General features: G+C 40.9%; 3 protein-coding genes across 8 annotated transcripts in view; 1 reads left to right on the top strand and 2 right to left on the bottom strand.

Moving 5' to 3' along the window:
* Window positions 1-6,882, bottom strand: part of CCR6 (C-C motif chemokine receptor 6) — an 8,134-nt gene extending 1,252 nt beyond the window's left edge. Inside the window, exons 1-5 of the mRNA XM_035110644.2 lie at window positions 5,595-6,882; window positions 4,676-4,736; window positions 3,738-3,844; window positions 3,124-3,212; window positions 1-927 (exon numbers count right to left, since the gene is read on the bottom strand). The exon at window positions 1-927 is cut by the window's left edge and continues 1,252 nt beyond it. Coding sequence (XP_034966535.1) covers window positions 1-927; window positions 3,124-3,132 — 936 coding nt within the window. The 5' untranslated portion in view covers window positions 3,133-3,212; window positions 3,738-3,844; window positions 4,676-4,736; window positions 5,595-6,882. The remainder of the gene's footprint in view (window positions 928-3,123; window positions 3,213-3,737; window positions 3,845-4,675; window positions 4,737-5,594) is intronic.
* Window positions 6,883-16,203: 9,321 nt separating this feature from the next.
* Window positions 16,204-40,239, bottom strand: CEP43 (centrosomal protein 43). 3 transcript variants are annotated; one of them, XM_060272818.1, is made up of 13 exons: window positions 40,081-40,239; window positions 36,579-36,632; window positions 35,760-35,814; window positions 34,326-34,414; window positions 33,674-33,811; window positions 33,429-33,512; window positions 29,018-29,074; window positions 24,140-24,354; window positions 22,760-22,866; window positions 20,963-21,025; window positions 20,630-20,663; window positions 19,644-19,737; window positions 16,204-17,973 (listed from the first exon to the last, which is right to left on the bottom strand). In XM_060272818.1, the coding sequence occupies exons 1-13, from the start codon at window positions 40,165-40,167 to the stop codon at window positions 17,899-17,901; spliced, it is 1,152 nt and encodes a 383-aa protein (XP_060128801.1). In that variant the 5' UTR covers window positions 40,168-40,239; the 3' UTR covers window positions 16,204-17,898. The 3 variants fall into 3 exon arrangements, with proteins under 3 accessions (XP_060128801.1, XP_060128802.1, XP_034964458.1); XM_060272819.1 differs by having other exon boundaries at window positions 24,149-24,354; XM_035108567.2 differs by lacking the exon at window positions 29,018-29,074 and having other exon boundaries at window positions 16,205-17,973; window positions 40,081-40,237.
* Window positions 40,240-40,487: 248 nt separating this feature from the next.
* On the top strand, window positions 40,488-64,506 carry RNASET2 (ribonuclease T2). Of its 4 annotated transcripts, none has more exons than XM_060272820.1 (10): window positions 40,488-40,506; window positions 47,582-47,687; window positions 49,315-49,381; window positions 49,672-49,730; window positions 51,512-51,569; window positions 53,348-53,412; window positions 56,792-56,905; window positions 57,873-57,918; window positions 58,562-58,636; window positions 59,213-64,506. In XM_060272820.1, exons 2-10 carry the CDS (start codon window positions 47,599-47,601, stop codon window positions 59,390-59,392), a joined length of 753 nt encoding a protein of 250 aa, XP_060128803.1. In that variant the 5' UTR covers window positions 40,488-40,506; window positions 47,582-47,598; the 3' UTR covers window positions 59,393-64,506. The 4 variants fall into 4 exon arrangements, with proteins under 4 accessions (XP_060128803.1, XP_034964462.1, XP_034964461.1 ...); XM_035108571.2 differs by lacking the exon at window positions 40,488-40,506 and adding an exon at window positions 43,303-43,388 and having other exon boundaries at window positions 59,213-64,505; XM_035108570.2 differs by lacking the exon at window positions 40,488-40,506 and adding an exon at window positions 43,313-43,392 and having other exon boundaries at window positions 59,213-64,505.
* Window positions 64,507-71,423: the final 6,917 nt, after the last annotated feature.

Raw genomic sequence — 71,423 nt, 5'->3', positions numbered from 1 at the left:
CCTGAACTTCACACCAATGAATGCATACAGCACAGGGTTCATACCACAGTGCAGGAAAGCCAGAGTTTCTGTTACATATTTTGCGTAAGCCAATTGCTTCTCACTCTGGCAAGCTTTGTCCAGTTTCCCCATAGATTCTGCCGTCACCAGGAGAACCATATTGTACGGAACTTGGCACAGCAGAAAAACAACCACGATAGAGATAATCACACGGATGGCTTTGCTTCTTTTGGAATTCTGAGCCTGCACTAAGGTTTTGACAATGAAGGTGTAGCAAAAAACCATGAACAGCAGAGGGACAAAAAATCCAAATAAAAGCTGGAAACTTAATATCAGCAATTTCAGTTGTACATTGGAATTTGCACTGGATTTGTGGTCACAAATGTATGTGGTTGCATTGCCTGGAAGTGCGTAGCTTTCACTGAACATGAAAGTAGCACTTGAGATTAACATAGAGGAGACCCAAACAGCCAAGCAGATCACTTTACTGTGGGCTAGACACCTTGCCCGAAGTTTAAATGACTTTATGGCCTGCACAATGGCAACATACCTGTCTATGCTTATGCAGGCCAAGAGCAACATGCCACAGTTGAAGTTAATGGCATAGATACCTTTGGTGAGCTTGCAGAGGATATCCCCAAAAATCCAGTTGTCCAGAGCGTAGTTTACTGCCCAGAAAGGAAGAGTAAGAACAAACAATATGTCTACAATGGCCATATTGCAGAGGCAGACATCAGTTATAGAGTCAGACCTCTTATACAAAACAAATGTCATCACTACAAACATATTTCCCACAAACCCCAGGACACCGATCAGGGAGTAAGCAATGGGAAGAAAGGCTTTCGTAAAGTTTCTGACTTCATCCTTGTCACACGGCATTGCAATCTCAGCATACAAATCGGAATAATCTGCGATGGTTGTTTCTTCCTGAAAGGACAATGGATTCCGTTAAACTCGCATTTTGGCAAGCTCTGGTTTAGGTAAGGAAAACTTTTGGTAAAAACATTTGGTCTTCCTTTTGTCTGGTTCTTAAATTTACATTCCGAGGCAGGGGGAATTCCATGCTCCATAGGAAAGGCCTGGGATATATGTAGTGGGAATGGAGAATCACCAACATTAAGGCAGGGACAGGATTTCTTTAGTCTGGAGAGAGCAATGTACATAGAGTGGCACACATGTCTGTCTCAAACTATGACCCCCAAAAACTTCCTGTACGAGGCTCAACACACTCCCTCACTCCATCTATTCTAGCAGAGAACCTTGGCTGGCAAGCCTGCCGTTCGGAATGTCGTCAATTCTGTTTTAACACTGCTTAACTTCTGATTGGCTTCAGCAAATCTCATAAAATCACGATGTCCCACATAGCCACAGCAAAATAAGTTACCACAAACATCATTAAATGTGATCGCACAGTTTGGTCTCAAAACTTTCCCACACAGTAATGGTCTTACAGCCCAGTCTTCCCCTTCCCCCACCCTAAAAAAACCATCAAGACACAGTTAAAGTGCATCTCCCCACATACCCCATACATGTAGCTTTATATCCACACATTATAGGATGTGTGCATGTAGAGCAGGCATGTCAAACCTGCGGCCCTCCAGATGTTTTGGACTACAATTCCCATCTTCCCCAACCACTGGTCCTGCTAGCTAGGGATCATGGGAGTTGTAGGCCAAAACATCTGGAGGGCCGCAGGTTTGACATGCCTGATGTAGAGGAAAGAGGGAGAAATGCATACATTTAATAAACTCACACAAAGTCATAAATGAATCAGCACTTAGATTAGCACACTTAGGGGTGCCATACGTCTAGGAATTCCCGGGCGGACATGTCCTCTTTTGGGGTTCCTACATGCCCATCCGGGGGAAATTTTACATTTGTCCTGGATTTTTTGTTTAAAGCTTGTGCATTCTGTTTGTGCAGCGTCTCCACCTCCACCTCCATCGTTCTGCCCAGAAACTGAGGTCCAGTGCCGAGGGCCTTCTGGCGGTTCCCTCGCTGCGAGAAGCCAAGTTACAGGGAACCAGGCAGAGGGTCTTCTCGGTAGTGGCACCTGCCCTGTGGAACGACCTCCCACCAGATGTCAAAGAGCAAAACAATTACCACACTTTTAGAGGACATCTGAAGGCAGCCCTGTTTAGGGAAGCTTTTAATGTTTAATAAATTATTGTATTTCAATACTTCTGTTGGAAGCCGCCCAGAGTGACTGAGGAAACCCAGACAGATGGGCGGGGTATAAATAATATATTATTATTATTATTATTATTATTATTATTATTATTATTATTATTATTACAACCTAATATGCTTAGGAATTATGGACAACTCTGTGACATATTTTTCACTGAAGTCCTGTACGGAGGATAGTTAGGACGGGCATTTCAACCTAGTCTGAGTTATATGCTGTTGGCAGACTTGCTTCAGAGAGCTGTTTAGGGACAGAATAAGGAACAAGAAACTTAAAATATTAAATAAACATAATCTCCTGTGGCCTCTTCCACCTAGCATTTGTTTCCAGTGCATGTGGCAAATCTGCAGGTGTGGTAAATATATATTTTTCAGAAGGAACCAGAAAAAAGTTGACCAGTGAACCGGAGCGAGAAAAGCTGTCATTTCCATTGTTACAGTGCAGTTCCATACATGTTTATCAAGTTCAATGAGAATTACATTGCAATCCTAACTTAATGGGACTTGCTCCTAGGTAAGTGGAATTAGGATTGCAGCCTAAGGGGGCTTCCAAACTGTCACTGTTTTCAAGTGAGATTCAGTCACTTACGCAGGCAAATTCAGGTTGCACAGATCAGACTTTTTGTATTAAGGAAAGTGAGGGGAAATGCAATGGAAAGTGTCAGATGCCACTGGTTTTGACACAACAACCGCTAGCCAATGTTCTCTTATCTTCCTGTAAACAAATCAAGATGAATGTGCACAATCTAAAATTCCCCCAAGTCTCACACCAAATATGCACAGGTTGCAGCCTCAGAGGAAGAAACAGAATTGGCTTTGAAGTTCAAGGCAGCTCTGCTTGATCTCCCTCACTGGTTTCAGTATACATAACATAGTATTGCTTCCTCTTTTACCCTCTGTGGCGAAGAGAACTGAGTTCAGCAGAAAAAGACATACCCCGCTCATTATGGTGCTCTGTCTTTCTTTTGACCAGAGAAGACTTGTAGCAATGGCAGTGACAGTTCAGTTGGATGAACAGAAAGTCTCTGCAAAGAAAGGAAGTGGATTAGGAAAATGAAACAGGAAAAGTATGGGTCTAATAAGCCCTATGGAAAAACTGGTCAAAGTCTAGATTAGTGTCTCCTTGAACTTCTTGAAGTACACTTATTAGCTATTGTGCTGCCTTTGATTTCATAAGACTCTGTGTATGTTAAGTTCTCCCAGAATTTCAATATGTGGAATAACATGAAGGACTGAATCCAAGCAGCTCAGACTCAGAGCTATTGAAATCAACGGCTGTGATTAACATGTCTGTTGATTTCAGTGAGTCTGAATATGATTTGGTTGCATTCAATCCGGACTTTTTACTGTTTAATGAACGTGAACAGCTAAGCACAATACCATTATGAATAATTGTTTTTTTAATAAATAAATGAATAATGATTTTATTTTTATTTTTTATATTGGTTTGTTTTCTGCGGCTTTATTATGAGAAAGTTGCATTTTAGTTGTTGAAAGTGAATCTGAGCAAAGGGAAAGTAGATGGGTGGGGAACATGTTTCTAAACCAACCTTTTTCCTCCAGTGCAGTCAAGGTGATCTACATACAGAAGAAGCTTTCAGTTGTTGTTGTTGTTGTTGTTGTTGTTGTTGTTGTTGTCTATTTCCTGCCCTTCACCCTAAGGTCCCAAGGAAAGTCACAACATTAAACTAAATTAACATTAAATTAAATTAAAATACAACACAGGTCAAGTGTCAAAAGCCAAGGTAAAAGGGTTCCTTTAGCATTCGCCAGGAGCTGTATAATGAAGGTGCCAGATGCGCCTCTGTGGGGAGTCCCACAGCTTAGGGGCTGGAGAATGTAGCCCCATTGCATCCTTCAAGTAGCACAATGGGTTAGTGCATCTGGCTAACCAGAAGGTTGGGGGTTTGAGTCTACCCAGTGACATCCGTTGGCAAGATTCCTGTATTGCAGGGGGTTGGACTAGATGACCCCTGGGGTCCCTTCCAGCTCTACAATTCTGCTTCTATGAGTCTATGGCACTGCAACATTCATCCAGGCCCCATGGAACTGACTGCATGCATCTTCCCATACAGCTGTGAAACACACATCCCAGTGCAAGGCAATCAGCTGTTGCGCCCAACTGGTGTCCTATGTCAAGAGCTAGACCAGGGCAAAAATGACATAGAATAAGTGAAGATGCAGATTTGGGCTTTTTAATGACTTGCTTTTTTTTTAAGTTACTGCACATGAAAAAAAATAAAGTATAGAAAGTACATGGAACTGAATGAAAAATTCAGCATAAACCAAAGGCTGCAACACAAGAAAGCTTACTGTGAAAAGTATTGGCTGAGTGGTGCCAATGAAGACGAATCTCCTTGTTGAACAAAATAAGTGTATCCAGTAATGTCTGAATGGTTGCATGCATGTGTTGTGGCTTCCTGTGCACACAACACGAAGTCTTAAACACAGCACATTTCAACCTTAAAAGTTGTTTCAATCCATTTACCTGGGACCAAAGTGCCTGGACTGTTGATCTTATTTATTTTATTCCATTTATGAATAGCTTCCTGTAAAACAAAATATTTTTTTAAAATACGGTAAATAATTAGTTCATTCCTTTTATATTCTGCCTTCCCATCAGACAGCTCAAGATGGTGTATGTGAGGATTAAAAAGAGGGTCACAGGGCTGAATGTTCATCCAGTGATTTTCATAGCCGAGTGAGGATTTAAGCCTGGCTTCCCAAGACATATAGACTAGCCATTACACCACAGTTCCTTTCCATTTACTGTGGACTACGTCGTTTGGTCCAAATAAATCTAGTAAGGAAGGATGATACCTTCTGCAGTGAAGGCAGATTGAAATACTTAATTTTGCTTCTCTGCTTCTTTGAGTATTTCATTTGCATATTTATCCTCTAACAACCCCATTGCCTCTCAGGTTAGTTCCCTGCTTTGATGCATTTACAGCACAAACCTGTACAAATTTACCTGAAAGTAAACCTTGCTGTGTTCAGAGGAATTACTTCCCTTGTAAGCAAGTTTAGATTTACAGTCTAAAAGAGGTTTTAATTAATAGGCTGTGGAACAAGCAAATGCTAGCAATCATATTATTAAATCTGATTATTTCTTCATCTGAATTACTGTCATGGTATCCGTTAAGCAGACATATATACAATTTTTTTCGGGGGGGGGGCATCCACCTAAACATTTTATGAAGCTTTGTACCTTTGTCCATTTACTGTATTTATTTTTCCTGATTTGAACTATAAAATGGTGATTTTCTTGAGTCAAAATGAGAGTACCCCTAAACATTTTTTTAAGAAAAAAGTACTCCATATGTAGATCAGTGCATTATATTCAGCAACAAGAAAATATCTGAAGAAGTTTAGTTTCTATCGTGCCTATTGCAGTTAGCTGGACTTACCTGCTCAGTGTGATACCTTTTGCCGTGGTTATTAAAATCTGCAGAAAATGAGAGATGTTTTCCAAGTGCTGAAAACACATATAAGGTATTTTCTAAAGCACCTTGCCTGAAAGTCTGTTACGCATGCAAATAAAACCTACACGTTGAAGCCTTTGTTCTTCTGTCTCAGTTTGAAAAAGAACATTGACTTTGCTAGTGTGGTTATTGCGGTTTTCCAAATCTCACCATGTGTCAGCTCTTGGCTACCACAAACCAAAGCAAATTAGCAGATAAGCTGAGAGAAAACAGGCACATGAAACTCAACGTGCTCCAAATAGGTTCCCAGGTGCAAGCAGCTTTTCCTGTCCCCTGCTTCTAACCTTCATCACAAACACACAACTTATTTTAATAATCTGCATAATTGCAAACAGTTTTATACATACAAATTAGCTTGGCATTTCTGCACAAAAGATACGCAGCTTAGTGCGTGACAAGTATTCTATGCATTTTATTTCATGGCTTACTTAGGCAAGTTTGTGCCTACAAACAGTGCTGAGTGTCGCTTTTTTTTCCGCTGCAGAAGTGAGTCTGGCTTCTCAGGAACTTTCTACTTCAAATGAGGGCAGATACCTGTTCTGAATCAACGCTGATTTCCTTTTCAACGTGGATGTCTGCCTTTTAAATAGAGTTTTCATGTCTTCAGTCATGATGCGATCAAATGTTGGCTTGGCACAGCAACCTCTGGAGGGCCACAGATCCCCCACCCTTGGTTCAATTCCTGTTTTCAAACTTGAAAAAACTCCTGAAAGATGGGTTGACATGGCCCTACAGAGAGGGACTCTGATTCTTATGCTGTGTGTGAAGCATCTAGACCACACATAACTTGCTCAAGTGTTATGAGTTTTTTGGGGGGGGGGTAGGTTGTATGCCAGAGCCCCTCTTCTAATTCCTGCACCCAGCACAGATTCAATTGCTGCAAGCGCCAGGCCAGCCTGGTAATTGCCCTCTAAGTATGAGTCGCTAAGGGAATCGAGCAGGATTGAGTTGCATCGCGATGCCGACACACCCACCTCTGTGGCTGGGCGCATCCGCGGTCGGCCAGGTCCTGCTCTCCCTGGTTGTCCATGTCCTGCCCTTGCTCAGGTGTTGTATGTGTGTCTGTGTGTCCGCAGTCGAAGCTGTGCTGCTCACAGGGCAAGGCATGGTCCTTCTGGGGCTGACGCGGACTCCCGAAAAGGGCACAGAGGTGGGAGAGGCTGCGGCCGCCGGTTTTTGCCTTTCATTTAAGGGCCAAGGTGCGCTGGTTTGGGGGTGGGGTGGGGTAGGAGAAGCGGCACCTAGGAGAGCTCCGCAGCCCAGCTGGTTTGAGGAGGGAGAGAGATCACACACTGGTTTAAGGATGGAGAGGAGAGGAGGGAGGCAAGAAGGAGCCGTGTCTCTGACAAGGCAAGGCAGGATCAGGACCAGCAACAGCATCGCCTGCGCAGCTTTCTTTGATAGGGGGTGGAGGGAGGGAGGGAGAGAAGGCGGGATCTGCATTGCGATCGCCTGCGCGACTCTTTTTGACAGATTTCAATTTCAATGGGGGGGGGGGATTTCTGCACTGGGTACCACAAGACCTTGCTACGCCACTGAGGCTCAGGTTGTATATATGTGTAAATAAACTATCATAACGACACCACAGTCCCTGCTACCCCTCATTTCAGGAAACCAAACCCTGGGTAAGCACCTGTAACCCCTTGAGTCTTGTACTGCTTGGAGATTGGGGTGGCATACAACTATATACATTCCCCTGAGCTCAAGGGAACTTACTCCTAAGTAACGTGCATGAGATCACAACTTTCAGCTGTAATCTTGTGCCCACCTTCTTAAGAGTGAAAGTCATCCTGAAGTAGGACATGCCAGAATAAATAGGCACAGGAATGGTTTTTGTTATTTCTCTAGATAGATAATTTTAGATATTATCAAAATTCACTTAAAATTTATTATGTATTCTCATAGCAGATCACTTCTCCCCCCCTTTAAGATTCTTTATTGGAATACCGTATATTCAGTGAAATAATCGAAAGTTGTTACCAAATAATGCTGACATGCAATGCACATTTACTTTGGTGTACAGTGTTTCTAAGTATGTTAGACATACCTGTACTTAGAATCACAGAACAGTAGAGTTGGAGGGACCCAAAGGATCATTTAGTCCAACCCTCTGCAATGCAGAAACCCTGACAAACCCATCAACCTGTTTATAAACATCCAATGAAGGAGAGGCCACTACCTTCTGAGGGAGTCTGCTCCATTGTCAAGCAGCTCTTACCCTCACCTCTGAGTCAGTCAACAGGCATTGGAGTAGGTCGTGTGTGCTGAATTTGGGTGCTAGGCACTGGACACCTCACTCCTTCGTCTGACTTTCCAAGCAGTTCTTTGTTGCTGGGTTTTACTTCTTTAGCACTCTCCTGTTTCCAATTGCCTCATCACCCCAAATAGTTCAATCATGTGCTAGAGGTAGCTGCTTGTTTCATAGATGTCCACCACCTCAGACCCGTTTCTACTATTCACAATAGCAGCCCACACAGTATTCTTTTTATGGGTTAATTAGAGCTCGAGTTCAACCATGAAATACATAAATAATAATGAGAAGAGTTCCTATGAACACATATAGAGCGCTGGTCCCACTGCCTCTAGTAATACACAGCCATCATGACTCACAGTCATTGATAACCTTAACCTCCATGAATTTTTCTACCATCGCCATAACTTGTGGCAACGAACTCCATAGTTTTAAGAATGCACCATGTGAAACATGTGGTTTCCATTACACAGGATCTCCCTGTTTAAAAAAATAACTTTTAATTATTACTTCCATTTCTGCTGTTTAGGCTTTATGTGCTTTTATAGTATGTCACTGGAACAAAACCAATGATACGAGCGAGATTTGGGGGAACCTTGAGGTTGCAGAAGTCCACTCCCCCCCAAAAAATGGCTTTAGAAAAAAACCTTTAGAAGCAGGAGTCTCCCCCAAAACAGCCCAACGGGGACTGAGCAGGCTCAGAAGTCATGGACTGCTGTGGAGGAAGGTATGGCTGACTGATTAGAGCAGTGATCAGGAGCACCCCATGTGGCAACCTTTTGTTGCTGGTCTCATGTGCAGCTCTAGAATTAATACCTTTCAATTCTAGAAGTCTTTCTGGATCTGGCTTAAGTGTTTTGAGATTCGTTTCACAAAGAAACTCATCTTTCACAGGGTCCCAGGAAGAACAGGAAAAGGCGACACCTGGCACAATCTCCCCATCATTGTTAAATGCAAATGAGCCAATATTTCCTGAAAGACAGGAAATTGTCTTTCACATCGACTCGCTGCAAGTCATAACTTCAGTTTCTTATTTGAAAAACCAGAAATCACATTAGCAACTCTTTCCAAGACCATTTCTTAAGTCTGAAGCACTTCCAAGAGGTGGGGACATTTAATGTGATATCTCGAACACATTAAAAAGGTAGGGACATGACTATAGCCCAGGCATCCCCAAACTGTGGCCCTCCACATGTTTTGGCCTACAACTCCCATGATCCCTAGTTAACAGGACCAGTGGTCGGGGAAGATGGGAATTGTAGTCCAAAACATCTGGAGGGCCAAAGTTTGGGGGTGCCTGCTATAGCCTCAAGACCAGGCACCCTCAAACTTCAGCCCTCCAGATGTTTTGGCCTACAACTCCCATGATCCCTAGCTAGCAGGACCAGTGGTCGGGGAAGATGGGAATTGTAGTCCAAAACATCTGGAGGGCCAAAGTTTGAGGATGCATGCTCAAGACCATGGGTGGAATTCAGCATTGTGCTCTTCTATCCATTCTATCTATATAAGCATTGCAGCTTGCCAGGTGGAACAATTGCCCCTTCTCCTTCCCCCACAAGCTGTTATGGGGGTTATCCCATCACCCCCCCTTTTTTCTGGACTAGTTTCAAATGAGGGGCCTAAATCCATGACTTTTTTTAAAGAAGAACAAAAAAACAGCTTTGCTTTTCAAGACTGTTCCAGATGCACACTTGCCTTCCAGATGCATACCTATGGCAGAAGATTCTGTGTCAGCACACTACACAGAAAAACAGACACAGCCCCTAATTGCAAGAGATAAGAACATCTGGCTTAACATCCATCAGAGCTTTTGCACCCATCTGCTCAGTTCCCTGTTTTACATAATTTGGTTAATGCGGTTAATTATCAGTCATAAGATTTCAGAAATTTTCTATCTATCTCATCTTGCAGTTAGCATATGCGGTAAGAAAATGGTAGAGATGAGAAAATAGGTCATCTGCCATGTGATAATGCTGAAGAACTGCAGAGAGAAATTTCTTCCAAAGCCAATATGGTAAACATCCTGGAGATGGATGATGATACTCAGTCTGGGGAAGAGGGATTTATCTCTGTCTGGAAAAGTAGGATCACAGCTGCTAAGCCTTGTGTTATGGGTTAAGGTTTTGGTTCTTCTGTGTAAACTGGCGATCAAGGCAGAAGGATGAGGTTGTATGTCTAGCTTCTCTCTGAAAAACCATAAAGGAGCTGATGACGGGGGTGATTTTTGAAGGGAATTGTGCATAAAGCACTAAACAGCATGTTTAAAAGAAAGAAACACGTAACAATTCCCCAGTCTTTTAAGCAAAGAGAGTAATCCAAAAAGTTATAAGGCATCATTATTTGTGGATTTTCTTCCTGCCCTGATTTTTTTTTTTAAGCGATTCATGGACGTGTATGATAAAAATGTCCCTGACGACTACATAATTAGTGGAAGCCTTAAGAACTATTTTAGATGGCAGAAATCCCTCCATTTTCACATTTCAAAAAATCCACATTACCCCCTCCCCAAGCAGCTGGCAAGGCTTTTAAAAAATGTACAACTAGGGGGAGGGGTCTCTGTTACACCTGTACTGAAATCTTAAGAAATCCACTCATACCCAAGAAGAGCCTTCTTTTTTTTAAAAAATAAAAAATAAACCCCTCCCTTTGCTCAACCTCCTTAGACTTCTTAGTACCACGAAGTGGCACAGACTCCCTTTGTCTCTGGGATCAATGTCCCTGATTATTATGGCACACTGAACCCTCTCACCAGGTAACCCACCCTATGGCTTTTGAATAAGGAATTCTGGTACTGGTGATTCTTGAAAGGGCACGTTACATAGGAAAGCACAACTCTCTTGATCCTAGCTTAACTGCACCAGAATGCTCTCTGTTCAAGCCAAGGGCCTTAATTAGCAATTTGCTGTTCAGAATGCTGCTTGCTCTGATCCAGCACTACTTCTCTGATTAACTCCAGCAAATCTCACAAGACCTCAATTCTAGGTAGTGTACATAGCTACAGGAAAGCAAGTTCCCGTAAATATCTCCAAACATGCAAAGTAGCCACCATTGTTTTCCTGTAGTCTAGAACTACACTTTCTAGGCCTTGGGCCCTGCTTCTAGCAGTTATGGCTACTTAAGACAGGAAGTAGTTATTCCTGATTAATTAACCTGGTATGAAATTATTGACACCTGCCATCTTTAAAAATTAAGCAGCCCTTTAAAAAAAACCCTACTTATTCTACATATAGAATGTAGCTCATTCTAACAAACTTAAGCGCCCATGAAAAGCTCTGCTAGCTGCTTAACCATTTTCTAGTTTCCTGTTTGCTATTTATGTAACTGACATGTATTTGTAAAACACATTACATTGGTCTAAGACTCTCTCAGTTAAAGAGGCAGGGAAACTGATAAATTATGTTTATGTGTACATGTATGAAGGGAACATTATGTTTGTTGGTCTCTCTCCTCTAGAATAAGGGGGATCAAGTACCTAGGTTATCTGAACAGAAGTATTAATCCCCATTACAAATGATACAACAAGTGTTTGATTTATATAAAGGAGCATACTTGCGGAATAATACGGTGCAAGTAACAGACACTACAACACATCTCATAAATCAACATGGTTGCACGTTATCTTGAACCTTGTTATTCCAGAATAGAATGAACAGATACCATTTTCCAACAGCTTGCCTGCCTTCTCTGTCTTGCTTTGCTAAAATTGTTCATTGTTTTCTATGGGCTGCTCTAATTTCTGCCACAGGTAAATGGAAAATGACCTCTAAGAAAAATGGAAAGCTGGCTAAAGTATGCAAATCTAGTAATGAAGTCCATGGTTGGAGGTTGTTGAAGCTGCAAATTGAGCATTTAATGCTGCCAACATTATGTATCAAAGGCCTAGTTTCTCAAATATAGTAAGCCCATGAAGTAATTCATCTGGAAGTAGTCTTTAACTAGTATTTTCCCCGTTTGTTTTCCTCATCCGTGGCTGACCTTGTCTATTTTTTCCCTACTCTTTTCCTTCCAATTAATGCTAATGCTATTGCATTAAAATAAATAAATGAAAAATCTTGTGTGTATTTTTTGTCTTTTCTTTCTTTTTAAAAGATGTAAACCCACTCAATTTAAAATAAAGTTTAAAAAAGGGGAGGCGGAGAAAGAAAATTGAAGGAGGAGCTCAAGCAGGTTAAATAGTTTTTGTTATCATGTATAGTATATGACCCCTTCATGGATCAATGCCTTGTCGTGGTGAAGGGGCTTGAATAACTCAGAGAAGCTATGAGCTATGCCATGCAGGGCCACCCAAGATGCGACAGGTCATAGTGGAGAGTTTTGACTAAACGTGATCCACCTGGAGAAGGAACTGGCAAGCCACTCCAGTATCCCTGCCAAGAAAACTCCATGGACAAAGACAACAGGCACATAAAAGTTATGACGCTGGAAGATGAGCCCCTCAGGTCGGAAGGTGTCCAACATGCTACTGAGGAAGAGCGGAGGACAAGTACAAGTAGATTCAGAGCTGATGAAGCGGCTGGGCCAAAGCCGAAAGGACGCTCAGTTGCGGATATGCCTGGAAGCGAAAGGAAAGTCCGATGCTGTAAAGAAAAATATTGCATAGGAACCTGGAATGTAAGAACCATGAATGGAGGTAAGCTGGATGTGGTCAAAAATGAGATGACAAGAATAAGTATCGACATCCTGGGCATCAGTGAACTAAAATGGAAGGGAATGGGCGAATTCAGTTTGGGTGACTATCATATCTACTACTGTGGGCAAGAATCCTGTAGTAGAAATGGAGTGGCCCTCATAGTCAACAAAAGAGTGGCAAAAGCTGTAATGGGATGCAATCTCAAAAATGACAGAATGATCTCGATAAGTATCCAAGGCAGACCTTTTAACATCACAGTAATCCAAGTTTATGCACCAACTACCGGAGCTGAAGAAAGTGAAATTGACCAATTCTATGAAGACCTACAACACCTTCTAGAAATGACACCAAAGAAGGATGTTCTTCTCATTACAGGGGATTGGAATGCTAAAGTAGGGAATCAAGAGATAAAAGGAACAACTGGCAAGTTTGGCCTTGGAGTTCAAAATGAAGCAGGGCAAAGGCTAATAGAGTTCTGTCAAGAGAACAAGCTGGTCATCACAAACACTCTCTTCCAACAACACAAGAGACGACTCTACACATGGATATCACCAAATGGGCAGCATCGAAATCAGATTATATTCTCTGCAGCCAAAGATGGAGAAGCTCTATACAATCAGCAAAAACAAGACCTGGAGCTGACTGTAACTCAGATCATCAGCTTCTTATAGCAAAATTCCAGCTTAAACTGAAGAAAGTAGGAAAAACCACTGGGCCAGTAAGATACAATCTGAATCAAATCCCTTATGAATACACAGTGGAAGTGAGGAACAGGTTTAAGGATTTAGATTTGGTGGACAGAGTGCCTGAAGAACTATGGATGGAGGCTCGTAACATTATACAGGAGGCAGCAACGAAAACCATCCCAAGGAAAAGGAAATGCAAGAAAGCAAAATGGCTGTCCAACGAGGCCTTACAAATAGCGGAGGAGAGGAGGCAAGCAAAATGCAAGGGAGATAGGGAAAGATACAGGAAACTGAATGCAGATTTCCAAAAAACAGCAAGGAGAGACAAGAGGGTCTTCTTAAATGAGCAATGCAAAGAAATAGAGGAAAACAATAGAATGGGGAAAACCAGAGATCTGTTCAAGAAAATTGGAGATATGAAAGGAACATTTCGTACAAAGATTACCATAATCAAGGACAAAAGTGGTAAGGACCTAACAGAAGCAGAAGACATCAAGAAGAGGTGGCAAGAATACACAGAGGAATTATACCAGAAAGACATGGAGGTTTCGTACACCCCAGGTAGTGTGGTTGCTGACCTTGAGCCAGACATCTTGGAGAGTGAAGTCAAATGGGCCTTAGAAAGCACTGCTAATAACAAGGCCAGTGGAAGTGATGATATTCCAGCTGAACTATTTAAAATTTTAAAAGATGATGCTGTTAAGGTGCTACACCCAATATGCCAGCAAGTTTGGAAAACTCAGCAATGGCCAGAAGATTGGAGAAGATCAGTCTACATCCCAATTCCAAAGAAGGGCAGTGCCAAAGAATGCTCCAACTACCGCACAATTGCGCTCATTTCACATGCTAGCAAGGTTATGCTTAAAATTCTACAAGGCAGGCTTAGGCAGTATGTGGACTGAGAACTCCCAGAAGTGCAAGCTGGATTTCGAAAGGGCAGAGGAACCAGAGACCAAATAGCAAACATGCGCTGGATTATGGAGAAAGCTAGAGAGTTCCAGAAAAACGTCTACTTCTGCTTCATTGACTATGCAAAAGCCTTTGACTGTGTCGACCACAGCAAACTATGGCAAGTTCTTAAAGAAATGGGAGTGCCTGATCACCTCATCTGTCTCCTGAGAAATCTCTATGTGGGACAAGAAGCTACAGTTAGAACTGGATATGGAACAACTGAGTGGTTCAAAATTGGGAAAGGAGTACGACAAGGTTGTATATTGTCTCCCTGCTTATTTAACTTATATGCAGAATTCATCATGCGAAAGGCTGGACTAGATGAATCCCAAGCCGGAATTAAGATTGCCGGAAGAAATATCAACAACCTCAGATATGCAGATGACACAACCTTGATGGCAGAAAGCGAGGAGGAATTAAAGAACCTTTTAATGAGGGTGAAAGAGGAGAGCGCAAAATATGGTCTGAAGCTCAACATCAAAAAAACCAAGATCATGGCCACTGGTCCCATCACCTCCTGGCAAATAGAAGGGGAAGAAATGGAGGCAGTGAGAAATTTTACCTTCTTGGGCTCCTTGATCACTGCAGATGGTGACAGCAGTCACGAAATTAAAAGACGCCTGCTTCTTGGGAGAAAAGCAATGACAAACCTAGACAGCATCTTAAAAAGCAGAGACACCACCTTGCCGACAAAGGTCCGTATAGTTAAAGCTATGGTTTTCCCAGTAGTGATGTATGGAAGTGAGAGCTGGACCATAAAGAAGGCTGATCGCCGAAGAATTGATGCTTTTGAATTATGGTGCTGGAGGAGACTCTTGAGAGTCCCATGGACTGCAAGAAGATCAAACCTATCCATTCTTAAGGAAATCAGCCCTGAGTGCTCCCTGGAAGGACAGATCGTGAAGCTGAGGCTCCAATACTTTGGCCACCTCATGAGAAGAGAAGAATCCTTGGAAAAGACCCTGATGTTGGGAAAGATTGAGGGCACTAGGAGAAGGGGACGTCAGAGGACAAGATGGTTGGACAGTGTTCTCGAAGCTACGAACATGAGTTTGACCAAACTGCGGGAGGCAGTGCAAGACAGGAGTGCCTGGCGTGCTATGGTCCATGGGGTCACGAAGAGTCGGACACGACTAAACGACTAAACAACAACAACAACATAGTATATGAATGTCAGGATCAAGGGGAGGTGCACTGTAAGATCAAAAAAGACCCCTTGCTATGTTGCCTCCTTCTCCCAGCTATAGAGAAATAAAGTATTATCAAGTCAGTTCTGCTAGCTGTTTAGTACTAAATAAATGAGAACTAAAGCTTCTGCTAGATCAGGCACCCCCAAACTCTGCCCTCCTACAATTCCCATCATCCCTGACCACTGGTCCCGTTAGCTAGGGATGATGGGAGTTTTAGTCCCAAAACAGCTGGAGGGCCAAGTTTGGGGATGCCTGTGCTAAATCATACCAAAGGCTCACCTAGTCCAGCATCCTGTTTTCCAAGGGGCCAACCAGATGCAACTGAACTCTCCCCACTTGCAATTTCCAGCAACCAATATACACCAGCTTTCTGCCTCTGACATGGGTTGAATGCAGCCATCACAGTTAATGAATACCACAGCAGTGTATGGTTCAGAAGGATAGGCAAGGGGGGGGGGAGCTGTACACTGCTAGTCTCAAGCACCTCCACAATGTTTTTGTTCCAGCCTTTAGCCCTTGTGTCAGGGCTGTAGATATACCCCTGCATTTTGTTCTGAGGATGGTAAAAATACATGTACTGTATTTATGGCACACAACTGATATCAAGCTATAGAAACAATCACATCAGTTAATTGTGAAATTTAGTTCTTCAACTATGATGGACAAATCACATCAGTCCTGATTACCAGAACAACTACTAAGAAAGTAGTTACAGGTAGGTAGCCGTGTTGGTCTGCCGTAGTCGAAACAAAATAAAAAAATTCCTTCCAGTAGCACCTTAGAGGCTAACTAAGTTTGTCATTGGTATGAGCTTTCGTGTGCATCTGAAAGTGTGCATGCACACGAAAGCTCATATCAATGACAAACTTAGTTGGTCTCTACAAGTGCTACTGGAAGGATTTTTATTTTGTTTCTACTAAGAAAGAAGTTTGTAGTCTTAAACTTTAAAGTATGCTGCCAAATACAGTAAATGAATGCTTACTGACATTTGTTACGATAACTGTTATACCAAGAAGTAAACTGCTCAGAAAGAAGCTATCTTTTTTTTTTACTTAATGTATCTGAGAAGTTATTTTTTACAGTACCCAAAGAATTACATTTTTAATTCCAGTTTCACAAAATGACCAGGACTTAAATTAACATATCATGCAGCAGGTATTGCTGAAGTTGTATCAACTTTTGCATCACTGACTCTATTTCACAAAGCTTATGGTTAAAACCTGTTTCCACATACATTTGCTCACAGACAAGTCCCACTGTGGTAGGGCATGATTTGAGATTAAGCATGCGGTCCACCAGAGTAGTCCACCAACCTCTACACAGCCTCCCTATGTGCTTTATTTGGAAGCTTTCGTATTGTCATTCTTTGGTGAACTGCAGCCTAAAGCTGCAATTCTGCACAGTTACATACATACAGGTCCCTTTGAAATAAATGAGGCAAATATATACACAATTAGGGGTGAAACTTAATTTGCATAGGGGGCTTCAATGAACTTACAAAGGGATGCTTTAGATGTTTGCCATTTTTAGATATTTGGATTCAAATTGATGCAGGTGCAATCCACAACTTAAAAGAGGCCCAGATTAAATGCTCTTCAAATCCACACGTAAAAAACAAAAGACCACACACACACGCAATCATTTTAAGTGAAGGGTTCTCATCACATAATATTTCCAAACTTTAAAACAGTCGTTCTTGGGATAGTTTTATTCAGTATTAAGCTGTGTTTCAAAAAACAACAACAAAAAACCAACCTCATGCTAACAACCATTTATAACTTTCATTAATTTAATAAACAAAAGACTACCTTAGAATAACAAATGTTTAAATATATAAAAATAAGTTTAGAGTTAAGGCTCATATTCCAGCTGCAATTTTCAGAAGTACCTAGTGATCTTGGCCATGCAAAACTAAGCACCTAAGTTGCAACAAGGGACCAGCTGACTAGAAACCACAGGGATTCATGATTCAGCAACTGAAGTATTTTAATATGCCTCATGTTAGGCATTCTAACAAGTCAGTTTTGAAAATCTTGGTTCATATCTCCTGGTCACTAATGTAATTTCAACAGCTAAGAGAGAAAAACTGTAATTTTAATTAGGTCAATAGAAGAGCAAGTTGAAATACTGTTTGTTCTTCAGCAAAAAGCCAAATGGTTGCCATGACATTAAGCCATGTTTGCCACTGTTTATCTGTTTTGTAGATCTCTGCCCTTATGAATTCTTGTAGATCAATCATCTTGATGTGTCTGTCGCCTGCAACGGACATCTTTCTGGGAAATATTTGACATATTACACATACAAATTAGCTTAACGAGACCGCAATACCACACTCCAAAATTACTTCTTCTTTCAGTTCTTCCAAGTTTAAAAACTCTTTCCCCAACTCCAGTTTGTTGGGGGAGTTTCTGTTGAAACACAAGGCACAATTTGGGAGGGGATATTTCAGCAGAGTGATTGTCTTAAAATATAGTCTACAAAGTTCCTCAAGTCAACAAATTAAGATCTTTGCTTGTTCTACTCATGCAACATCCTCTAGGTAATCTGCTTCACCACTTAACTGAGAAATGGTGAAATCTTGTGTGAAGTCTTCAAGCTAGGAGAAAAGAAAATATTAAAATGTTAACTGATGTTTAAAATCCAGTGTATTTTATAGCTATGCTGTTCTTTAAAACATTATCTTCTATTAAAAACTCCTATCAAGACGATCTCAAGTACTTTCCTATGAGCAAGAGGCAACACACTACTATCTATCTATCTATCTATCTATCTATCTATCTATCTATCTATCTATCTGGGTTGCCATATTTTAAAGAACAAAGAAGAGGACATATTTGCCAACTTCTACTTTTAACTATGGATCGCTATGATGGAGGAGGACATGTCCTGGAAAAATGGACATATGGCAACCCCACGTAAGTCTCAGTGAGTTCAATGAAATGTATTCCTAGGAAAGATTGTATAGGATAGCAGCTTTAGTACTGTACATTAAATTTTCAGTAAAATAAGGAAGGAGAGCATATTTTTAAAATCAATATTTAGAAGCTTTGTGCCACTGCCATTTTATTATTGTAATGCTACCAACAGGGCTTCCCCTTATCTTCTTCCCTACAGCATGCCCCTAAAATCTGCTCCAGAAGATTGGGAGACTCTCTGCAGCAGATTGTGGTCCAGGATGGAGCAGATGCAGGCATAAGGAGAAGAAGGTGAAGTTCCATTGTGTTTGCTGGCATGATGATGGATTTCATGCATAGTTTGGGAAATATATTAGCAATTTCATATACTCAAACACGTTATTTATTTCTTTTCAGTGAAGATTAAAAAATAAACTTTTACAATATATACTTGCTACTGAAGCAAAATGAAGAATGAAATGGCATTTGTTAATGTACAGAGAGGCTACCGAATACTCCTGAGGTAAGAGAACAGTGATTCATATCATACAGATAATTCTGTTGCCTGAACTGTAGACTTAAAAGTATTAAGCTTTATTAAGTTCACATGAGACTGTTAGTTACTTGGAAAATCTCAATATGTTTCAGAGTCTCAGGTGCCACCCCTCCCTCCCTTATTTTGACCATATGGAAAAAGCATGTGTGAGCTATACTGTGCTATGCTTCTTGAAATATGTGGTATCCCCAAAACCATAACCTCCACCTCTCATCCTCCTTCAAATAGAGAATATACTGCAATTATTAGGGAGATCTTACATTCAAATAAATTAAGCAGAGCTCAGTTCACACATTACTCATTCTGCACCGTAAGGAGAAAGGGCAGGGAATGCTAATGTGGTACCATCCAGATGTTGTGAACTAGAACTCCCATTCCCCTTTGCCTGCCCTTCAATCCCATCCCCTGCCTGGTGTTCCAATCAGTGCTGCAAGGCTAGGTCTGAGCGCCATCAATTAAATTTCCAGCAGTATCCCTGATGTAGAGTTGCTCTGGGGCATTGTGGGATTGAAATGCTGATTCCCAAACTCAACCACCAGGCACTGTTTGGAATACCCCTGCTGCATTCAAGTAAACCGCCTGGGGAGTGAGGATTACACTAAAGTAGGTGGCCCACTAGGTGGCACTTGGCAAGGGTCCCTTAAACACAGTTGCAAACAGATACAGCTATTGTTTGGCTTAACAGTTTCTCACAATAACGGTATGTTTACAAGCAACCTTCAGGAGAATACAAAAATGGGATTCTACGCAAATAGCTTTCTACTGAGAATGAAAATGGATACATGCCCACCCCAATGTAAAGTATAATATACATACTTTATCACTAGTATTGAAGTCGTCTAATTCCACGGAAATATCATCTATTTCTTCACCAATGCTGGCTTCACTTTTCTCTGACCGATGACTAGTACTGACATGAGGAAAAGTTAAAAGATTGAAACAATGAAGCTCTATTCTTTAATCTTAAAGAACGCCTTATAAATTCAAATATCTACGAGAAACATTTCTAAATACCTAATAAATAAAATGTTGAATTTCAAAGTTACGTGTGGGCTGAACTGCTTAAAAAATCCTACATTAAAGTAAATTCACCAAATACCAGGAGTCATTACTTCAAAGTGCCAGTGACTTACATGGAGCTCCCCGCATCCCACAAAGTGATTCTATAGAGAATTGCTGGTGCCATGTGATAACTTAAGGAAGTGTATATTTACTTGACTTCAAGAACCAACCACGACAGCTCATTAAAAAAAATATTTTCACACATTAAAATTGGAAGCACATAATTGGCTGTGTTCACATGACACAGTAATCAATGGCTAATAGTTTATGTTGAACACTCTACTCCTTTCTACTAGCAAGCCAGAGCAAAACACCATGATCCTTGGGCTTAGTGTTACATCTGAACCAGGGATCAGGGTCTTGTTTCACTCCGAACAAATCACTGCCTGGAGCAAAGGTTTGTGAAACAAAGCATGATCCCCAGCTCAGACACAACACTAAGCCAAGGATCATGTTTTGTTCCAACTCAATAACAAAAAGGAGCAAACTGGAAATTATCAGCATGTTCGCTAGCCATGACTTTCCATAATGTGTGAACATGCCCAGAGTATTAGAACATCAAGAAATTCATAAAAGAGCAGTAAATAGTTCAAAAATGCTTGTGTGGTGTATAGCTATATGGAAACACAACTTTTTAAAACCTTTTTGAGAAATAATGTGCATCCTTTTTAACTTATATCAAATGCTTATATCAAATGCAAATAAATGCTTGAAGTATACCACTCTGAATTTTCTCTTACCTATTGAAGTCATCAGCATATTCCTCTTCATCCCCTGCTTATAAATAATTAAAATGGATTAGAAAACTTGAAATTGCATACAGTATTTAATTAGAAAGATGTGTTTGCTATCAACCTAGTTTAACAATGAAAAGAGTACCATGAGGATCCCCCCTGAAAAATAGTAACTTTAGAACAGCTTTTAACATGCTGCAAAGCATTTCATCAAATGCTGAAACAACTTATTACATTAATCTATGTATAGAAATATTTTTTATTTTTTGTCTGAACAATTACCAAACAAGATGTGGCAATAAAAAGTTCTTAATGGTGTCCTTCTGAAGAGCTACTTGCCTAGTCCAAGTGATCCAAATTTAGAATTCATCTTCTTTACATCTTTCAAAATTGAGTTTGCATCTGTAAAACAGAGGTTAGGAAGATCAAAAGAGTTTAACTGCTTCCTACAGAACCTACTTAAAATGCATGTTAACCAGAGAGATGACAAGAGTGAAAATTTGAAGTTGCTATGTTGGTAATGGGACCCAGGTGGCGCTGTGGGCTAAACCATTGAGCCTAGGGCTTGCTGATCAGAAGGTCGGCGGTTCGAATCCCTGTGATGGGGTGAGCTCCCGTTGCTTGGTCCCAGCTCCTGCCCACCTAGCAGTTCGAAAGCACATCAAAGTGCAAGTAGATAAATAGGGACCGCTCCAGCGGGAAGGTAAACGGCGTTTCCATGTGCTGCTCTGGTTTGCCAGAAGCGGCTTTGTCATGCTGGCCACATGACCTGGAAGCTATACGCCGGCTCCCTTGGCCAATAATGCGAGATGAGCGCGCAACCCCAGAGTCGGTCACGACTGGACCTAATGGTCAGGGGTCCCTTTATCTTTACCATGTTGGTAATAAGAGCAGCCACGCTGATTTTCTATGCTCATGTTATCATGTCAAGATAAGACAAAAACCATGAGTTACTATGTATGAACAAATTACACCCACTTCACTACTCCTTCCTGCTTGTACTGGAAGCAGTTGCAGTTAGTGGTGAAGGCTGCACTGCGCACCTGGCTTTTGAATAGCAAGCACCGACACTGCTTTCTGAGCAGGAAAGGGACAAGGTGTGGGGAGCTCAACACAGTGTGGGTCCAGTGGTAGGGCCAATCTGACTCTCTTGCTCCCCCTCCCCATGAGCTCCCTGCACCTCTTGTCTCCTAGTAAGTGGGAAAGGTGTCTGCCGTTTGGAAGCCAGGTGCCCCGCTGACTGCCATTGACTGGAAGGAAACAAAATATGATCAGTAAGCCAAGAAAAAACCTTGGCTACAGACTGTGTTTGTTTGTACTGAAATAAACCATGATCCCTGGTTTAATGCCATATTTGTTTTTTTCATCCTAGCAATGAGTAGGGAGAAGCGAAGAAGGCGAGATTTGTTTATGCACAGTAAGTCATGATTTATAGCTTACTGTGACATGTGAATGCAACCTTCATATAATACTGGGGAACATACTTGACAATTCACTCTCCTACTTCATAAAAGGTGACTGTTGCAGTTGAAAACAGATAGCTATCCAAGAAATATAGAATGAAAAAGTGCCTAAGATGTTATTTGATTGTTTTGCTGATTGAACAGATTCTGTTTAAAAATTGCAATCTGCTTTGGGTCCATTATAATAGTCAGCAGATCATATAAAAGAAAGATGCATGCTATATAAATTAGAACCAATGTACAAGAACAGTGGGGGATGCAGAAATTTGAATGGATATACAGAATGGGTGACTAGCCTGTGGCCTTCCAGATGTTACTGCACTGCATTTCCCATCATTCTTGACCACTGGCCATGCTAGTTGATGGGAATTGGAATTCAACAATTTCTGCAAGTCCACAGGTTAGCTTTATAGCATCTGAACTGGTTGTTGGGAGTAACGTGCTGCAACCAGCAATGCACAAGAACACTACATCACTATTTGCCAACTAGTCCTGGTTGCACAGCATTTATCACAGCCAGGTACCTATCCTCTTTTTCTGGTGCAAAATAATAACTTTAAACTGTTTACAACAACACCAGAATGTACAAAGCTAAGTGAAGGTATGCTCTTGTAATGCAAGATTATTATAATATTTAGAGCAAGGGAGTGTAATTTCTCACTCAATAACTTACTGTCAGACTTTTTTAGAGGAGGTGCTCCAGACAAAGAGCTCAGACCAGTCTTTATAGGTGGTACATCAGAAAGAGAAGCATTTCCTTCCTTGATAGAGTCATTCTTCCTTTAAAAAGGAGGGAAGGGGGAAAGATACATCATTTTCTAACTGCTTCAAAATTCATTAACATGCTCCATCTGACAAAACAGGAAACAAGACTATACCATTTGCTACACCAAGACAACAAAATAGGTACAAGCAGCATCCACTGAGTAATGAATAATGGCTCTTAATGCCTTATGTGGCAAGAAAAGCTCTGTACACATTCTCATCTATTCCCTATCCCAAAGCTTCTTCAGTGTAACTGTTTATGTCATGTGATGTTTTATCAACATAACCCAGAGGAAGAGATTTAGATATAAATATAAACTGTATCAACCATGTTATGATTTTGAATTCAAGTAAAATTTTCTTCAGAAGAAGCAAATCTGAGTTGACATGGCATCAGTTGATTATTCCTTGAACCTGTATAAAGTAGTATGCAATAACAACCATTTGGTTGTTACTATATTTCCACTTGCCTCAAGGGAAATTATATGAGCACAGCATACCATTTGCATGTGGGCAGAGCAATCCACACACACACCCCTCAATACATCAGCTTGTTGCTCACTTTGAGACAGGGTTGAAGTGTCTTCTGCTTTCCTCTCCCAGCTAAGCTGGAGTCTGCAGACTACCAAAAGTGCAGGCTGCCTGCTGGTGGGATGCCTGGAGGCAGCAGTTAGCAGAAAGCCCTGAAACAGAGCATTCCAAGACTAGGGAGGGGCTGAGCTGATCTAGTCCAGGATCTGCTTGATCAAGTCTCACTTCTGTCATGCCGTGACATTGAGTTTGATAAGTATTGGCTTGTGTTGGAGGCGGGTTTTGGAGTGCCATTTAGTTTCTGGGACAGCTTAGTTGATGCACAAAGCTACTTTTAGACAGAATATTCTGAAGCTCTGCTGCATGCAGGGCTTCATCCATCATTCTCTAAGATGAAGCACTGGTATCCTGACACCGCCAGCCTTTCCAAACACACTGAAGCCATTATGGTGTCATCATCACAAAATACATCTGCATATATAAAGACATGAATATAAATATTTCTGTATTACAGAGTTCTATTGTCTAGTAGGAAATATATTTTCTTATTTTTGAAAAAAGTGATTTCTGTAAATGGGGGAAACACACAGGCAATCTATGGGCACTGCAACAAACTATTATTCTACATTTTGTGCAAAACATGAACCCTCTCTTTTATTTATTCTAAAATACAAAAGTGCAGCATCCTCCAGCCTAAAATGTCTGACTGTTTTATTGTCTAAAGGAAACATGCATAGTTGTAGTTCATTCATTTTACCAGTCATACGTTTGTTCTGGTTTTGGTATGGGATCATCAAAGAAGGAATCTCCCTCTGTATCTTCTTCTACTGCTAGATTATTCTTTTCTTTGGTATCTGTATCTTTGTTTGGTTGAGAAATTAGTTTTGTTTCATTGGGTAAGAAGTGAATGCTGCCTTTGCTCTTTGCTTCTCCAGACAAGATACTTGTATCACTATGACTTGTTCCAGTAACCTAAAAAAACAAACAAACCATTTCCTTAAACAAGTCATATAATTTGCTTCCCTTGAGCTATAATCCATTTTGTATACAAAAAAGAACATACAGTAGTACATCAACAGTTAAGTAGGCAAAATGTCACTTCAACAGTTTTTCAATTATTTGTTAAATTTATTGCAATGTGTAGACAGAAATGCCAGTTTCAGAATCTTGTAAAAGTAGTTAATTTTTTTAAATATGTGTATTCTGCTGTAGCATAAAAAACATCAAAGCAGTTTACAGCAATAAAATCATAATGCCATATAATAAAAGCATAAAAAGTTAGGTTATTATAGTTATTAACCTGTAACAGATATAGTTATTAAAGCTCTGAGATGTTTGCTACTCACTTGAGCAATATCATTTTTCATTCACAAGATTGGTAAATTAATTTCCACATCTGCACCAACCGTTTTGCCCAAGCCTGCATGGAGTTCAACCTATTTATCAGCCTGAGGGGTCAGGACATCACCAGCATTCCAAGCCAGCACTCCACACATCAGCATAGGCAGCCACACGCTTGAGGTGGTAGACTGGGTTTCACCATAACCAGCAACCTTTCAATCGATGTTGAGCTGGACGAACATATTGGCAAGGCAGCTACAGCAATGGCTCATCTCTCCAAAAGGGTATGGGGAAATGTGATGCTAACAACCAAGACCAAGATGAAGGTCTACCAGGCTTGTGTGCTGAATATACTGTTTTATGGAAGTGAGTCATGGGCAACTTTCACCCGCCAGAAGCAATGCCTCAGGCCTTCCATTTGTGCTGCGTCAGGAAGATTTTCAGCATCACATGGGAAAACGAAATGTCAAAGAAAGATGTGCTCTGCCAAGCCCACATTCCCAGCATGTTTGCAACCCTGTCTCTGTGACATCTACACTGGTTTGGTCATGTACACAGAATGGAAGATAGCAGGGAGCACTAGACCTGCTGGCAGACCAATTCTGTGTTAAAAGATGTCTGCAAATGTGACATGAAGGCTGGTATGGGAATCCCTTGCAGACGATTGTAGTGGCTGGAGACAGGTCATGTAGCCACAGCAGTGACCAGAGGAGGAATGACCACTTTGAGAAGCAGAGGGAAGAAATGTCATGGCACACCTGTAGCACCAAAACAAGATGACTTCATCTACCCCACCTGTAATAAAAATATTTCTCTACTGTATTGTTCTCTATAGCCACAGCAGGTAATTCTCCAATGGTTTGACTTTACTCCCAAAGGCTCACTCTTCCCAAGACAGACAGATGCCAACAATATCTGCATAAGCAGTGTCAGCGATTACTTTTAAATCCAGGTCCCTTACCCAAATATAAAACATATAGAGTACTAGAGTTAAAAATTTAAAAGGTGTCGTATCAAAAACTCTTCTTCAGACTCTCACAATTCAACAAAGCTACAATTTTCTTAGAATAGAATTTTTGCATTAGTAATCTGATACAATTTTATAGTTAAGCATTTATGTCAGTTTCATTGTAACCAGTTCTGAAACCAATTTAGTAGTTTTAGCAGGTAAATTGCCATTAACCACTCATCTAGAAATTTCATCTAGATTTTGAAGGCTGACTAATGCAAATTTTCATATAGTGAAACAAATTACAACTTTGGATGAATGATTTAAAAACTATTCTGAACACTTAAAATGTGGTATACAAATACTAAGCATTACTATTACCACTTCTCAGTAGCAGCATCCTACGTAGAAGGATGATACCAAAACCCTTGTCCTTTCATAAAGATTTACAGGCTGAAAAAAACTATGCAATGCAAACAGGTAGGCACATCATTCCCCAAACACCTGCTATATAGTTAATAGCAATTGGTCCACCTAGCAGAATATTGGGAAGGGGGGTTAAGGTGGGTTTTAGTGCAGTATCAAGAGGGTAGGAGTGCTTAACCTTTGCCTTTCCCCCACCTATCAATCCTTCCCAATTCTTCAGCTGGGGGCCTATTTTTTATCTTTGATCTGGCTATAAGGGGGAAATGGCCACTGAAAAAGGTTGCAAATGGCCACAGCTCAGTGCTAGAGCATGTGCCTTGCATGCAAAATGTTCCAGGTTCCATCCCCAGCATATTCAGGTAGGGTTTAGAAAGACCCCCGATTGAAATTCTGGACAGCCACTGCTACACAGTGTAAGCTGTACTCTGCTAGGTGGACCAATTGTCAAACTCAGTATAAAGCAGTTTCCTCTGCTTATCTGTCCAACTGATATATTTATTAAAATATTTCTATCTTGCCTTTTCATTAAAAACTACTCAAGACAGCTTATAGAATAGTGGAGGTGACATAATGAATCTAGGAAAATATAACCTTAAGACCAAATTAGAAACTAATAAAAAAATAGAAAAGCATCACAGGGTGGAAGAAAGGTTAAGCATCACTGCACACATGCAAATGTCTCCCCCACCCCACCGGCATTCACACAATAGGAGGCAAAGATAAAGCTGGGGACTGTCTAGTTTCATCCTGAATACACACCAATGAAGCTGGTTCAGAGTTACCGTAGGTCACATCCACCCCATGCATTTAAAGCACATGGCTTTCCCTGAAAGAATCTTGGGAACTGTAGTTTGTAAGTGTGTCTGCATGTGGGTAAACTTCAGTTCCCACAATTCTTTGGAGGAAGCCATGTGCTTTACATTATGGTGCAGATGTGACTTCAGTTGAAAGTAAAAGCTGCTTTCAGAATAGACAAAATTCTGAGACACTTTTAAAAAGCAATCCAACAAATGCCTGCTAGCCTTCAAACCAATGACCAATGACAGTAAAGCAGGCACCCCCAAACTTCGGCCCTCCAGATGTTTTGGACTACAATTCCCATCATCCCTGACCACTGGTCCTCTTAGCTAGGGATTCATGGGAGTTGTAGGCCAAAACATCTGGAGGGCCGCAGTTTGGGGATGCCTGCAGTAAAGTGTTTCAAAAAGAACTAAAGGTCAAGTGCAGTCATCCATTACTTGGCCTTTATGCACACACTAGAACCTCAGTTCATAACCCAAGGCCTGCTCTAAGTGACTCTGCCAATTGAGGTATAGGTAGTAGCTATGCGTGAAAATACGTTTTTTGCTAGTATCCCCATGGTAGTTGTACGGGCTCCCTAGAGAGACTTTGCTAGTATCTACTTTAACATATTTTAGTGCCAGGCAAATTATCTGTTTTTAACACATTTCAATTGTAATTGTGTTCATTTTTTTATCGTGTTAATCTCCCAATAGTTTCTGTTACAGGAAGGCTTATAGACTTTATATGCAAATAAATAAATACACTACTTGATGGTGTAGTCTTTGCCTTCTCCATTCCTTCAGAACAGGGTAAAGAAGGGAATATGAAAGCTACCTCCTAGGAAAAACAGGAAAACAACAAAAGCATCCTTTCCTAGCTCTCTTCATGCCTTCTGGACTGGCTTTCAAAAGATGCACAAGGCTGGGGGTGGAGCAGAGGAGCAGCAGTACTGTATTCAAGTAAGTGAAACAGGAAATGGGTGGCTATTCCTTGAAATCTTAATTGCAACTCTGCCACAAAGCTGTTTTTGTATAAGGGTCCAAATATCCTAACAGCCAAACTGAAATGTTTCAGATCAAATAATTCACTCAAGATTATCAAAGATACACACTCCCATTATCTTAGCACCAGTACACAATATGTTTAATGAGCAACCACATGTAACTCAGCCCTGGTCTGCCTGGTTGGAATCATAAAGGTTCTCCCTTTATTCAGGGAAAGTTAGATAGTCCTCAGCTGCTTGCCTGCCCCTCACCTTGGGGGTGGGAATTATCGGGTCCTCTATCCTCAGCAAAGTGAAGGTCAGGCAAATGCTTTAAATTTTAAAGTCATATTTGGTATGTAGAAACATTCAGAATTCCAAGTGGGTAGGAAAGGATATAATTTCATGAGTTAATGTGTGAACTGGCCTTCAGTTAACCAAGAACTAACAATATACAATAACATTACTGAAAGAAATTGTGTCAATATACCTAATTGTTAAAGTTTTGGAATCCAAAGATGTGACCTTTTGATACAAAAACTGCACGGAGAGTCATAAAATGCATGAAGGAGGGCAGGCAAGCCAGCAGCCACTCCATAAATATAAAGGCAAAGGTAACCCTGACCATTAGGTCCAGTCACGGATGACCCTGGGGTTGCACACTCATCTCGCTCTATAGGCCGAGGAAACCGGCGTTTGTCCACAGACAGCTTCCAGATCATGTGGCCAGCATGACTAAGCCACTTCTGGCGAACCAGAGCAGTGCACAGAAACGCCGTTTACCTTCCCGCCAGAGCGGTACCTATTTATTTACTTGCACTTGACGTGCTTTCAAATTGCTAGGTGGGCAGGAGCTGTGACCGAACAACGGGAGCTCACTCCGTTGCGGGGATTCGAACTGCCAACCAACTGATCAGCAAGCCCTAGGCTTTGTGGGTTAGACCTTTAATGAGGTAAAGCTTATTAATAAGCTTTGCATTAAATTTACATAATGTAATTAATATTGTGCCACAGAGTCTGTGTTACATCTACATATTTGTGGAGTTAGTTTGCACAATGCCATGAGTCAGTTGCAATGATTTTTAGTGCAAGCTGCTCTTTCTTAAAGGTAGAACTAGAAGCACCTGTCAGTTTCTTCTCCTCATGCATTTTACCTGCTCAGTTGTGTCCAAGCACCATTTCTGTTTACGATGTCCTTTATACCTTGGTATCTGAGCACAAGAATAAAATAATGGCACAAAAATGAAAATAAATTATATGTGGGTTATGTTATGTGAAATCTAGATTCTTGAGTTAGATCTATGCTATCACTCTAAAAACTTGATTAAAAGCCTTGCCTACTAACCAACATTCTCTCTCTGCTTGACCAGTAGAATACTTCACCTCCCAGCTATTTAAAAATAATCACAGGCTTCAAATAAAATATGGCAAGAGATGTGATGAATGAGTCTGATAAATTTCATAAGCATTATAGATTATAATCTACAAAATTTTCTTTCCAGTTTCTTGCCACAGGAAAAAATTCTGTGTTCCACCATGCTTTGCACACGTACAATTTTACCTTTCTTATTTGGAAGGCATTTATACTTTTGATGTTGTAAGCTACACTAATCAAAGAGTGGGTTTTACATATGAGTAAATGAGCACTGGACTAGTGTGCAAGTTCCATAAAAATGCTAGAGTACAATTTTATATGTGAAGTTATAAAAGGTGATATTTTGTTGTGAAAAGTAATAAAATATATGTAGGTTTGATAAGGAAGTATTACTAATTCTATTTCCCCCTGAGGAAAACAAATTGGTTGCTTTACATCTCTATACAGGACATTTTTTTTTATCTACTAGGAAGACTATAAGCACTTGGTAGGATTCAAATGCCTTGAGTCATGTACCCTCTGCTGCTCTGTACAGAATTCTGTTCACAGATGTGCAACTTGTGCTTAAAGACTCAGACTGAAACCTTAAATGAGACCACAGCCAGTATGCAGATTTTACAATTATTACTTAGACACCTTGAACAAAACATTTTCATTGTTCATTGCGGGAAGTCATGCCAGTTAAAACAGTTCTAAACTAGTATAATTTAGCAAACCAAAAAGTTCTAGCATGTGACATCAAAATCATGTTCCAGTTTCTCAACACCGACAGCACCACTATGACAGTCTCCTTTTGACCATCAGTCATTTTAGCAGTGTTCAGAAAGACATCATTTAAAACACACAAACAAAAACAAACACTTTAGTATTTCGCAGCAGCCTAACAAAAGATAGCCATCAATTGTAATCTTCTTACAAGATTCAAAAGAATCTTCTTACAACTACTGTATCCACAACAGTATCCTCACAAAACACCACTAAAACATTTTATCTTCAGAAAAACATTACTAGCACATTGTTAAGTTTAATAGTTCCTGTGATCCCAAATGATTACCCAAGCACTGGAAGATGCTATAAACATTTAGAAACCTTTAAAAAGTGACTTGGGAAAAACAATTGGGGTGAATTTTTGTGAATATACCGCCACCTTGCTTTCAATATTTACTCTTCAACAAACTGCATTTAAAAAAGAAAACAGGTATTGTCAAGATTTTATCTTCGGATCACACAAGGCATTGTGCAGAGAACATTTTTCACCTAGATTTAAGAAAGGGCCAATTCACCCAGCTTATCCTCTTGCCCCCAATAAAGGAAGATTCATATGAAATGATGGTGTGGGAGTTATCCAGGTAATGAAACCCATAAAAGGAATTCTCCAAAGCTAGAACAAGCAGCTGCTACTTTAAGTGTTCCAAGAAATTAACAAAGACTTTGGGCTGCATGACAAATTGTTAACATGTTCTTTCTAACGTTGTAATGTATGCAAACAGAAACATTAAACAATGCATTGCACTAGGGAGTCAGGATTGGCAACAGCTTTCTGATACATGTAAACATGGTGGAAAATGTTATTGATGCCAAGAGACATAAAACAACATTAGCTTACAGGAAGTCAGACATTACTGTTCAACACATCAGAGTGTGGTTGGGTTTACATTTACAGGGCTCCACTTCACTGATGAAGTAAGTGGCAGAAGTTCTCTCTGCAATGTTGTTTCTACATATAGACAAAGTAATCTCTGTTCTCTGTCCTACAAGCAGCTCATTCACGCTAAAACAAAGGTACCTTTTGCTCTTCACAATCACATCAGTAGTGATTGTGAAGAGTGAATGTGAATGTGATTTGCTCTTCACCATCACATTGAATACATAATCTCTCTGTTTTAACCACAGCTACTACAACTTTTTAGCCGGTAAGAGGATCGTCTCTGTTCCACAGCAACACCAGCAGATGTCTTACCAATTCATGCCAGTTTTATATTGTCACCTACAAAACAGATGATTCCTATGACCTGATCATCTTATTGCCTTCTGGTATTTTCTCTTGCAACCCCAATGCTCCCCAAAGAGAGGTGGAAGAATCGTCATTTGTACTTAAATACTCTTTTTCTCCAGCAGATCAAGAAGCAAGCACCTGGCCTCTGGAAATAGAATGGTGGACTAGATGGGTAAGAAGCCATCAAGCCTGTGGTCCACCTAATCCAGTATCCTGCTCTCACAGTGGTCAACTAGATGCCTAAGGGAACAATTCTTTCAGTTAGTTTACCTCTGTCCAGTACTTCTCTATGTATAGCATTCTTTATTCAGTCTTTATTAAAATAAGCAAGAATCTGGTTAAGAAACATGAGTCTCTTGGGACAAGGTAGAAAACAGAAAAGCAAAGAGGTTGCAAAGAATTTCTCAGTAACTCTAATAATAATAATATAATTTATTATTTATACCCCGCCCATCTGGCAGGGTTTTCCCAGCAACTCTGGGCGGCTTCCAACCGAATATTAAAAACAGTACAGCATCAAACATTAAAAACTTCCCTAAACAGGGCCGCCTTCAGCTGTCTTCTGAAAGTAGAATAGTTACTTATTGCCTTGACATCTGCTGGGAGGGCGTTCCACAGGGCGGGTGCCACTACCACTACTCTTCTAACAATGTAAAGCTTTAATCAAGATAATCAAGGGTGAAATTTCTTTTTAATATTCTGCTGGATAGTCAATACCTCCTTTTTGTATTGGCACACTCCTTGGTTTTGCTAAAACTACTAGAAACACAGAGCCAATCAACAACAGTTAGTCTTCTACCCGCAGACATGTATCTCATTAAATCTGTTTGCTCCTACAACCAAGGCATAGAGTGACACTGATACAAGCCTTTAAAAAATCAAACTTGCTGCCACCACGGTTCTTTTAAGTTGTAATTTGATAATAGGAAAAAGAAAAAATCAACACTACTAAAAATCTAACCTTCCTTAACCGATACAAGGAACAAACAAGAACAAATATGAAAATAAACAAGTCACATATGGTCCACATGGTCTACAAAACTAATTTCCCCAGCAAGTAGGCTTGCACAATTTAATATGTATCAAGGTAAAGGTAAAGGTAAAGGTAAAGGGACCCCTGACCATTAGGTCCAGTCGTGACTGACTCTGGGGTTGTGGCGCTCATCTTGCGTTATTGGCCGAGGGAGCCGGCGTATAGCTTCCAGGTCATGTGGCCAGCATGACAAAGCCGCTTCTGGCAAATCAGAGCAGCACATGGAAACGCCGTTTACCTTCCCGCTGTAGCAGTTCCTATTTATCTACTTGCATTTTGACGTGCTTTCGAACTGCTAAGTTGGCAGGAGCTGGGACCAAGCAACAGGAGCTCACCCCGTGACAGGGATTCGAACCGCCGACCTTCTGATCAGCAAGCCCTAGGCTCAGTGGTTTAACCACAGCGCCACCTGGGTCCCAATGTATCAAGGCAAATACAGGTAATTCAATAAATCCATAATATTCAAATCAGGCAAGCAACCTTAAGTAAACAGAAAGCTGGTACAGACTGCCCCCCACATTAAGTTTCAATGACCTAGTTTGCACATTACATTAAACCACAATTTAAAACAAATTTCTGCAGCGCTCCTTCTCTCTCCTAGCATAGGCAAAAGAAGCTAGAGCCTTGTCATATCAGCTGAACCTGTACTTGTGGTTTGATTTCACCAAACAAACCATGAACAATAAGCCAAGAACAAACTTTGGTTACACTTGTAACCTTTTGATTCCTTCAGATAAACCACATACCTGCATGTGAATTACATGGCCATCCAGACTTTGGCTAGTTTATCTACAGCATACTGTAGCAGCAGGAGTGGGGGGGGGGGGAAAGCAGTAGAACTTTTCAGCTATTCATGCTCTGCCTCTCAAATGAAGTAGCAACAAAAATTGCACATCACACATTGTCATTCTAGTTTTATAATACCACATTCCAACTTCTTTCTAATTTATACCTGCACCCCATCAGATTATGGTTTTATTTCATTGAACAAATATCTGTCTTTATCATTCCCTGATATCTTACTTCCTCTTTAGAAAGTCAAACAGGGTCTATTAACAAAATGAAAGACGTGATAGACAAGAATGAATAGAGAAAAAAACCTGAAAGTTCAAAATGTGCTTCTCAAATAATATTAAGCTTAATTCCAGTACTCTGACTTACCTTACTTGGCAATGAGTGTATGTTAGATCTTCCATCTGATGATTTTGGAGGAGAATGTATACCATCAGATATTACAGGGGCTACCTAAATAATAGTTTTAGAATATAAAATAAACAATTTTAAACACACCAATAATAAACATTTAATTTGCTTGTCATAGTTTGTTTAGCATGCCTACATCAAGATAAACAGTTTATCAAGAAAGTTAGTATAACTAAAATACTACACATTTTCAAAATCCTTACCTCTCCAAAGTTAGACACTCCCTTCTTCTGCTGGCATCTTCTGATCACTTCCAGCAGTAAGGGCGCTTCTTTTGTAGCTTTAGCTTCTATAATTCCCAAGTCCCGTGCTAAATTTTCTCGAGTCTCAATGCCATTTAACTAAAAATAAGCATAAAGCATTCCAGGCCATTAACACAATATATTTTACTCAATTGTTCTTTCTCAAATTCAAGATTTGACAGCTGATTGACAGAAAAAGAAATTGTCCCTAAAGTGCATGAGCACAACATTCAAGTTAAAGTTCTTAATATCCTCCCCCATTTATTCAAAACCAAAACCAAAGGTTTAAACAGTGTTCTATTGTATTTTGGAGGGAGGGGGAAATCAGATTAGCTCTGCAGTCTTATGCTTGTCAAATCAGAAGTAAGCCCCACTGTGTGCAATGTTTACTCCTAAGTAAACATGCTAATGAACTGGAGGGATGATGCAGAAAACTGAAATTGGGGACAAAACTGAGGGTGGGATAATTTCAAGCCTTTTGGTCAAATTATTGTGTTATAATGTATTATTATAACAATTAAATGTGTTATTATATTATGTGTTGTTATAAGAATTAAAATGAATATAATGTGTTATTCTCTAATGTGTTCTTATGATTAAAATGTTTACTTACTGTGCTTGATTCAGGCTGAAAGACAGCCAAAGTAAAATCAAGATTGAAGAATTGAAGAAATTCAGCAACCAGACTAGCCACCAATCGACCTACAAAAGAAATGAGTCACATTTGGTTTTCCTGTATAGCATTTGGATTCACTATTTTCAGTTGAAATGTGAGTTAAGTGCTACTGTTTACAAAACAGGTATGATAAAGTGAAAAAATGCTTTTGGCATTCAGTAATGAATTTGTTTGTAGATAAGTCTTCCTATATTTCATTGGGTGGGTGGGGACAGGTGAACAGTAAGGAAATTCTAGGCAAGGGAACCCTTTTCATTGCATGGTTATAATGAAGGTAGACAAGGAAAGGAAGAGCCAGTGGTAGTGATGCTACACTTGAGAACGGGAAAATAGGAAGAATGGAGAAAGAAATGGGTGGAGGTAGGGCTAGATAAAAAGCAGTGTGATGCTATGTACTGTGTTAGTCATATACTGTACTCTGAAATACTCCTTTATGAAGGCCTACAAAGACAGGAGGACTTCGCTTTACACCAGCAGTGGGGAACCTCTGACCCATGGGTCTAATGTGGCCCAGTATGGGTCCAAATTTGGCCTTTAAGGCAGTTCCCCACAAACCAGACCCACCTGCCTCACACTTGATGTTGTATACAAGTTCCTAAATGCTTAAATAGTTTAGATTTTAGGTCCTGCACACTTTTCAAAGTTGACCCATGGGTTGGGGGGGGGAAAGAATCAGGGATCTGATCCACAAGCTAGATTCAGTTCCCCATCCATTTAAAATCTTCTAGAAACAAAAGTCTTATTTCGGGGACACACACTTCTGTAAATTCCAAGTTACTTTAGCCCTAAAACCCTAGCAATTTAACTGAGCACATTTCCCCAGAAACATCCATTTTCCAAATGTGATGAATAATCACTCTGCAAACTTGCTATAACCTACATTTAAATATGAAATGCAGCCTTGTTTCCACTGAGGTTGCTGAGACTGGCCTTTAACTGTAAAGCTATATCCTTCACTTGAGTTTGGGTTTTATTATGAATAAAAGGATTTATTAAGCCTTTTAAATCTTCAAAATATTTTACACATTACAACAATCCTGATAGCTTACTATTCCTATTTTACATAGGGAGAAGCAAGAATGATTTGCTCAAGAACATACAGAAAAGTACCAGGTCCAAGTATAGCTTTTAATCCACTTACAAATTCCCATTTAGTTTCCCTTCCTCCAGTTTTATCATTCAAAGGTCTGACATGAGTAAAACTTTCACTCTGAAACTGCTTGAAGTTCTATGCTTATACTTGCAGCCAACAAAAGTATAGCCAAGTGTAGAATTTGCAGATTCTGTCAATCAAACGCTGACAAGATGGAATTTGAACTAAATTAAGAGGGATGATAGAAAGTTAACAGAATTTGGAGAGACAGAGCTTACCATCTTTTGTATTTAAAAACTTTTTCAAACTTTCATTTACCAGAGGTGTTTTGTTCTGTCGAAAAAATGAGAACAATTAATGATTACAGACAGAGATATAAAACAGGTATATAACAATTATCTATATATGAGGATGAATGCTTATGCATCCTCATGGTGAAGCTACGCCTATATCATACACTACCAGAATTTGGCAGTGATTGATTTTGAATGCCCAAACCAAGCTGAACTTGGGTATTCTAGGAAGAAAAGAGCAGGATAAAACATTAAATAATAACCAATGCTCTGTTTTGTGCAACAATACACAAAGTTTGAAATTTCAGTTCTGGAAGTAAGTTGGCAGCAGCAGCACCATTTTATTTACTGTTGACTCATTCTTTACCTACTTGATGATGCCAAAGGCTAGGGAAACAACACCCTGTTTTTTTCTGGAGCATTTGGCTTTCATCAACTGTAGACTTTAAAGTAAGGAGAAAGCACAGTGTTTCCCTCTCCTCCTTTCAATTTGCAGCAGTAGCCCTAGAGTTCAGCATCTCAAGCTATACTGTCTACCTTGGGAGACAGAAACAGTTGGTTAGACTTTGGGATGCTTGAACAAATAAGATCCACAACCCAAGACATACCTAGGTGTAACACAAACTGCAATAACTCAGTGATTATACTTCTACCTGAAGGCTGGCTTCCGAGGATAACAATGAGGGACACTTGTTTGACTCCTTAGAACTTGTGTTGTGAGGTCACACAGGATTCTATTATGCTTCTTAATGCTTTTTGACATCTATATGAAATGAAAAGTTCATTGTTTTGGCAGCTCCTTACCTCTACTTTCTCTTGCTCTTCTAGTGCTAAAAATACAGCTGCTCGCAATTCTGCCTGTAACAGAGAGCCAGCATTTGTATACCGGTAAATGTATAGCATTTTGCAACTATATATTAAGAAAACTTGATACCAAGACAAACCTCACACAGAAGGGTCCAATTTATTCACACAGAAACACTGTTCACACGGAAGTATGGTTAGGGCTACAGTACCTCCATCATTTAAACTACAACACAGAAAACCACATAGCAGCACTTAAGCCATGTGAACGACACTTCAAGTGTTCAAGTCAAGTCAATACTCATGAAAGAGTCTAGGGACACCGATTTTCTATTTACTTACCCTTCACACATTGTATAAAGTAGCCAGTTTAGAACTTGGAACAATATCATTATTTTATTAATTTAATTTGCTAGTCACTTTATCTTGCTCAGGACAACTCAAAACAACATACAAACAGACAATATATGCTATTGTGTTTGATCTAGTGATTGCAATGTTGTTGTTTTTTAATGCTATTGTGATTATTATGAGCTGCTCTGAGCTCAGCATTTGTTGTAGAAAAAGTGGAATGCAAATATGTAATCGAATCAGTTAGATACATAAAACCAAGAAGAAAAAACATTTAAAATACAGTATCCTGCTCACATGTATTTAAAGTTCATATACAGAATGAAAGGAAAAGAAGTATTATATTCTCACTTGAAGTTGTACAAAAGTATGTAAATGCTTTAAATAATGTTTGGACACAACTGGAAATGGCTAAAAATACGAATGACAAGGGATAATTTTGGGTAATGGATTATAACTGGAGATAATGTAAAATACTTAACATAGTAATATTAGAAGTTAGGGTCACATCAATAAAGGCAAGAGGGAAGTCATTTAATCAAAACTGTATTAATTTGGTATTAATTTGTAATAATTTGTGGAGATTGGGTTGAAATTTAGAAAATCAATCAAAATAATCGGCAAAAAGTAAAGTTTTTTAACCCATGGGATTGGTTTCCTTTCTTCAGGCTCCTTCTGTTGGGGGTCTTCATTTTCCACTGACACTTTCTCATCCATAATTCAAATCCTGCACCCCTTCTCTCCTACTCCATCTAGGGACATTCACTTCATGCCTACCCTCTCTACACAGCAAGTAGCCCAAATATTTAATGAACTGTCTCATGCTGCAAGGTGAGACTGCCACACATTGCATCTGCTTCTGAAAAATGAACCCAAGTAAATGACTGTGCTAACTTATCATTGTAAGATCTATAAACCTTTTTCTTGGACGGTAATGTGTGCGTAACCCCAAAGAATGAGAGAAGCAGTTAAATTCGAAATAAAAATGCCCAAAGGCTATTGGAAAGCATATATCCTGTGTCTTGGGGAAATGCTATACATTCTAGCTAATATATGTCATGGACTGCAAGAAGATCAAACCTATCCATTCTTAAGGAAATCAGCCCTGAGTGGACCAGGGGTGTAGCCAGGATCAAAATTAGGAGGGGCCAAGGGGCAAGGAAGGGCCAAGGGGTGGGGGGAGGGGCCACAGTGGGGCAAGGAAAGCCATGGTCGTTCAGGGGCGAGGGGGCGCCAGGATCAGCCCGAAATGGGGCTGCTCCAACCCCCTCTGCGATCGGCAGAGGCGAGGGGGCACCAGGATCAGCCCGAAAATGGGCTGCTCCGACCCCCTCCTCCCCCTCCGCGATCGGCAGGGGCGAGGGGGCACCAGGATCAGCCCGAAATCGGGCTGCTCTGACCCTCTCCTCCCCCTCCGCGATCGCCGGGGCGGGTGGAGGGAAAGCTGGCTTTCCCTCCACCCGCCCCACAGCCAGCCAGGGAGAAGGCACCGGGCGGCGGCGGGCAGCGGGGCAGGCTGGCCTGCGGCCCTGCTTCTAGGGGGGGCAACTGCCCCCTCCGGCCTACGCCCATGGGAAGGACAGATCCTGAAGCTGAGGCTCCAATACTTTGGCCACATCATGAGAAGAGAAGACTGCCTGGAAAAGACCCTGATGTTGGGAAAGATTGAGGGCACAAGGAGAAGGGGACGACAGAGGACGAGATGGTTGGACAGTGTTCTCGAAGCTACGAACATGAGTCTGACCAAACTGTGGGAGGCAGTGGAAGACAGGAGTGCCTGGCGTGCTCTGGTCCATGGGGTCACAAAGAGTCGGACACGACTAAACAACAATAATTTGTTTATGGTGCCTGACAGACAGTAAACAATCTAACAACTATGTATTAAATATTAGTGATCCCTCCTACTTCTACACTGTAAAGAATGAAAACATAGACCAAACTAAAATGAAAAAGTCAATCAACAAACAGAAGTATGGCTTCAGCCTTCATTTCAAGGTCAGTGTATTCTCAGCTTCAGCTTTAAGTGCAGCTTATCAAGTGTAAGTGTTGCCCTCAGATCAATTTAAAGTCAGTTTTTAGTCATTTAAAAACCTACAGTGCAAGTTTAGAAAAGTGCACACTGTGGTGTTCATAACTTATCTAGAGATAGGGTGGCAAAACCAAAGAGGGATTGGGAGGAGCTCCAAAAGGAACTCCCCAATATGAGTGAACTGGCACAATTTAAGGAGGATATTGACAAGCTGAAATGTGTGTGCAGAGGAGGGCAATTTGATCAAAGGTCTGGAAGCCAAGCCTTATGAGGGAGCTGGGTATGTTTAGGCTGGTAAAGAGGAGACTGGGACTGTAGCACTGCGTCCAATATTGACTAAAACAGCCAATATTGTAATGCCTTATTATAAGTTTATGCTATCTTCACACTTTGGATACTTTGTGTAGTTCTGGTCAGTGGTCACCCAATGTTTTTAGCAAAAGGTGAGAACCGGGGGAAACAAAAAGTTTATACGCTGTGGAAAAATCATGAAAATAAGTCATCTCCCTTTCTCATAATACTAGAACTCAGATCGCCCAATGAAGTTGAATGGTGTCAGGACGAACAGAAGGACTTTTTCACACAGCACTGTTAAACTGTGGAACTTGCTTCCACCAAACGTAGGAATGGTCACCAACTTAAATGGGTTTACAAGAGGATTGGAGCATAAGAGAATCAGAAAATAGTATGCCTCTGCATACCAGATGCTGGGGAGCAACAGCAGGAAAGAAAGCTCCTACGGCCTGCTTTATGGGCTTCTATGGGGCACCTGGCTGACCACGGCGGGACAGGCCTTTGTTCCGGGGCGGGAAGTCTCTCCGTTATGTTCTCATGACCACCAACCAACCCTCTTATCGCTTCAGGAGTTCCACGCATGCGCCACGAAGCGAAAGGCAGCGCGCGACACTTATGCCTAAGCGGCATTGTCCAGAGGGCGGGGATGACAGTTGGGAGTCCGTTAGCGCCGTTGGTGTCGACCCGCTCTCTCGCGAGGGCCGCGCCACCAGCACCTCCATGCACAGCACGCCTCTCCCGGCGTCAGGCGGGCATACACCGACACATTTCTGAGGCGCTCCCCTCCATTCCATAAAGTCTCCGTCCCGCTCCCCGCCAGCTCCTCACCTTGATTTTATTCAGCACCCCGCTCGTCTCGAGCGTCTGCACGAGGAGATCCCTCAGCTCCGTGTCTTCCTCCGTCGCGGTCGCCATCTTGCTTCTCCCTGACAACCGCCTAAACTGAGCTAGTGACGAGACGAGTCCCCGCAGATTCGTCGCTCTGGAGTCTGGAGCAAAGGGGGATATTTGCCGGGAAAGAGGCGGAGCGCAATGGGCCAATGACTTCCTGGCCGCAGTCGCCGCCCAGTTTGGAGGAGGCTGCCCAGCGAGCCGCGCTTCCGCGCGCGTCGAATGTGCGAGTACGAACGGGCTGCTTGCGATCCGGCTCCGCGATTGGCTGGGGAGCGCGAGAGGCGGGAGGTTTAGAAGGAGACGATATTTCGCTAGATGGGGCTCTGCGGTTCTTGCCATCCTAACTGTGCCTACTCAGAAGTAAGTCCTGTTGAATTCAACGGGTCTTACTCCCAGGTAGGTAAATGGAGATTAGGATTGCAGGCTCAAGCTCAGTCCTGAATGGAAATACATAGAGCGGGGTTTTGTTGGTACGTCCCCCCCCCTCTGGCTGGCATGCAAAATGGTAGAATATGCACTGCACTTTCATATGATAGAGTTCATTTGCCCCACGGCTCTTCGCGGACTATTGTCCAATGAAGATTCATTATCGCAGAATATAACTAGATGAGAAAGGGCCTGCATAAACTGAGAACTGCAAAAATACCAAACTCCAAAACAATGAATACTTGCAATCTAATTCAATGTACATGTATTTGGAAGGAAGTACGATCTAATTTAATTGGAGTTACTCCAGTTAAATTAAGCAAGTTTAGGATCCCAATCCCTAAATATATTTTGAACCACTAGGCACTGTTTTTTTGTTAAATGACTGGCATCCTTAAATGTACTGTAGTTCATGAAGCATTTACTTATGCCCCAATTCTAAAACTATTTAAACTCAAGCCTTATTGGTTGTACCCAATGTTATGCCTCCTCAGACCTGTTGAAATGAACGGTCATGGACTATCTGAGGTTCATTATTTCAGTGGTTCTCTTGTGTATAAGTTATTGTATACTGTACAACTCTAAAGTCTAAGGCTGCATTCACACTTCCGTTTACTGTGCACTTGTGTTTGCACTGCTGGGTGTTTAATCTGTCCTTACATGTTGTCCAAAACACACTTTGTGGTTAAATATTACTGGTTTTTTGCATGCGTAAAGACATCCCTGCCTATCAACACCCACAAACAGAAATGAATCTGACACTTATTAAACTGTTGATGTCAACAGCTAGGGGCAAAGCAAATTTTTTTTGGGGGGGGGGGCAATATCATTGTCTCTAAGGTGGAATTGTGAACACACCCATAAGTTCTAGTTAGGTGTCTTAAGGTCTGTTTCCTGAAAATATGTGTGTGGTAACTAATAAGATCAAGAGCTGAAGGTTTTGTCAGAAATTATTTGGGCTGCACCTGTCTATGAACACTTTATCTGTGAGTAACATGCACAGGATTGGGCTGCTTTGCTGGTTCCTGCACCTATTGTACTAATTATGGTTAAATCAGATGACAGTCCAAATAAGGAAGGGTGGAATTGTAAAATGGTAGATGCTAGCAAAATTGGAAAGGGCCAGAAATGTTTATGCCACAATCTTATGTCTGTTTACTAAGAAGCTGAACTCACTATGTTCAGTGAGATTTACACGAAGAGTCGGACACGACTAAATGACAACAACAAGTGTGCATATGATTGCAGCTTTATAATTTCATTGGAGCAAGGAAACATCCAATGTAACTGTAATGCAGAGGAGAAAAATCTCACTCAGAGTGGATGTTACAGGTCAGCTTAAAACACTTTAGTGATGCCTGGGTGTACCGGTAAGTAACATTGGAATCAGCTTACCTTTTAAAAATATTTGCACTCCTTTTAGATTTTGTTCTGCTGAAAGCAACAAGAAAGCAACAATCACCTTAGTGATTTTAACCTGTGCTGAACAACACTTCTAGGGCCACTTTTTGATGGAATTCTAAACCAGTCTGCTGTAAACCAAGATGTAATGTACAGTATTGTGTTGAGTGTTTATCATTGCACAGTGGCCCTGCCAAACAGATGAAATAAGCCCCCAAACTAATGCTGATACCAAGCTTGTAGAAATGTGCATTGTACTTAGTGTGAAAAGCTACCCTAATATTCAGTGTGATTCCTTTTTTCAAATGAAAATAGCATGATTAATTTTTAGTGTGTTGTTTCTAGAATTATGCTGCAGGTGGCACCAAAAATCTGTTCTGAAGTGCTTTAATACTGCTGACTTCTGAAGCCGAAGACAAGTATGCATTATGCTTACTTGTTTAGGAATAACCACTATTGAGTTTAATGAGACTTATAAATAAACACACCATGTGAGTCTTTAATGGGTCTGTTTGTTTGTACTTGGTAATTTGTAGTTTCTTCATTATTATTTTTATTATTATTATTTGAATTTGTGTGCACTGCTCTTCATCTGAAGATCTCAGGGCAGTTCACAGCATAAAAATACAAGCGAAAAACGCAAAATACATAATAAAAAACAAAACAAAAATGTTTAGGTTTGGCATGTGTAAGCTTTCTGATTTTACAGAAACCTAAGAACCCAAAGGATGCTTAGGGATTTTTCATACCCTGGCCAGTACTTTCTTGATCTCCTGCCCTTGGACAGAAGATATAGAAGCATGATTAGAAGCACCAACAGGGTAAAGAAAAGCTTCTATCCGTGGGCTGTTAGGCTGCTGAATGAAAAGATAACAACAGGGCAACTGACTTGGGTTTGGTGGGTGTGCGTCAGTAAACGAGGGGAATTAAGACTAAGAGAGCTGAGTGGGGGTGCTCGTGTAATCTCGCTGTATACAAATTGTACAAGTGACAATAAAGTATTTCAGTTTCAGTTTCAAAGCTTCAAACTCCAGTAACCTTTTGTAAAACTAGGAAGTACTGTAGTAAAAAAATAAAAATCCTAAACGGAGCCACGAACATTCTTTTTTCTAAAGAAGGTGGGGGGGGTGGAGACCCTGAGATCTGAAAAGCCATCTGAATATTTGTGGCAAACAGCAACAGAAAAAGAAAAATCCTTTTCATTATATGCAGGAGACAAGTGGAGGCATAGCAGACTGCAGTCGCTGTATTTATGCAACGCCTTTTCCGTTGACTAGACACGAACGACCCACAAGGGGCTCAGCGAGAGGCTGTGTGTGGGCGGGATTTAGTCGCCCAGCGGAAGTGCTGGTTCCTGTAGGGAAGCGAAAGCTGATTCCCCCGTTGCACCAGCTTTCTAGTTCAGCTCCTGCAAGGCAGGTACAAAAACAGCCGGTTAAACTTGTGAGTTGATTATTATTTTTTACAAATCGTAATCTCTTGAAACTTGGAAGTAAGTCTCCCTGGTGCGTTTTGTTTTGTTTTGTTTTGGAGTTCTAAATAAATACGCAGCTTAGAGCTGCAGCTGTAGAGCCGGGTATGATATGTTTATTCGAAGTAAGTCACACTGTGTTTAATAGGACTTACTTCCAATAACTAGTGGAACTTCGTACCTACACAATTTGGTATCTAGTCCTATGTACAAGTAGTACAGTACTTGCGAATACGCAGCAGTGAACATTTTCTAGTAGCCACAAAGAAGACGCTGGGCGAGAGGCGGCGGTTGGAGGCTGAAGTTTCTTAGGGCTTTTCTCCTCGAAATCATTCCGGGCATAGGACGTTTGAACCATGTGGGCAGTTGGGAGATTGTACCATGTAACTCGGCAAGGATGACTTCGAACAAGGGGGGTTAGGGAGCAGCTGTATGTGTGTATTGGGCACTTCTGTTATGCGAGGCTGCCTCGGGTCGGAGCTGTTGTGTTGCCAAGTGTATTGGCATATGCTGCGCATGTCAAGAAGGGAAGAGATTTTGAATTATTTTATAGTGAGTTGCATGGTGGAAGTTCTGGGTACAAGTAGAGTTTAGAGGAATTGTTTTTAGATTTGTGGCCTCTTTGTTCTCAAAACATTTCACAATCTGCATTTTCCGGAGATGCTTTTTTAATTGATTACAAGCACCTAGTTTCTATGCTTGGTTTGATAATTTTCTGGCTTCCAGTATTTGCATTGATATACTACTACCTTTCTTCTGTAAGACAATATATTCTCCCTAGGCATCCAAAGCAGCCTCGTGTCTAAGCACTGTCTGGATTAGTTTCAGATTACTGTAATGAAATGTCCACATTACTGTATCATGTGCCTTCATGCTACACTCACCCTTCCTTTCCTATGACAGATATTTCCTGTACCCTTTAATGAGGGTGATGCAAGGGGATCTTCCCTGCAGTTGTGTTAAGCTTTGAAGGGCTCAAAAAAGAATGGGAAAGATTCCTTCTCTACAGTAGGTGGCCAAGGTGTTCAGAATCTTTTGGCTGTGCAGAGCCAAAATGAGCCCTAGACTTTTCCTTTGGTTCTGTTGGGGAAAGTTGGGACAGGCTGTTCTTGCATTGGGCAGCCAAAATGCTCAAATGGCTCAGTTGGCCATCATGAAAACAAGCCTTTTCTCTAAAAGTTGGAGTTGGAGAGGAGAACAGGGCCTCACAAGGTCAGGAGCTGAGGCTGCTTACTTGAGGATGAATATCATTGTACACAACAGAATTCATTTCTGAATAAACATCTTCTGTATGATCTAGTTGAGATTCCTGCATTGCAGGGGGTCAGACTAGATGACCCTTGGGTACATTCCACCATTACAGTTCTATGATTCTCTGCATTTTCTTCCACTGAAGATGAGGAGCAGAGTCTTGCCAACAACAGTTCTTGGCTTGTCTGGCAAGGCCAGCCAACATTTGTGTCCCCCTGCTTCAGCCTGTAGACCTGTTCCTGTGACTAGAGCCACACCTCTTCCTGTGACTAGAGTCTTGTGCTGTTTATAGCTGAGGAAGTGGTGCTAGCGCCAACCATCTGTCATTCCCTCCTCTTGTCCCCCTCTCAACAGTTAGCTAGCATTTTGTGGCCACTAAATATGCTCAGACCTCATTGACCTGTTTGGGAGGTGTTTATTGTTTTATCCTGCTCTTTTAGACAAGTGCTGTCTCCCCAAACAAACAGCTTGCATCAATAAGAAAAAAGAGAGAAGTCACTGTCATTATGCTTACGAAGAGAAACACAGGAAGAAAATTGGTGGGGATAAGTAGAGAAGGAAGTTTGCTTATTTAAGACTAGAACAAAATGGTGAGCTAAAAGAAGGCATTTGTACAGAATGAGGACCAGATCAACCTTCCCTTGTTCTTGTTCTTTCTTGAATAGCAGTTAGTCTCCTGCCACCCATTCTTTGGCTCATAAATGGAACAAAATCTCCTCCTCCTCCTTGCTTCTTCAGCCCCAAGATAGCTAGCAGTTGAAACCAAGGGTTCTTTCCTGAAGGAGAGGAAATCAAACTTCCTTCATCTGCTCATTTTCTGACCAATGAATGTGGCCAGGTTTGTCTCCCCCTTTCCATGAGCAGCCTTATATGGACTTTGGTCCCCTAGACATTGGCCAGTGTATGCTGTTTTCAGTGTGTGCTGCTTTCAGCACTGTAGTCCCAGGGTAAATGTTATAGTAGTGTCTATAGTGTAGCCCCCAGGTTTAAGATGATAATTTTTAAGAGAGGTTGTTTTTAACGCAAATAATAGAGCATTGTTGAATGTTTTAGAAACAGCGGAATGGGGGGGCACTTCTAATTCTAGGGTAGTCAAGCTGGTAGGGAACTAAGATGAGAAATAAAGGAAGTTCATCAAGGAAAAGCACAAGAAGTGAGTGGTAGTGAAGAGGAATCAGAGTTCTGCTTTATGCATATATATTTTATCGTGTTTGAAGATGATTCTGTTTTGACTTGATCTGACTGGAGTTGTGTGCCAGGTAAACTGATACATGAACAGAACAGAACAGAATCAGCTTAAATGCAAATACTCCCTTTTAATTGACTTATGGAGAGAGTTTTGGCTTTTTGTGATCTGCCTACTTTTTAGTGCCATTTAATTCTCAGGGGTTTCATTTGAAGACATTTAAAGGAAGTTTTGAGTAGTGCTCAAATTTGTTTGCATGCACTTAATGGCTTTAGCAAAGCCAGAAACTATAGAAGGCCCAAACCGCTTGGTTTGTTTATAAGGCTCACTCTGTTCTCTTGAGCCCTCTCATCAAGTCCCGTTTTTCCTCCCTTCTCATGCACACAGTCATTTTGCCAAGTTCCTACAGGTTCCTTCGCTTTTCATATATATCCATTGCTAGCTCCCTAACACCACCACCACCTTATCTGGTATCAGATTTGTGCACACCTTTCTCACCGCAAAGGAAGTGGGGAACAGCGATCTGCTATGCTCCTTGGGATCCATCCGCATGTGGATATTTTACCTACAGTAACGTTGGAATGAGCCCCCATATAATCATGTTAAGATCCATGTTATTTCAACAGAGAGAAAAAGAAATCTCGCAGGAAACATTAGGAAGCCTAGAGAGGAAGAATGACACCCAATAAGATACTTGTATTACCACTGTATTCCAAACAGCCAGCATTTATGGAGAAAAGCAAAGTGACTGTGCTATCTCTCAGAGGAATATACCCATTTTTAAATGTGTTGTGTTCAGTTTATCAGGATAAATGTTTTACTGCATAAGTTGGCCAGGCCACATTCTAAGGTTGGATTCAACCCAAAGAGTTAGGCTTGGTTAAGTCAATTGATTTCAATTTGTTTAACAGCATTTAAGTTTGTATTAGACTGCAGCCTTAATTGCTAGGGTTCACAGTTTTAAAAATTGCAAAGGTGTAATGTCACTAGGTGTGACTTTCTTGCACATTGCTGGAGCAAGAAATACTAGTAATCACATTGTATATTTGAATTGAGTATATGTGTAGCTCTGAACTAAATACATAGGACTTGTCTATCAGGAAATCTGGTATTTGCCCCCAATGGATACCAGAACAAATAGATTAGTAAATGAAAGGATAAACATTAGGATACATGTATGGTTTTCCTTTTTGAAAATCATGCACAACTTTCTATTGCAGGTTGATTGGCAGCAATTGATTTCTAAAATTTCAGGTTACAGGTAGGTAGCCGTGTTGGTCTGGATCGAAGTAAAATAAAAAAATTCCTTCAGTAGCACCTTAAAGACCAACTAAGTTTTTATTTTGGTATGAGCTTTCGTGTGCATGCACACTTCTTCAGATAGGTATCTGAAGAAGTGTGCATGCACACGAAAGCTCATACCAAAATAAAAACTTAGTTGGTCTTTAAGGTGCTACTGAAGGAATTTTTTTATTTCTAAAATTTCAGTTCTCGTTCATGGTATCATGTGTTTTAAAACTGCGATTGAGAATCTGTGTCCCTCCAGATGTTGCGGCACTACAAATCCCATCGCCATTGACTGGTGCTAATGGGAGCTGGAGTCCAACAAAATCTGGAGGGTCAAAAGTTTGATTTCTCATTCACTTCTAACAGTTGCCTGATTGTGGTCTTGTGTTTACATGTTTTCTTTTCTATCATAGAGTCACCAAAAAGGACCATGAATCCTATTACGCCATACTGTTTGTTTGTTGGGTGCTTTTGGCTTGCTATCTTTGGTGGGGCTGCTGCACATGAGTTGGAGGATAAGTAAGTATTGAAACATCTTGTACAGTGAAGAAAGGCAGTTTTAATAACTTCTATGCTCTGTGTCTGGTCCATGGGGTCACGAAGAGTCGGACACAACTGAACGACTAAACAACAACAACAACATAACTCTGTTTCCTATTTCAGCCAAATACTATTGCAGGTGTGGATAACCTCTTTTCAGCCAGAGGCAAAAGTGGGCAGAGCAATGAAGATACTCTTTATTATTTCTACACACCCCTCTCTACTTTCCTGGTTTTAGAATCAGCATTGCACGAAAATAAATCCAGAAAGTGGTCTACAAACTGACCTAGGGTTTTAAGATGTTTAACTGGTTTTAGAGAAAGCAAATTCTTTTCCCATGGTGGGCACAAATTTATTTTATCCCTCTGTGGTCTCTCATAAAATTGGTTTTGTTGGCTTTTTAAATAATGCAAAAACCTGTTTACAAAAGGCAAAAGTGAAGCTAATACACACACTTCAAGTCTACATCCTAGCCTGCCTGCAAGTCCGAGGGGGGAGGAATGTATGTCCATCTCACTATAAATTCTTCCAGTAAGGTGTGCCCCACATTTTACTCTTAGAGTGTGGCTTTGTTAAACAGTAGTTCTGTAAGTGAGCTAACTAATCTCAAAAAACAAAGTGTTGTGTTTCTTATCATATTGTATTACTCTTAGTTTAATTATTTTTAATAACCATAGCAGTCATTTTCTTATAGTTAATTTCACTTCTGCTTGCCTATGTTTATTTGCTATCCGTCACATAAGATGAACCATCTCAGGTTTTTCTCAAAACAAATGTGGGAAATGAATGCTTTGAACCACAGTTCACCAAATCTATTGATGCATACAATGGAGAACTGTGTTTGCAACTGGAAATTTCTTTGTTGTTTCCACCACTACTGCTCATAAGGTTGCCAAGGCATTTTAAAATGAAAAACGTGTTTCTTCAGCAGTTTGAACAGTTACTGTAGAAGCTTCAGAACAAATCTTGGACTTTGCTTGCAGTTTTCGGTTTATTTGGATCACAGCCTTAACATTCTTCTTGTAGTAAAGGACCATAGAAAATGGCTCAAGTTATCTTACACTAAGCAGTAAAGGTAAAGGTAAAGGGACCCCTGACCATTAGGTCCAGTCGTGACCGACCCTGGGGTTGCGCGCTCATCTCGCATTATTGGCCGAGGGAGCCGGCGTACAGCTTCCAGGTCATGTGGCCAGCATGACAAAGCCACTTCTGGCAAACCAGAGCAGCACATGGAAACGCCGTTTACCTTCCCGCTGTAGCGGTTCCTATTTATCTACTTGCATTTTGACATGCTTTCGAACTGCTAGGTTGGCAGGAGCTGGGACCAAGCAACGGGAGCTCACCCCGTCACAGGGATTCGAACCGCCAACCTTCTGATCAGCAAGCCCTAGGCTCAGTGATTTAACCACAGCGCCACCTGGGCCCACCTGGGTACACTAAGCAGTAGAAAACCCAATTGTAGTATTAGATTGCTGTGTACAAAGCTGGTAGAACTGTACATTTTATCAGCTGTAAAAATTGATACTAAAGATCCCCCGAAATTTCTATTGTTACTTGCAGCCTTTCTGTTTTTCAAACTTCTTGAAAAATATATTTTTTGTTTCAGTAATGATCATCCTCATAAGTGGGAAATGTTGTACCTTGTGCATCAGTGGCCAGTGACAGTATGTAAGGTGAGTTGTTAATAAAGACATGCATTTATTCAAATGTATATGTAGCCCTATCATAAAAGCTAGTGGTAGATAACCGATTTTTTAGCAGCATGGAAATTTAATATATGTAATTTAATAAATAAAAATAATAATGATGATATTAATGCTCCTGTTCTTTTAACAGCTATAGCAATTGGCAGGTTTAGCTAAGTTTGAATATTGGAAATTTTTAGCTTAAAACTGTGTGTGTTTTTGTTTAGCTGTTGTTTAACTGGCTTTCCCTGATAAATTGGTTGACTTGTTTTCTGCAGATGAATGAACATGATTGCAAAGAAGATCCGCTATTGTACTGGACAATCCATGGACTCTGGTAAGGTTTTAACTCTGAAAATAATGCTACATTATATCACATTTAATTAAGAGTTTGGCCTAGATGACCTATATAACTCCTTTTGGTCAAAGCCTGCGTATTGAAACCCCACAAAAAAAGAAACTCATTGGAATGTGATGCATCAGATCCAATGAATGGTGATGGCCTTGAATTTCGATTCTTCAGGGATTGGAGGAGGATGCTTAGCTGCAAGGCCACTGAATGCTCAGCCACAAACCTTGGTGGTTTTATTTCCGGGCTGGGGAACCTTTAGGCCTCCAGATATTGCTGGACACCAACTCCCATAAGCTCCAGTCTGCGCCAGTGGTTAGGGATGATGGGAGTTGTTGCACAACAGCATCTGAAGGGCCACAGATGCCCCACCTCTGTTTTAGTGGCACCTAACCCTTACTATTTTACACCTACTTTATGCATGTCAAACTATTAAGTACAGCAATGGTCACTTACACTACATCTTTTTATAAGCTGGTAGTGTCTTACATTTGACAAGACTGTTAATAGTATACCACCTCTGTTCATCCTATATAATAATGTGCAAGTGTCTCTGCGTCCAGTATTCCCTGTGTCCGCGCTACTGCACATGTGCCCCACAGACACAGGGATTGGCCGCAGAGACTTGAAACGCACACTCGCGCGCGCGCGCTCTCCCCACCCCCCACCCCTCTGCCAACCGGCGCTCACTGCGCGAGGAGGAGGCTGCTTCCTTTGCTGCCGCCGCAGAAAGAGATCGAATCACGGCCTTCTCCTGGGCGCCCGCTGGCCAGCTGGCCCAGCTGGGCTCAGCGGAGCGCCCCAATGAAGCGGCGGCCGTGGGAGGGGCCAGCCGGCCCCCCCACGCGCCACCGCCGCAGAAAGAGGCCAAAACGCGCTGTCAGACGGGGGGAGGGAGAAGCGGAGGATCAGATCGGTCCTCCGCTTCTCCCTCCCCCCACCTGACAAAGCCAGCAACCCCGGCATCTGTGCTTTCTGTCGGCGGTGGGGGGGAGAGGAATGAACGGAGAGAAATGGCTGCTTTCTCTCTGTTCGTTCCTCTCCCCTCACCTCAGACAGAAAGGACTGATCTCGGGATGTCTGCTTCCTGTCGGCGGCTGGGGGAGAGGAACGAAGGAGAAGAAAGCAGCCCTTTCTCCTCCTTCGTTCCTGTCCCCCTGCCGCCGACAGCAAGGACAGGTCCCAGGGTTCAGAGAAGTGCTGCGCAAGCGCTTCTCCGAACCCCGGGATGTTCTAGCGCCCGTTTACTGAACGGGCTGAATTACACTAGTTTGGAATAATTAACCACCCTATTTTGAAATACTCAAGAAAGGCAACAACTTTAAATGCATAATCACAATAATTTTAAAATGCCTTCATTACTGTTTCCATTGTCCTCCACCTCTATGAGAAAATGCAAGTACGGATCGGTACCTCCTGGTTAAAATGGATGCATTTCTGCACATTTCATTATCACTGTAATTTGCCCTATTTTGAACAAAGAAAAATTCATTTATATTTAGGATATGCTTGATAGACAGGTCAAGTTCTGCTGGTACATGCTATTGGATATCAATGCAGTTTGAAACTGCTAAAGAAGCTTTTATGTAGCTTATTTGTTTTTATAGTGATATACTGTGAAAGCTTTCTATTAGGCATAATATTGTAGAAAAGGGATTCATTTTTTCCAAATGTAATTTCGAATTGCAATATTATGTAGACCAGCTTCATCCACCCCCACCCCCACTGTTTAGTGGCATTTAAATTTTGTTCTGTTTATTCTCTCATAGGCCTGATAAAGCAGAAGAGTGTAATAAAACTTGGCACTTTGACATATCTGAACTTCAGGTATAAATGATATGAAAATGCAGATTCTGAGTATGGTTTTGTTTTTTGTTGTTGCCTCATCCAGATTTTTCATAGCCTGTCAATTGCTACTGGAGGCAGATATGCTTTTTTTATTCTAAATCTCTTTCTGTACTATCCCACCCCAAGGGTTTGTGGTGGATCACAAGACATTACATTTTATTTTATAGATAAAGTGTTTGTTTTTTCATATATGGTATATTTTTTGCATTTTCAAAAACAGGAACAGAGAGCATACTTGACCCCCCTCCCCCTCCCTCGCATCCCCCTGCCCCACTTACAGCTTCGTACCAAATACAGCATGTATACATATACCATATGACTTCCCTTCCACCTTTTTCCTGGTCCTTTTGCTTTTCTACTACTCTGCATAATCCAAATTTTATAGACAAAGTGTTAGAATATATAGGGATTAATACAGTGGTACCTCTGGTTACGAACTTAATTCATTCCGGAGGTCCGTTCTTAACCTGAAACTGTTCTTAACCTGAGGTACCACTTTACCTAATGGGGCCTCCCCGCCGCACCACTGCACAATTTCTGTTCTCATCCTGAGGTAAAGTTCTTAACCCAAGGTACTACTTCCGGGTTAGCAGAGTCTGTAACCCAAAGTGTTTGTAACCCGAGGTACCACTGTATAGCCTTGTGTTTGTTAAAATCTTGTCACTGAAAGCCAACCCAGAAAGTTCTTAGAACACCTTTGGGACTATTTGAGCAAGTATCCAGAGAGAAGGGCATAATACTTTAGTAGCGGAACACCTGTTTTGCATGTGGAAAATGCCAAGTTCACTCCTAGGCATATCCAGTTAAAATGACAAGCTAATAGGCAATGAGAATCTTCTAAGACTGGCATCTTGAAAGACTGCTGCCAGTCAGAGTAGACAACACTGGTCTAGCTGGACAAATAATCTGAGCTGGTATATATAAGACAGCTTCATCTACCCTTAAGTGTTTAATTTTTTGTGTAAGAGCCTCTATGCTCGAGTGTGGTGTCTTAAGGTGTGGTAGAGTCTGGAAGGCATTCTGTTTGTTTGTTTGTTTGTTTGTTTGTTTGTTTAGGTTATTTCCAGGTTACCTGATGACAAGGTTCTCTAGGCTGCATAAAATATAAAAGAAAAAAATAATATAACAGCACAGTTATAATAAAAAATACAGAAAAGCAACAAATAAAGCACCACCTTAGATTGAAATGCGTCACTTAAAATAGGGAAACAGGGATAAAAATACACAACATTCTCGCCCAATGATTCACAAACTTTAATAAAATAAAATAACTATTTTAAAATCTATTGTGCTCCACTTTTCTTTGTCCAAGAGGAGCACAAATCAGCTTACACTTAAAAACTTATCTTACATTTAACCCCAGTGGAAATTAAGAGTAGATATGTGACATTGTACAAAAATAGAAGATTCAACATTGTTGCTATGTGCCATGTGTGAAAGAAGCTTATGCGTGAGATGACCACACAAGTTTTTTGCTTTGTTTTTTTAATGCAGATGTAGCTGAATAGACCTGATGGCCCCTTGAGCCCCATCCAAAAAACTTGCCAGACAGGAGCTGAAATACTGGGTTGGCTCCTTGTGATTTAAAGTCTGCAGGCATAAGTGTACATGGGGGTGCTGCCATACCTGTGTTTGCTCTACAGTCTTTACAGCCAGGGATAGGATCAGATTCTCAGTGTAGCTGCATGTTTTATATGGAGCTCAGTGCTGCGTTTTAGCTTATGAGAACTTTTATTTCCTTCCTTCCTTCCTTATAGGATCTCATGGGTGACATGAAGAAATATTGGCCAGATGTGCTTCATCCAAACCATACCTTTTTCTGGTGAGTTGTGCCACTATTGAACATTTCGGTAGTGTTACAAAATTATTCATTTTCAGTTCTTTTTTCCAGCGTGGATAGACTCTAGACATCCGTAGGAACTAGGTGAAAGTGAAATCTAGCACAGAACTTCTGGAAATTATTATGCCTTTGCTTTATCTCCCTTTTCACCCACACAAATCTCTGGATTAAATCCAGAGTTTCTTCTGCTGACAGCAGCAGCATCTGAAAAAGGGGACCATTGCCTCCCATTTCACCTCACCCCTTGCTTCACCCCCATGCTGTTCTTGGGTGTTCCCCAACTGCCAGATGGGCCTCTGCAGGAGGATGAAAGAACTGACAAAAATGTCCCCCTTTCTGTCAGTGGGACTGCACTGAATCAGAAACTTTGGGTAGACAGATGTGAGTCCTTATGTTGGCAGAAGGCAAAGTCTGGATCCAATCCTCTGTAAGTTTGTAGGATATATGGAATTTTATGTCAGAGGAATATATGTACCAGATCTCAGTGCTATTTATTTATTTATTTATTTATTTTAGAGCACCTTTCAGGAATAAAATTCCTCCCAAAGCAGGTCACATGAAAAACAACAATAACATACAATGGATAGCATTTTAAAACATCAATAAAACAATTCCATCTTGTTAAAACTAGCAATTCAATGTCAAATATACAACGTAATAAAGTAACAAAGTTACTGACACAACAATCCTGAGCCATTGACATTATCAGGCAGAATTTTAGATTTATTTCTTGCTTTAAGTCTGATATAGCAGAAACAGCATTTATTCTTTAAAGCAGTCCATCAGGCATGGTTGAGTTATAACTCCCGTTTCTTCCAATTGAAGGTGCTTTCTGCTCTGTTTGAGACTGGACTGAAATACGGGCCAGAACTAGCCATTACGGGGAGGATATTGCCGTCACAACCAATGTCTCCATGGAACTGTCTAGTAAAAATGATATGTGATATGATATCCCTGTGCTCAGTGTGTTCTTTGCCCTGTACAAATGGCAGCCAATAAAGTGGAGTGGGCCCAGGAGTAGTGCGCACAGTGATAGTGTGTCATGCCATATGTCTTACTTTACTAGATGTTGCTAATGAATCAAGGGTCAGAGCCAGCCACACATCTCCCTTAATGGCAATGTTGGGCCATAGTTGCAGCATCACACTCTTGATGGCTGCATGCACAATTCCATATTGGAGCTCAAAGCTATATAATGTGAACATAGTGCAAAAGTCCCAAAAACTGGTAGTGGATAAAAGAGAATGCAGCTTGCTGTAATGTGCGCTGCTTTTCTCTGTTCCCTAGCTGTCTCATTGATATGTCAGGGACTTACCCTAAATAAATAAATAGAATTTGTATGTTGAATGTGCAAAGTCCTATCTGTTTTCTATCTGTGGTGCTCCTCTTTAACCTTTCTCTAATTCTCTTTCAGTGCGTGTTAATTGTTAATTGTTCAATATTCTCTTTTGGTGTGTGTTGTCAACGCTAAAGCCTTGTACAGATTCTTCCTCCTTTCAAGGTTACAGACCCTCTGTAACCTTGAAAGGAGGAAGAATCTGTACAAAGTTTTAGCGATGACAACACACACTGAAAGAGAATATTGAACAATTAACCTTTGTCTTTTTCTGTGATGCAGTCAAGCTAGTGACATCGTGCTTCATATTTGACAAATGGAAATCTGCTAGGAACAAGGACAAGATGGTTTTGTTGTCAACTGACAAATGAAAAAAACCACCTAGTTTTTCTTATATGCAGAAGCTTTCAGCGTTTGTGGTTTCCATGGTTTCCAATTTCATATGAAGCAAAATGCTATGTCTTTGAACTGAAGCATTCTACTAGCTTATCTCTTTCTGAGTACTAACAGGTTCCTTGCAAAATACAGAACCAAACACCTGAAGAACTCCATTAATACAGAAAAAGATTCAAGAGCATTCAAGCATACAAGTTTCTCTTCAATATGGGAAATAATTTTGAACCCAAAATCACAATGGGAAAATATCTAGCAGGCTTCCACTTACGTAGCAGGACTTGCCCTTCCTCTCCCCTTCTTGCATTGCCTCCCAATTTCCTTTGGAGGTTCTCCCAACACCTTGGAGCTGATTTGGGTGGTGGCTGTAAGGGTTATACAAAAACTAAACTATAAATATAAGGGGGGGAACAATATTATAGGAGCAAGGTGTAGGTAACACATTTCAGATACCTGTTTGGATCCTAAGTTAAATAACACAAATGTTTTCATGAAAGGAAAGCTCCCCATTTCACCCTAATCACCCAACCCTATCAACACACGCTCTTTCTTCCCCACCACCCCCCTTACAGGGACCCTCCCCTAGTCATCCTGACCAGCACTTCGCCCAGTGACAGCACTAGCAGCGGGTCAGGAGGAGTGAATGAGGAATGGAGCAGGGTGGAGAAAGGGTTCTCAGACGCGTCAGAGCCTAGGCACCGACCCAGCTGGCCAGAGAGGGAAGGGCAGCACAGCGAGGTGCCGGAGCCTCTGCAACACTCCACCCAGAGGACGGGAGAAGAAACGCAGCCCTTTCCAGCGCCCAAATTGAGGCGCGCACCCACACGCAGGGCTAGGGGGAGGCGCTTTGGGGTGCCCAGGCTTTTATGCTGGCCGAAGAGCCGGAAGCAGCCATTGCCGGGTTCTGAATCGGACTAGGCAGTCATGTTTTCTGATATCTCTGCACTGTAAATAATATGCACAATAAAACTCTGAAAGAGCGGACTGGAGCGTCTTTACTCAAGAGTAGCCGCAACAATCCCCTGACAACACCTATGCTAAAATTACGAATACTTGGGTTTTTTTCTATAGGGCAGCAATCACTTCACCAGGGAAAACAAGCATAAAGAGTTTGAAAACAAAGCAAGAACTTTCTTCTTAAGAGTCTCTTCATCTAATTGGCTAGATCCTAAATGTGAATCATTGCTCTGGCTTCATTCTTTGGTGAAAAACACTAGTGGTGCCTGCAAGTTTTGTGGTTTCTCATACCACAAATGAGGGTGGTGCCTGCAGGTTTTGCCTCATATGTCAGGTTCTACAGTTGCTAGACAATTACTTTTTATAAAAATGAAAGCTGGGAATCTAGGGATTGTGGTTTATGGGTGGGGGGGACAGCCGCTCTGGCCTCTTTCTACATTGGGAGTATACTCATAGAAATGAACATTGTGATTGAGACTTCCGAAGTGTTTAATGATATGAAGAATGAGAGTGCTTAAGGGGAAGAGTCCTTTGAGTTGGAAGTTTAACCAGGTGCACATTTGAAATTTTCTTCTGAAATTTTTAAGTATTTTTGCTATAGAATTTTCTTGTAGACCTCTGAATATATCCAAATCTAAAGATGTAACCCAACACTTTTTGTTTTCTTTTATGTAGGAAACATGAATGGGAGAAACATGGGACTTGTGCTGCTATGCTGGAATCCCTTAATTCTGAGGAAAAGTATTTTAGTAAAGCTCTGGAGCTCTATAAAAGAATTGATCTTAGCAGGTGGGGAAATGGATTTCTTCGGAGACCTCTGCAACATACAGGCATTCATCAGCAGCTATATTTACTATAGCTATATAACCATGAATGTTAGCAGGCCACTGCTTTCCAACAGCCAGGACTTTCCATTGATAAAGTATATGTCTATAACACTTTAAATGTTAATTATTTCTTTATGTGGGCCAGAACTTGAGTTGCCAGTAAAGTTGAGGCTTAGTAGAGAATATATTTTAAAAAACCATAAGACTCCAATTCCAATTCATTCTTATTGAAAGCATCTGTTCTGTATGTCGCTGGCAAACAAGTAGCTACTGAATACAATGCATTTAGATATTGGGGGGTCAATATTTTGAGGAATACCAACAACTATCCAAAATAACAAAGAAGCTTGTGGGAAGATAAGGAGAAAATTAAGTGCATGGAAAAATAAAGTATAGACAGAATCTAAAGCGCTCTGGACAAGTTTCATGTGGGTTGGTAGTCACACCTCTAGGGTCTCATCATCATCCTACCCAAACTGAAGCTAGGGTGTCTTACCTCAGTACAAAGTTGAATATTGGTTGACTATAACACAATAGGGACGCGGGTGGCACTGTGGGTTAAACCACTGAGCCTAGGGCTTGCTGATCAGAAGGTTGGCGGTTCGAATCCCCTCGACCTAGTGAGCTCCTGTTGCTCGGTCCCAGCTCCTCCCAACCTAGCAGTTTGAAAGCACATCAAAGTGCCAGTAGATAAATAGGTACCGCTACAGTGGGAAGGTAAACAGCGTTTCCGTGTGCTGCTCTGGTTCACATGACCTGGAAGCTGTACACCAGCTCCCTTGGCCAATAGTGCAAGATGAGCGCCACAACCCGAGAGACGGTCACGACTGGACCTAATGGTCAGGGGTCCCTTTACCTTTACCTATAACACAATTGAATGTAGTGAATTTTTCCTGTTCAGTGCTAGATGAATTATGTCTTTCTTTCAGTCATCTCTCAAAAGTTGGGATAACACCAGGCAGTACCAGCTACCAGGTATGAGGAGAAATTGTTTTGCATTGTTCTATGCCATTGTTTTGTTGTTGTTTTTTAATAGGTCTTTTGGTGTATTGTTTTAATTCTATTTGTGTTGAGTACCTTTTTGATAATTATCGTTCTGTGGTTTTAGCTTTCTCTATTTTATCTGTAAGCTATCTTGAGTCCCTGTCTGGGGGGAAAGCAGAGTATAAATAAACACAGAGTAATACTTTGGTACTCGAACGGCCTGGCTCCTGTACAAATCGGCTCCCAAATGCCGCAAACCCAGAAGTAGGTGTTCCGGTTTTCAAATGTTTTCCGGAAGCTGAACGTCCAATGCGGCTTCCGCTTGAGTGTAGGAAGCTCTTGCAGCCAATTGGAATCTGCGCCTTGGTTTTCAAACGGTTTTGGGAGTCAGACGGACTCCCAGAACGGATTATGTTAGAGAACCAAGCTACCACTGTAATAATAGTATTAGTAAACTGTTAAATGTTACTGTTGCATCGTAAAACAAAATTAGTAAACTGTTAAATGTTACTGTTGCATCATAAAACAAGATTTAAATATAATTCTTTATATTTCTTTTCCATAAAGCTTTTGGGTAAATATTTGTTGAAGTGGTATTTTAACTCTTTCAACTCTTTCATGTTTAAATCCCTAGCTGGCAGCCATCAGAGATGCTCTTACAGATGTTTATGGTGTAACACCAAAGCTTCAGTGTCTTCCTGAAAAAGAGGTATCTGTTTATTAATCTTAGTCAACGTTTCTCTTTTAGAAAGATTGTTTTCATTATTTGACATCTTGAAGTGGGGATTGCCCCCAACTTTTGAAAATAAAGATGTCTTACAGAATTGTATCCATTATGTTAACCTTTCAGCCCACTCTATTCCTTGATGAAAATCTGTTAAACAATTTCTCAACATATGTTGGAGGGATGTCGTCCTCAAATTTTGTTAAGATCCAAATTAATATTCACAGAATTTGAAACCTTCCTAATCTGAAATGATACATTTTAGTTTATGTTTACTTATCTCTTAGTCATCTTGACAATATAACTTTTTAGTCCAAAAACAAAAAAAATCATTATAAAATGAATATTATTTAATATGAAAAAATGTAGTACACCTATATCTCATTAAATGCAGCAACTAGCACTTTGTTTATCAAGATTGTGGCTTCATTTCACCCAAATGCCACACAACTGATTAACCAATAACATTTCTCTTTAGTGTTTAATATTTCTCTTTTTCTAGAAATGTCTATAGTGGGCTTTTAAAACAGAAGCTCCATTTTTGCTTTATTTCCCTACCAGGGTCATATACAGATAATCGGCCAGATGAAATTCTGTATCACCAAGGAGTTTACCATGAGAAACTGTACAGAGCCAAAGACAGATTCCTCTCCTGCCCCTGAGCAGCATTACTTCCATACGGAAGATTTGGAAATATGCAATGATACACTGACATATTATCCTTCACATCTCCGTGAATGAAGCAGGAAGAAATTGAAAGTACTTTTTGAAATACCCTTGAGATTTAACAAAACATATTGCATTATTTAGAGAGAGAGCCATCCTTTTATCCCACAAAGATACTTACTGTAATACTTCATTTGAAATTTTTGAAATCCTACTTGCTTTGGAACATGTGCAAATGACAGTATTGGTACTAAAGCTATATAAATGGAGAAGATTCATTTCTATGGAATAGCTGTTCTTTTATTTGGGCAACTAAATTACCATTTTTATATTTTAAAAGGGGACTTCATAAGGCTTAGCTTTTCTTTTTTGAGGAATTGTAACTACTTGAAAGTGTTTGCACTAATGCAAAATTCTAAATTAGTAGGTAATTCTATTAGGATTTTATGGAAGAGCTTTCTATATGTTTCAGAAAGTGCATGAAACATTCCCCCCTAGTCCCTCCCCCATTAAGCATTACTGCAGTTTGAATATTGTTGGCAACAATGAAGGTACAATACTGATTGCTTCCTTTCAGAGAAAGTGAATTTACATAGTTGATAGCTGGTCAAATAGCAAGCTGCTTCTGGTCTCTATGGCAAAAGCAGTAATGTATAGCTTAACTTACACCAAAGCAATGGCTGTAGAACAAGTATGTTGAAACTTTGAAATTACTACAGGCAGTAACCATTTTAGGTATGTCTGATATGTACACAAGCACACACACCTGCATTGCGCTGAACCCAGAAGTGACCCGAAAATGTCACAAAAAGGGGTGGGGCAGGGGCGGAACAAGGTGTTTTCAGGCTTTTCTAGTGATGTTTCAGGTGTATGCAATGTCATGTAAGCACATGGTGCCTTGGAACACAACCCCCATGTAAATTGGGAGCTGCCTGTGTTCAAACAAACATGGCCAGTATTTTTTATAGAAATTTTGGCTTGGGCCTGCAGCAGTTTATCATCTCACATTCCATGAGGATACTTTCCCCATTCCACCCCCCCCAAAAAAAAAAGTTGCTGGAATTTCATCTGTGGATCTTAATTTTTAACACTGAAATGAGTTTGACAAGATTCAGGATCCATTTCTCTGTATCGGTGATTACATTCAGCACTTTGACATGCATGGAGCAAAAGTTTGTGCATGTTAGAGCAGGCATCCCCAAACTGCGGCCCTACAGATGTTTTGGTCTTCAACTCCCATGATAGCTAAGAGGACCAGTGGTCAGGGATGATGGGAATTGTAGTCCAAAACATCTGGAGGGCCGAAGTCTGGGGATGTCTGAGTTAGAGCCTGTCACTTCAAGCACTCTTTTTTTTTGCTGTTCAACTCTTTATTAATTTTTTGTTTTTACAAAACATAGCAGAATATCCCAAAATGACAATACAAAATAAACAAAACACATAGAATAATATAATAACAGGATATTCCCAAGTAAAATACAATCCTTGGCAAATCAGAATAAAAAATCCTTTCATCCAATCATATCAGTCCAATTCTTTATCTCCTCCCCTTACCTCCTCTCCTGATATTTGCCCTCCCCCTCCCCCTCCTGACTTCCCTCACCGATATACAATCTCATTTAATCTTACCTATAAATTTTCTGTTGCGTTATATAAATTATATTTGAAATACTTTCCCTTCCTGTACAATATATTCCTCCTTCTGGGAAATGTCACTTAAATAATAATAATACTCGTGTTGAGAAATTATGTGTTACCTTGTCAATTCTTCTTTTTTTCATATCACGGTATCCTGGACTGGTTCTGTGGAATGGTAATTAGGGGCACTGTGCTACAGTAGTTCAGATAGTAGCACTGGGAGAGTGCTTTTTGATCCTCTGGTGGTTACCTTATCAGGGCAGTATTTGGTCTCCAGTGCTATTTAATATGTATATGAAGCCACTGGGAATTGTCATTAGGCGTTTTGGGGCAAGCTGCCATGAGTACACTGATGACATTTCAGCTGTGTTTCTCCGTAACTTCTGAATTGGGGCAGGCCATGCGGTCCCTAGGCCAGTGCCTGAACACAGTAGTAGAATGATGGATGGGGGGGGGGGGAGCTGAGCTTGAATCCTGAAATGATGGAGGCACTGTGGGCGAATTGTTCCTGTGTCCAAGAAATTGGGCAGTTTTCTTCCCTGGACAGAGTTGCACTCCCCCTGATAGCTCATATGCAGTCAGGCGGGGTTGGAGGGTGTAATTCTGGATCTAGCTTTGTGAGTGCAGGCCCAGGTAGCCCCAGTGGCTAGAAGCACCTTTTAGGAGCTGCCACCGTTGGAAGAGCTTGACCACCATAGTTCAGGCAATACTGACTTCAGTATCGGATGAATGCTATGTATTCTGTGGAACATCCTTTGTGCTTGACCTGGCAACTGCTGTCACTGCAGATTGCTACAGCATGGTTACTAATATCAAAAGCAACACGGTGGCCAGAAACAATTACAATGTGAAAAACTTTACATCAAAACCAACAAACTGAAGTCTCTGAAAGTCCTTAAATGAATCACGGTGCTAGATTTACCCGGCGGAGAACAAGCTGTAAAGCTTCGTATAATCGGCAAATGTCCAATTCTGATGTCCAACTCTGAACTCTGCTGAATTTCTTCATCAATCTATATAATCGCATGTGCACTGTTCCAGAGTATTTTTCATTCAGATGTATATTATATCTATTCGAAAAAAGATTGGTTAATGAAGATATTCAGCAGAGTTCAGAGTTGGACATCAGAATTACATGCATCCATGATGTCCGTTTTGTCATCCTGTCATGTGAGGAAGATTATGGTGAGAGATTAAACCTTGGGCTAGTCTGCTTAAATCTCTTACAGGTTCACAAATCAATAAGGGAATATTAGCTTTTCATTTTATTTGTGCCTATCACTGTAATAATAATCTGCTGTCATTCAGAACACAAAATAATGACTAAGTCTTAACCTTGCAAGAGATATGGTAACCTGTTATGGTTATTTGTTGGCAGAAAATTGCCTGCACTTAAATTGTCACTGTACAAATTGGGTTTTGCTAGACTGTTAATAATCTTTAGCTTCCTTGCTGTTAAATGCCTGTCTTTTGGAGAGTGTTGAAATAGTACACTTCTAATGCACTTCTGCGAAAATTCAATAAAATTCCATTTTATTGTTTTCTTTAATAGTTTTCTTCTTCTTTAAATGTTTAGGTGCATCACTGTTGAAATAAGGTGAGATATTATCAAATAAAAAAATGAAATAAGGTGAGATATTACCATAATATGTGGTTTAAGAAACTCCCTGATGGAAGATTCTGTCTCTGTAGTTTTAATCGAACTGAAGTACCATGAACGGCAATGATGGAAACATGTTAATAACACTAGATATATTTAACATATGTATTTCTACTCTGTTTTGAACTGTAAAACTCTTGTATAAGAAGCCTCCTAAATTAAATGTTGCCTGGTTTCGCTGCAAATAATAGTTTGTTTCTGGAGTACTGAAAGACACATAAGCTCTCAAGACATTGTTTTGGACAATGTATCATTATTCTGATTCTGGTACTCTACAAGCAGAAAATATGAGAGAGCCAAACTCAGAGGTGCAGGATGTGTAAAGGTACGTATATAGTTAAGACTTCTTATGCTAGTGATGGGTAACCATGGGACTACAACTCCCATCATCCCTGACCATTGGCAATGCTGGCTGAGGCTAATGGGAGCTGGAGTGCAACAACATCTGGAGGGCACCATGCTGGTGGCAGCTTCTGTAATTGCCCAGCTGCGTCAAGACAACAGAAGAAGATGGTACAACATTTTCTTACTCCTGAGGAAGCTTGGCACCTACAATGCTTTCAGTGACGCTTTTCCTTGTAACAATTGGAAAATGCCAAAAAATTCTCATGTTGCTTTCTTCTTTTGATCATTGACCTCATAACACATTCATCTGCTATGTTCCTGCTTGCTTTTCCTTGATGAAATTGTAATGTATTTTTTTAAAAACACACACACACACCTTTAAGCATATTTTAATTAGTCGCATTATTCAGTTCTCTTGCCACATGTGGGAGTGAAGGTATTGTCTTTTAAACACAATTATTTCAAAATTGCACATGAAACCGCGCTCTCTGAATGCAAGCCTTTGGTGATGTGCTTTTAAAATGTGTTTTGAGAGAGAGAGAAAACCACACATTTGCCTTTTAGGTTAGAAGCCCCTCTGTTTTAAACGTAATATTTGACAATAAATTGAGTGGGCACATATTCTCTTAATTATTCTGTTAATTATTCAGGAGTATTCATTGGCACCTGCAGAGGGGAAGGGAGAGAGAGAAATTCTAAATGCATTTATGCATTTATTTTAATGTTCACAGACACACACACCTCCAGCTAGTCAACAAGAAGTTTAGAGTGATCTCTGAGATCACTCCTATTGACAATGGCTGCCACACTCAAACTCTCTGCACTTTCCTAGAGGGAGTGCCTTTCTGGGCCAGTGGACAGCTCAGATAATTTTTTTGCTTGTGATCACAAGTGAATATTATTCAATGAAAAAATTCATTCCAGTAGCACCTTAGAGACCAACTAAGTTTGGCATTGGTATGAGCTTTCATGTGCATGCACACTTCTTAAGATAGGTATCTGTCTCTAAGGTGCTACTGGAAGGAATTTTTTAATTTTTTATTTTGTTTCGACTACGTCAGACCAACGCGGCTACCTACCTGTAACTAGAATTATTCAATAATAGAGCCAGTCACCAGAGTTCTGCAATCTATGAAACTACATAGATGCAATGGAACTTAAGGACATATACAAGAGTTGCTAGGAATAATGGAACAGCACAGGGAAGCCAGACCTTTAGCATAAGAACAGAGAAGTGCAAGAAATTGGCAGAGGAGGTAGGTGTGGAGCATAAAATGCCCAGACAAACCAAACAACAGCAAAAACAAAAACACGCCAATCATCCCAACCAATCCACAAATGAGTTCAATCGGTGGTCCATCTACATCATATTGTGAGTTTCCTCACTTCTGTTCCTGTGGCAGCTGGTCACAGCATGATGGTGCCTCGTTGCACAGTAGACATACTACAGTATATCTCTCATACGGTCTTTCATTAGCTGAGTCTCTCATGGGTTGCTATATGAAGACCTTGAGGGAAATGTATCCAGAACTGTATAGGCACATTTTCCCTAGAGGTACCGTGTTTCTCATATTATAAGACACGTCTTATATTTATTTTTTCCTCAAAAAAACACACTATGGCTTATTTTCAAGGGATGTCTTACTTTTTTTTCCTCCTCCTCCTGCCGCGGCCGGCATTGTTGCTGCGTCTATCACTATGTCTTATTTTCAGGGTATGGCTTATATTCCTTGAATGCTTAAAAATCCTGCTATGGCTTATTTTATGGGTATGTCTTAAAATATGAGAAACAGGGTAGCTTTGCCCCTCAAAACACTGCCATGATGGGAGTCAGAATCCAATAGCATCTGGAAGGCCACAGGTTAGCTACCGCTGTTAGAGCCCAATGCTGGACTAGCAGTAAAACACTGGGGAAGAAATGGAGATGAAAGGAAATAGTTCAGTGGTCTGGATCATTTGTGTCTGTAACATTCATTTGTATAACAGAGCTTGATTATATAACAGTGCAATTAATACAGTTGATTTCAGTAGCAATTGATGGAACTTCCTTGTGAGCAACTGGGGAGGGTAATCATAATTGTTTTTGTTATTTGTAGGGAGGGTAGGGGAATTCTGTTTCATGCTTTCTGACTTCTGAGCAAAACATTTATTAAACTTTTTGTTCACAGTATATAGAAATGGAGCTCTTAAATATCAAAACAAGCTGAGATGTGTACCTGATTTGCTTCCTCTTCTCTCATATTTAGATATTCTTCACTTGAAAGAAGCCCTGAAAAATGTCATTCTTATAACTACATGTATAGAGGCATATTCAGAAACATTAGCACATTAAATAAGATTCCCTTCATTTTCTCTGGCGTTGCAATGAGCCTCAGTGATCTCTCTGGCTCTTCTGAAGGCTCCTAGGGCCATGGAATTTTCAAGCACTGCTTTATTAAATGCTGTAAGAAAAGCAAGTCTTTTTGCTAATCTGGAGCTGTTTACACATTACTGCTTACTCTGCATCCAGTGTGCTCCTAACTGCTAGTTTCTTAAGACGCATAGACATAATGTTAGCTATAATCCATTTTGATTCTTCAGTTCGTTGAAAAATATGGCTGTTTGCTGCACTCCCCCCCCTTAAACTAGCTTCAATCCAACTAGAAAACGTAAGCCACATTCACTTAGTACTTGAACCAAGTGTGTACCTTTGAGACAGTTGCTGTGCATGCACAGATGAATACACATCCAGCAATGACCGCTTCAGAAATAGGTGTTCTGGGAGGCTTGGAGAAACCAAACAGGTCATGTGCAGTGGGTGAAGACATCCCTGTCCCCACACTGATGTGTACAACACCATGCCAATGCAATTGGACATGCAGTGGAGGAGAGGGCAACCTCGCTGCATTTTAAACTGATAATGCATACATAGTCTGAGTAGGGCTGAGTGCAGGTCTTCTGTGATAACTGATGTGAAAGCTGTTAAAGAAGACAACTCCGCTGAAAAACATCCAATAAGTAGACGTTTAAAACAATGATTACAACAATTAAAAAAAACAACACAGAAATATAGGTTCTTACTCAGAAATGTTTTGCTTACTAAATTATAGCATGGTGTTCTGTGATTCAGATGACTGTACAGTTAGTGTTACAATGAGGACAATTTTACCTGTTTCTTTGTAGTTTTTTTTCCTATTTAAGTCCAATGTTTCATCTGTTTTCTTGGACTTCCAGGACAGCATTATTCTGACAATTTAAAAAATGAAAATCAGGACATTCTGTTCCTGGGTGCATTTATGTTTTGGATGCTTCTGTGTGAAAATAGCTGTGATCAACATTACTGTTATATAACAGAATTTGATGCCTCTGAATATCACATTTCATTTAATCTGAGGGGAAAAAATACATTTTATAGCTATTGGGTATAAGAGTGACTTTTTTTAAATAAGTGGGCTATAGCTAAAGGATATTCGCATACAACCCAAACTTATGGATGTGCATTACCTGATTTATTTCCCCACACCAAACTCCATTTCACTGAAGCTGTTATTTGTATATGTACAATGGCTGCCTGAAATGTACACACTGGCCAGTGTTTTCTAATTGGATGGTAGCTGGATTGAGGGGAAGCACATCAAACAGGAGTATTTCCCAATAAGCTACAGGATACAGATGGATTGTGGCTAACGTCGTGGGTATTTGGCTGCAAACTGCTTGAGCCACAGCAAATGGTAATGTGTACACGGCCTAAGTGCCAGAGATCAGTAGGGTCAGATAGTATGGTCCAAACAGGCTAATGACCAGGTAATGGAGCAGGCAGACAAAGATACAAAGGGCCAGAAGCAGATGATATGATCTAATATGGGGTGCTGGTGTTTAAGTACTGGAGGGAACAGACAAGGGTGAGGTGAGCATCTGTTAGCACTTTCTTGCTTAGGAAAAGACATAATAAGGCTGGCAGGACTTTCCTGGGCTGATTTTCCTTCTCTCCATTACTGGTGGGGAATAGTGGTGCAGCAAAGCTCAGGTCTGCCTGTTTACCCTTCTCCAAGTTGTCAATAGCGATGCAGAGAGGCAGAGCCGTCTTTCCTATTGGGCTTAGTGGCGCATTCTGGGGGAGCTGTGCGGTTTGTTGGCGGCCTCCCCTTTCCCTGCATGCCCGCCAGCTGTGCCCCATCAACCATATGGCTGGTGGGCATGCAGCTTGCCTCCCAAGCCTCCACGGGAGAAGAGCGATCCCCGCAAAGGCTAAGGATGGAAGCTGCACCCTGCCAACTATATGGCTGGCGGGCGTGCAGCTTCCTTCCCAAGCCTCCGTGGGAGGAGAGTGATCCCCGCAGAGGCTTGGGGAAAGGTAGACAACTCTGGGAAATTGGGGGGGGGGTGGCAGTGCTGGAGGGATCTTTGCACTACGGCACCAGATATGCTTAAGACGACCCTGTAGAGAGTAATGCACCCTGCTGCCAGATTGCCTAGTTTAAGCCTGCTGGCACTTTTCAGTACATTTAGGGTTTCCAACTGACTATCTTTTAGCTATTTCAGCCCTTTCTTTGTTTTTAGCCAGTTGCTACCGGTAGACAAGAAAGCTATTCATTTTAAAAATGTTTATCTGTATTATTTGAACTGTAGATGCACAATGTTCCTGGAGTGGGTGGAGTCTGAGTATTTGATAGGCACAAGTCAGCAGCATTTAAAGCTATCTGTCCAGTAAGGCTCCCTGACATCCTCCCAGCTGCCCCCCCCCACGACTGTGCCAACTGCAGGACTGGGGAAGTCAATAAGGCTCTCAGCAATGCAGTGCCCCCTCCCAGCTTTGCCTGGTTGCCCCAAGCACCATGCTGCCATGCACACTCCTCCCCAGATTGACCATGCTTGCAATCAGAGAGGCATGGGCAGGGTTGAGAAGGCACCTCTTTACCATATAAGTCTGTTGACCTGCCTGGGCTTGTTTGTCAACCTGTTTATGTACTGTTTACCCATAATGTCCTGCCCCCACATCTCTATGCCTCTCTACTCTTTTGGGTCTCTGTTCTTGTCTATCCCTGGGGCTGATTTTATTATTTGGCTGTGCCTCCTCCTCACTGGTATTTAGGAGGCTGGTGAAGGCTGTTTTATTTCAGAGGGCATTTGGCTGAACTTCAGTTGAAATTCTAAGCTGTGGAAATGAAGGCTTTAATTCCTATTTGGTTGTTTATTTCATGGATTTTTTGTGATGGCTTTGTTTTTTGAATTTATTTCAATAAATAGAGAAATATACAAATCAGCAACCTATACATTAAATAAGTAGCCTAGAGTCTGGACAATGCTATGGTTTGTGATGATGTGATATGTGCAGACAGTTAATATTGCTTGATGATAGGGGACTAATAAGGACATGCCAAGTATGAACAGATGCCTTTTGCAGTGGGTTCTGCCCTTGGAACCAACTCTGAGCCTGGCAAACCCCATACTTGGACCTGCCTTAGAGCTTAAGAGTTGGCAATTCTGTGAGATTTGTTCTAGGGGGAATTTATTCTGGAGTCCATTCGTTTAGAATGATGTAAGGGTTTGGCTATGACTTTCCAAGGCTGGAGCAAAAGACCAGGCATTTTACTGAATAGAACAATTTTCAAGAGGGACATCTGGACTATTCATTTTATTTACCAAATACCTTTAAAATGCCCCTCCCTAGTCCATATGCACAATTGAATATGTTACAGATACAAGTTTACAGAAACACATGAGGCACCAGCACATAGATAACAAATATGCTACTGGTGACACATATTGGATGGTGCTAACAATGAAAAGTCATGGAGGAAACCATTATTTATGAATACTTAATTAAGCAGAAATGCCATATAGTCACGCAGCAATCCATACTAAAACACGTTATGGGAAATCAATGGGACAGTTCATAACACAGCAGGCGATATCTGCAGCAATCTGCAGGGCCACTTCTAGTGGATGCTCTGCAAATGCAATTAACATACAAAAGAGCGCTTAATGTTTTTGTTTGCAAGAGGAAATTACCCATTGTTACAAGCAAGTAAGCAAACTAAGCTTGATGCTTTCTCAAACCATCAAAATAGATGTCAAATAGCAATTGCAACTACGTACATGAAATCAAATTGTGTTCTTTGGTTAACCCTAATGATGGTGCATAACTCATTTCCAGGTTAGGGTAGAATTGCAGCTTCCAGGTGATGGTGGGGAAGCTTTCCAGAGCAGATATGGAATGTGTGGCTTTCTGCCAGACATTTTTTGGAGCTACATTAGCGGTGGACACAGTACAGCCCTGGTTACTCCACAGCTGCGCTACATTTTACCACTTTAAAATGCTTACAAGACCCCCAACATTGTGGCAAATGTGTAACAACTTTTTTTGTTTTTAAAAAACAAACTGTTCTGCAGTAACACCGAGTAATATACATTTAGTAGCATTCCAGGGCAGGGTGGGATGTTTTTCTGCTCTAGCCATACAGTACAGTACTTTGTTTTTGAAGAGCACTGACTACGGCCACTTCATGTTTTCCAACTGACCTGGCTATGCCATGCCCATTGAGGGTGGGTGGAACACAGCAGCATAGATACATTCACAAAATGCTGAAGCATGGAAAGCCAAGTGCAATTTTGCATATACTGTACAGTACAGTAGCTTTCAAATAGCAGTGGCTAATGAAAAGGACAGAAAAAGTGGTGTCTTCCTGACAGTGGCAACACTGTGCTCATTGTGACAAGAATGTGGGGGGCCCCTGCAATGTTGGGGAGCTATGGGTTGCACACGCACCTGGAGAATTGCACCACAGCCATTTTTATTTATTTATTTGCATACATTGAGTTTACCATTGTAGAAGTCCAAAAGAGGCATATCTCAACTTAATTTGAGCTTGATTTTATGCTATGTTATCAGCAATAATTTCAGTAGTGGGCCTTATGAGTGAGGCTTAATCTCACAGAGCTATACGCATATTTAACAATTGTTAAACATTATGTTGTTGGAAAGCCATCAGATACTCACCATAGCAGAAGGCTCAGCAGGTGGATGCCCAAACAACCGACAAAAATAAATGGAAAACAGAATACAAGAAGATAATTGAGCAAATATCAAACAACGTGCTAGGGAAACTCCTGAAAATAATTTATCTGTAAAATGAGAAACTTATAGTATTTATTGTTGTTGTTGTTGTTTAGGCTGCAGATGCTTCCCTCAGAAAGTAGGCACATTATGTTACAGTTCCTTGGATAGAAGGGTCAATAGGGAAATGCATATTTAATTAGCTTTTCACTAACTTAAGAGTCACAGTGACACAGCAAAGCAGGGATGCACTTAATCCTTCCCTCCATCCTCTGCAATTGTCAGCAGCCAGTAAGTAATATCATCATGACATAAGCAAAGCCCTGGCTAAACTGTACATTGCTGTCTCAAGGGGAAACGCAGAAAAGAACAGAACGGAGAAGGCATCAATCATTTGTGCTTAAAATAAGCTGCTTCTGAAGTCATGAGAACATTTAAAGCTCTAGCTTTCAGGGCAAGCAGAATCCTGACTTTTGTAACACCAACATGGGAGTAGCCAGAGAGGCCAGGGGGCAGCTGTTTCCCCTAAATCAAGCAAATAAATAAATAAAGCTACTTAACTAAAAGTAGAAATAATCAGAATATTTGAAATTGAAATGCTCACTGACGGCACTTGGATGATTTTGTGGTGCATTCTAGCAACACAACTGGCAACCTGACTTAATGGTAGGTGTGGCTTCCGCAAACTGACCAATTGCGTCGCAGGTAGCTCAGTTCTAGAACAGGACAGGTGGGTGTCCTGCCCCGCAAACATAAATCCCGGCCACACCCATGTTTCACATGTCTGCACAAATTCTAGCATCCAAGTATACTTCATGGCTAAACAGATATCTGAAACTGCCCTTTCAATATCCAGAAACAATTTCCGCTGTACTCTGAGCCAGCTACCAAGAATAGATTAACTTCTATATTTTATCTGTATAAAACTGATCCCAGTGTAAGATCTGAAAGGCACATGAAGTCACCACCTAGCTGAAGTTAATCAGGTTTGTATCTGGCAAGTGCCCGGATGGGAGACCATCAAGGAATCACAGGTAGGCTCTAGGGTCCCATGATGGAAGAAAGGCAGGATTTAAGTGGAAGAAAGTGATACATTTTTTCATAAGGCATAGAGCAGCAACAAAATATTTGCTAAATAAAACAATTGGTGTCTCAGTGCCCTTGGGAAACGATTGCTAATTTGTCCTAGAACTGTTATTACTGAATAATAAGTGAAGAATTAATTGCCTTGCAGTGGTTTTGTCCTCATCTTTTAACAACTTGATTGGAGGTACTGCTGCAGTGCAAATCAAGTGTTTATGAAGCACTAAGGATTTTGTCATGAGCTCAGCAAACTTGGTGGTTCTCCCCACCCCACCCCACCCCACCCAATTTCACCTTATAAGTTATTTAGATGTTAGAAACCTTTTTCAGCTTCGTTAAAAAGT

The sequence above is a fragment of the Zootoca vivipara genome, chromosome 3 (assembly GCF_963506605.1).
Source record: "Zootoca vivipara chromosome 3, rZooViv1.1, whole genome shotgun sequence".
Classification (NCBI taxonomy): Eukaryota; Metazoa; Chordata; class Lepidosauria; order Squamata; family Lacertidae; genus Zootoca; species Zootoca vivipara.
This window is presented reverse-complemented; position numbering and strand designations above follow the sequence as displayed.

Bases quoted from the DNA above. Each gene is read 5' to 3' on its own strand.
- CEP43 (XM_060272818.1), bottom strand. From the start codon at position 40,167: ATGGCGACCGCGACGGAGGAAGACACGGAGCTGAGGGATCTCCTCGTG. The intron at 24,355-29,017 runs GTAAAATGCATG...TTGTTTTTTTAG, and splicing joins GCTTGGACACAACTGAGCAG to GTTACTGGAACAAGTCATAG. The intron at 22,867-24,139 runs GTAAAATGAATG...TCCTTTTTAAAG, and splicing joins CCAGAACAAACGTATGACTG to GAAGAATGACTCTATCAAGG.
- RNASET2 (XM_060272820.1), top strand. From the start codon at position 47,599: ATGAATCCTATTACGCCATACTGTTTGTTTGTTGGGTGCTTTTGGCTT. The intron at 49,382-49,671 runs GTGAGTTGTTAA...TGTTTTCTGCAG, and splicing joins GGCCAGTGACAGTATGTAAG to ATGAATGAACATGATTGCAA. The intron at 51,570-53,347 runs GTATAAATGATA...CCTTCCTTATAG, and splicing joins TTGACATATCTGAACTTCAG to GATCTCATGGGTGACATGAA.